Source organism: Manis javanica, chromosome 2 (assembly GCF_040802235.1).
Source record: "Manis javanica isolate MJ-LG chromosome 2, MJ_LKY, whole genome shotgun sequence".
NCBI classification, from domain to species: Eukaryota; Metazoa; Chordata; class Mammalia; order Pholidota; family Manidae; genus Manis; species Manis javanica.
The window spans coordinates 128,876,809-128,948,897 of NC_133157.1; the positions used below are offsets into that span (position 1 = coordinate 128,876,809).

The 72,089-nt window shown below is 39.3% G+C and overlaps 1 protein-coding gene across 3 annotated transcripts; it reads left to right on the plus strand.

Annotated features, from left to right (window-relative positions):
- Positions 1–7,989: 7,989 nt before the first annotated feature.
- LOC140847867 (neuroepithelial cell-transforming gene 1 protein-like) lies at positions 7,990–49,186 on the plus strand. Of its 3 annotated transcripts, none has more exons than XM_073229382.1 (10): positions 7,990–8,184; positions 43,125–43,232; positions 43,639–43,806; positions 44,209–44,271; positions 44,602–44,698; positions 44,837–44,913; positions 45,637–45,894; positions 46,330–46,500; positions 47,454–47,640; positions 48,765–49,186. In XM_073229382.1, the coding sequence occupies exons 1-10, from the start codon at positions 8,164–8,166 to the stop codon at positions 49,169–49,171; spliced, it is 1,557 nt and encodes a 518-aa protein (XP_073085483.1). In that variant the 5' UTR covers positions 7,990–8,163; the 3' UTR covers positions 49,172–49,186. The 3 variants fall into 3 exon arrangements, with proteins under 3 accessions (XP_073085483.1, XP_073085482.1, XP_073085484.1); XM_073229381.1 differs by lacking the exon at positions 7,990–8,184 and adding an exon at positions 32,788–33,043; XM_073229383.1 differs by lacking the exons at positions 7,990–8,184; positions 46,330–46,500 and adding an exon at positions 32,788–33,043.
- The last annotated feature ends 22,903 nt before the right edge of the window (positions 49,187–72,089 follow it).

Consider the following 72,089-nt stretch of genomic DNA (forward strand, 5'->3'; position numbering starts at 1 on the left):
TTTTATTTAACCCATTGGTTTTATATATATATATATATATATATATCAAAGGAAAATACAGAATTGCATTAAAAGCAGGATATTCTTGCTATGAACATTTTATTGACCAATTTGTGTATGTAATTGGTATAAGAGTAAAGACACATTGTACAACTATGTAAGAATTTGTTCACCATGTAAGAACTTGTTCGTTGTGCTTCAGAAGATCGGAGACTGATGAGAATTAGGCTTGGGGTGGATTAATGATTGTGTGTTGTGCATTGAGTCCCCTGTACAGAATTTTATTGTTGTTAACTGTTAACAATCATTTGATCAAATATGAGACATGCCCTCAAAAAAAAAAAGATACATTGTACAGGAGTATATTTTTTCTATATGTAGATTTCATGTAATTGAACCATGTATATGATCCAAAATAAACTGTTTGGTTTAGTGAATTATTATTTTTGCTTAAATAATCTTAACTTTATAAAGTGTCTCTCCCTTTTGTAAAAATTCTGAAAGTAACCAGAACCTATACCTTGATTTTTGTATACCTCCCTCTTGTTTCTACAACTGAATGACTAATGAGGCTACTTTAACTCTAAAACTATGGAAAGAATAGTTTTTTTTATCTATCTAGTGTTTTATTTTACTGGTTACTCTCTATTTATTGTTTGAATTGTCTATTGACAGATATTCCCTTCGGAGAGGTAGCTCCTTCACATGTTTAACACCTGGCCTCCATTGGGACTTCACTTTGGTGAGTAGATAATGAGTTTTTATTTCAAGTCATTAGAGAGCATTCACTCACGGGCTGTCTTTCAGCCTGGTATACAGCTCAGTTTTCTGTAGTTCTCGGAATATGTTGAGGTACAGAGTTTCTTTTGCCATCTTTAGCAGCCTAATTTAATTTTTTCTGCAAACAAGCTGAACCTTTTCTTTCAGTTAAATATGAAACATATTTTCAAAGTTCCAGATCTATTCATCTTTAGCTCAATGCAGTCCTTTCTCTTATTCCTATCAGTGTTAAAATTAGGATACTATGTCATGAAATATGAAGCTTTTTTTTGGTACATATTCTAATGGCTTTTTTCTTGTTTGAAAATGTAAAAATCATTGCAGAGAATAAATATATTGAATGAATTTTCCCTTATTAATCATCGTAGTATAGAAGGAGTACATTATTTTTAGAATGAGACTTTACAGAGGCATCAACTTTGTGCAAAGTAACACTGGAGAATTGATTCTTTTTATAATTAAAAACTCATTACCTATTCTTACTACTCATACAAATAATGTACAAATAAAGCATGAGTTTTCTGCTTTTCTTATTTGGGGAACATATCAAAAAATGGCTGTTTCTAGTTTGCCAAACTATACTTGTCTACACGTATTGATGTCCTAATGATTCATCAATACATATTTAATTTGTATCCTGTTCTTTTGTGTTTAATTTATATATCTGTCAGGGAGTCCTGTACAATATTTCTTTACTCTTATACCAATTATATACACTAGTTGGTCGGTAAAACATTCACAGCAAGATTATCCTGCCTTCAGTTCTGCATTTTCCTTTGAAACTTTCATCTGGTCCCTTTCCTTTACTGGTTTACGAACCTAAACTTAAAATCTTTAGTGGAGAATTGCCTCCAAACTTGATTTTTCAAACATACCAGCAAAAATATTTTGATCAAGTACTCCTGATATATTTATTTGTAATTTTTATGTATGTAGCACCATTATTTGCTAATATCTCAAAGCACAGTACTCATTTAGGGTAAGGTTAATGATAGTGGACATAAATCTTTATTTCAAATAGCCATGATAAATTCACAGTTTGAGGCTGACTTTTTATTGGATCTGATTAGATTGTTATTGTCTTTAACCTTATTATGAGTGATGATTAACTCATCTGTATATTAAATATTATACAGCTTTTTAAGATTAAGAAATGCATAAAAATATAAGTTCTAACATTTTTGCTCCTACACTTCAGGGAAGTTATCTTGCAAAAACACTTCTATAGAGGTCTCCCATGACAAAGGGATGGTTCATGTATTAAAACTTTGGAATGCAGTTAAGAAGTACTTAAAGGAAGATGTGTAACTTTTAAATGCATAGTTTAAGAAAGAAAAAGAGCAAAAATCAAGCATATAACTCAAGAGATTAAAAAAACAACAATGGAGTAAACCAAAGAAAACATAAAAAGCAAGAGTAAAAAATTATAAAATCAACACCAATCATGATAAAATTCTTGACAAACCAAGAATGGAAAAGAACTTCCTTAGCCTGAGACCTGCCACAAACAGCATACATAATGATAAAATGATGACTGCTGTCACCATATCTACTTAGAATTGTACTAGTGCTCCTAGCCAACACAGTAAGACAGGAAAACAAGCGGAAGCAAATTAAAAGAGATAGTGTGATTTCATTACTTAGAGACAATATGATTGTCTACATAGAATATCCAAACAATGGCAGTAACAGCTATTAGAACTAACAGGAATTCAAGCAAGGTTACTGGCTATAAAAGCCATAAAAAGAAAAAAATAGAATGTATATAACCTAGCAGTAAACAGTTAAATTTTATTTGAAACAGTAATTTTAAAGATGCTTTTATTGAAATAAAAACAATTTTAAAAACTAGGAATGAACCTAATAAAAGATCTGTGAGACTTTTATGGGAAAAATTGGAAAACATTAGTAAAGAACAAAGGACATGTAATTAAATGATTATACCATATTCATTCAAGAAAAGACTTAATAGCATAAAGATGTCAATTCTCCCCAAATTAATTAATAAATTCAGTGCAGTTCTGATAAATCACGTTAGAGTATAATAGATCTCATTTTATACTTCATGTTGAAAAGTAGAAAACCCTGAACAGTGAAAGTAGGATACAAGTCAGGGGACATATGTGCTGTATTAGCTATTAAGACAACACCAAGGGTACAATAATTACACAGCATAATGTGGGTGCAGGTATAGACAAATAACTGATGGAACAAAATAGAGAACCCAGACACTGATCTACATATGAGAACTTCCTGTATCATAAGCATTATGAAGGTGGTGCTGTCAGTAAGTGGTATTGGAATGGGGGCAGTTGGCTGTGTTACCCCATAGCACATACATACAAAAGTTAAATTCTAGATGGACTGAGTATATAAATATGAAAAGCAAAACCTTAAAAAATTTGAAAGAAAACATAGGATGTTTTAAAATCTGTTAAATTTCTTCATACATATGTCCATGCACATGTATGATTTTATGTAAATGTATAAATATTATCATGTATGTGCTTTTTCCCTCAGTGCACTCTTCTTTTTGCCTCGAGGTGTCCTCCTTTCCTCTCGTCTCCTCTAAGTCTTTCCATCCCCCCAACCTCTACTTTAATCCATGTCAGCAACATTATATGTACCCTTCTCTGTTCTGCTTAGAGAATTATTTACATAGCCTCACAAATAACAGATGCGGGGTTTTTGCTTAGTTTGCTTTCAAAATTAGGATCAAATTATTCATACTTTTCTGCATCTTCTGAACATGACCTTAAGGTGAGAAAAGATTTCCTCATTTTTTAGTTTTTTCCAATAGACGTGTATTGTTCTTTCCCACCTTACCATTTTCTTAATGTCCTTTAGTTAAATTTGAAATTGTATGTTATAGTTTTGCTTTGCAGCCTTGAGCATTTCCTTCTGAGGTGCTTTCCCTATAGGGATATTATTCTGCCTTTATTCTCTTTTTTCTTAGGGCAATTTTGTATTGGATTTGACTTGGAGAATTTTCTGCTCATTCTAATGTGAATTTAGTTTTCCTAAACTTTTAAAAGGAGCTTGGTTTAGATAGCTTCTCTAACTTCATAGATCTCTCTCTCTTCTTTTCATGGTGGCTTGTTCCTGAGATGCTGTCTTCATGTATTTTCCCCACTTCCATCTGGACTTTATCTTCCCTTTTTTCTCCATTGTTCTGATCCTGCTCAATTTTGATTGCACTCCCACCAGTTTCTCCTCAGGGTGAGCCAGGACTTGGAAGGGAGCCCTGGCTCATCAGTTTTGAGAGTTCATTAAGAACTAGGCTGTACCACAAGTAATCTGAAGAGTTATTTGAGATGTGAGAGAAAGAAGTGTTACTTAAGGACTCCTCTTCAATATTGATTAAAGACCAAAAGTTAAAGAGATATACACAGTTTTTGCTACTGCTAGCACCAGTAGTGCTGAATGAAGGGATAAATGGTTCCTGGAAGGTATGCCAGGGATGTGTATATTCATCTTCCAGTTGATAAATCCTGCTTCAAACAACAAATCTTACTTTGCGCCATGAGAAAATTTTATGGTAAAGATAACTCTCCCCATGGGAAAAATATATATGTTCCTTTAAAAAAAAACTTGTTTCCCATTATGTGTAAAACATATTTTACTTTTTTTCTAACAGTCCTTGACTTACGTAAGAGTTGTGTTCTTACAAATTTTACATAAGTAAATTATTTAATAGGGTGGAATCACTTCACAAACACATGATTTGGTCAGGGGGCTCTTTAGACAATATGTATGCTAAAGATAATTATGAGCATCCCAAATAATTTTCTTATGAATACAGCCAAAGGCTATTTTTTTTAAGTAATTTTACTAGTTGTATGCAGTCTAATGGGTAACATGCATTCCCCTCCATGTAAAAATGAAACCATTTTTTTCTTATAGAAAAGAAAATGAAGAGAGAAAGCTGATGATGTTGTAAGCCTTAGCAGCCTTGATCTGAAGGTAAGCCTTATACTACTCTGTCAAAGAAAAGCAATTTAAAAATACATAGGTAGGATTTTATTTCTGTGCTGTAAGAATATGAATGCTGATTTCTTTGGCATTTTTAAAGTGCAAAACTGAGTAATATTGGCTCTTATAGATAAATTGTTTTTTCTGCTCTACTACTTTGTTAAAAATTCAGAGAAAACCTCCCATAAATGATGTTAGGTCATATCTAGTAATCACAAACTCAAATGCCTAAGAAGACCAGACATATATCTGCAAAGAAGGGAGGTATGGATATGAACAGACACTTCTCCAAAGAAGAAATTCATATAGCCAACAGGCACATGAAAAGATGCTCCACATCACTAATTATCAGGGAAATGCAAATTAAAACCACAATGAGATATCACCTCACACCAGTTAGGATGGCCAATGTCGAAAAGATTAGCAACAAAAAATCCTGGCGAGGATGCAGAGAAAGGGGAACCCTCCTACACTGCTGGTGGGAATGTAAGCTAGTTCAACCATGTGGAAAGCAATAGGGAGGTTCCTCAAAAAACTAAAAATAGAAATACCATTTGACCCAGGAAGTCCACTCTTAGGAATTTACCCAAAGAAAACAGTTTCTCAGATTCAAAAAGACATATGCACCCGTAAGTTTATTGCAGCACTACTTACAATAGCCAATATATGGATGCAACCTAAGTGTACATCAGTAGATGAATGGATAAAGAAGATGTGGTGCATATACAGAATGGAATACTATTCAGCCATAAGAAGAAAACAAATCCTACCATTGCAACATCATGGATGGAGCTAGAGGGTATTATGCTCAGTGAAATAAGTCGCAGAGAAAGACAAATACCAAATGATTTCCCTCATTTGTGGAGTATAACAACAAAGCAAAACTGAAGGAACAAAATAGCAGCAGACTCACAGACTCCAAAAAGGGACTGGCAGTTACCAAAGGATGGGGAGGTGGGCCTGGGAGGGAGAAGGGGATTTTGGAGTATCATGATTGGTGCACACGGTATGTGTGGGGTCATGGGGAAGACAGCCTAGCTCAGAGAAAACAAATAGGGACTGTGCTTCATTTTCTTACACTGATGGGCAGTGACTGCAATGGGGTATGTGGGGACTCAATAATAAGAGTGACTGTAATAACCACATTGTTTTTCTTGTGAAACCTTCATAAGTGTGTATCAGTTATACCTTCATAAATAAATAAATAAACAAATAAATAAAAAGAAAGCAGGTATGGTGAAAGAAGAGTACCATGTCCTCCCTCAAAGAGGTAGCTGCTGCTGTGCTCCAGCTATTGCTGTGTGTGGCACTGTCAAAATAAAGGTTATTTTTATGTGAAATGTCCTGATTTTTAACTGTTGGACCATGCAAGCCAGACAACTTGCCTGCAAGTCAGTTATAGCCCATGGGTTGAGAGTGTGTGACCTACAATAAACTAAAACTCAGTGCACACCTAAAAATAATTATGTATCCTTTTGTGTAAAATTGTAGTTAAGTCCAAACACCTGGTATCTTTGAAATTGCTTATTCTGTTCTTGTGATTTGGCGAATTTTATAGAGCCATCTTGGTTTTAAGGAACCTTTTTTAAACATTGTTATGAAGAAGTTACATATTTTTTAAGTAAGTTTTTTTATATGTTTGACATGTCTAAGGATGACAGCTGCTACTGCTTTGAAGACAAGTTATTTTCTAAAAATTAAATTTTTATAGGTGGGTCATCAACATTTTAGCAAATACAGGAGGCCAGATTGTGTGCGCACATGTGTGTGTGTGGTTACAACATCTTTATACAAGAATTATGTATTTTAAGTGTTGGGCTTTTTTCAAAACAGTTTTAGTTGCATTTTTTAAATTTGTATTTAAAGGAAGAAAATAGCATGAAAGGACAACCCTGGGTATTAAGATATGCTTCAAATCAAATACAAAAATAAGACGGTATTTGCAGTTTACCACAATAAAATCCATGGTCAAGTGTACTTAAAGATCATCCTCCTTTTGTTCACCCCAGCTCCAGCAATTATCAGTGTACCATCAGATCCATTTCACATCATCTATCCACTCACCTACCCTGCCCTAGATTACTTTTTAAGCAAATCTTAGACATTCTGTCATTTCATCTGTATCATCAAATTCAGTATTCACACATTTGGTTTTGTTGTTGTTCATCTTGTAAGTTTGATTAAAATTCATATAAGGTCCATACACAGTGATCGATTATATCTCTTAAGTATCTTTTAATCTATAGGTTTTCTCTCTAGCTCTTTGTCTTCTTGCAATTTTGTTGTTGTTAAAGAAACCATGTCTTTTTTCCTATAGAGCTTTCAACAGCCTGGATATTCATGAATATATCCCCCTGGTATCATTTTCTATGTTCCTCTATCCCTATATTTCAACTGATTGGTGGTTAGGTCTGCAGATTCTTTATATTGACTGTGTGCTTCACACAGGGAGGTATATGTCTTTTTGTGCTACTTTCAAAATTAGATATCATTTCCTAGATCCATTTTTTCATTGGAGGTGACAAAGCAGTGATACTGTACTTTATCAGCCCTTCTGTTTACTAACTGAAACATTTCACTAAAAAGAAAATTCCCCTCATAACCATTTGGTTACTACGAAGTACTAATTTATACTGAAGGCAGAACAAGTGTTTGATTCATTCCTTTACCAGTTTTTAAAATCATGAATTTTATTTATTAAAATTCTCTAATGAATTTCGATACAGCACAGTAAATCAACATATCACACACCTTAAATTTATAACATGTGAATTATACCTAATAAAGCAGAGGGGGAAAGGACGTAGGAACCATCCTGAAGAAGCACCCAGTGGCCAAAGATGTGATGATTTGATCATAGTAAGAGTAATAATTGAAGTGGATCAAGATACAACAAGTGTGTTCATATCTGTGAGTTTATAAAATACTACAAATGAAAAAATAGCTACCTTCTGGGGGTTGAAACCCATTACAAGACACAGTGTGACCAAAGAAGATGACAGCAAATGTTCTTTTGGGGTGAAAAACTTTATTACCAATCTTCTTCCCCTAGAGGTAGGTCGAGCACTAGTGTCTCTGCCTCCGCCCAGAGCACTGGGCTGAGGTTTCTATATAGTGCAGTAATACCTTATTCCATAAAGGTAGCCTAGCAACAGGCCAGTTACATCATGAGGTGGTTTAAGTTCCGTGAGAATCCTGGCCATAGGAACCCCAACTGGCCCACACAGCGAACTTGCCAGGGGCTGAAAGCCTTTGACAAGAGAAGTGGCGAAGTCCACAGTGTTCATTGATTACTAAGGAGAAAGAAAGGCTGCCCTTAGGGGAGGGGTGCTTCAGCAGGCTGCCCATAGGAGGGGGCAGACAGTGGATTGTCTAAGGGAAGCACAGGAGGAGGTGGCACGAGAACACCAGATGCGAAGAACTAAGGTGAAGGTAAGAGCTTCTGAAGACTGAGCTAGCATTGCTGTGAGGCACAGTAGAAAAGCTAAAGGTCATAGCAGAGAAGGCACTCGGGGCAGGGTGCCATCAGTCCCAGAAATGGAAGAGGTGGGGAAGGATGAAGGGGTGGTGCCCGAGGCACTGACTCCTCCTGTATTGAAAGCACACCCAGTGGTTGTGAAGAAAATAAAGACCCAGCAGTTGAAAGTTCACTTAGGAGAGGAGCAGTCCCCTCATGGAGCACTCTATGCCCCACCCCTATAGTCAGGCTGAGCTGGTGAATTTGGGCTCCTGGTTTAGGCAGAAGCCCTCAGAGTCAATATCAGCTTGGCTCCTGTGTCTGTAGGACTTAGGGGTGGATGAAATTGTTCTGTTGGGATCAGAGATGGGAAAGCAGGCAGCGATTACAAAATGCACATCAGACCCCAGGGAATCACTCCTTCCTCGACTGGCTTATAGCTGTACTTCGTGCTGTGTGGCCCAATCAGGGTGATCTACCATCCTCTCCTGTTAGATGGCAGGTGTATGTTGAGCTCCAACAGGTGTTATGAGAACTAGGCATAAGACATGCCATGTATAGTCCAGAGAATTATGGCCCATATGAAGAGATTTTCACTACTGGATTGAGAAATACTGTGTTTCAAACACCCCCCACATCTGTCTTTGGGTCTCTAGTGGCCATTCTTTCCCCTCACTTAGGCCAGCCCGTAAGCAAGGTAACACATATAGTAGCTGACTTAGGAGAGGTTGAAGCAGTGAGAACATGGAGAGAAATAAGGTCTTCTCCTCACAAGAAAAACTTAAAGAATCCCATGAAAGTTACCAGGACCCAGATGTGGGTTGATTTAATACTGGCAGTACCAGATGAAAGGAAATTAGACGGAAAGTCAAATTAGATCTTACTAGAACTATGGCAACATCTGAAACCAGAGCAGCAGTTCCAGCCATTAAGACCAAAGAGGCAGAGGTCAGAGCCAGAGCCACAAGTCCGAACTGTGTGTTTGCAAGACTTCCTGCTGGAGAACGAGCCAACCTCACTCGAGCCCACACAGTAAGATGATGGGGGAACACAGTTTGACTGAGGGGAAGGTCAAGGTATCTGCCCTGAGAGACCAGGGGGGAACAGGAGGCCACATATGGAAATAGCTATCCATTGGTCCCCAGTGAAGTGAACATACAATGTATCCTGGCTCTGGCAGACACAGGGGCTGAATGTTCACTGATTCATGGTAACCCTGAGCAGTTTCCCCGAGACCCCAGTATCATAGATGGATATAGGGATAAAGCTGAGTGAAACAAGCCCAATCCCTTTGGGAATAGGGTGTCTACCCCAAAAAGAGCATACTGTGTTTATATCTTCTATCCCTGAGTATATTTTGGGGATTGATATCCTGCAGGATCTGTGGTTGCAGACCACTGCAGGTGAGTTCAGACTGAGAGTACGTGTGGTGAAGGCAGTTCTGAGGGGACATGGTATGCACCTGCCCATAGCTCTGCCTGTGCCTCGGCAGGTGACTAATACCAAACAATACAAACTGCCTGGACAACATAAAAAGATTGGAGAAACTCTCCAGGAGCTGGAAAAGGTGGGTATTATAAAACCCACCCATAGTCCTTTCAATTCCCCGGTGTGGCCAGTACAAAAGCCAGATAGCTCCTGGCAGGTGACTGTGGACTACAGAGAACTGAATAAAGTCATACCCCCTATGCATGCTGCTGTCCCCTCTATTGCAGGTATGGTCGATACCCTCAGCCATAAACTAGGAACATACCATTATGTGGTAGATGTTGCTAATGCCTTCTTTTCCATTGACATAGAACAGGAAAGTCAGGAACAGTTTGCCTTCACGTGGGAAGGATAGCAATGGACTTTCACCGTCCTTCCACAGGGATACCTCCACAGCCCCACCATCTGTCACGGACTTGTAGCCCAGGACGTGGCTACATGGGAGATACCGCCAGTGGTGTGGCTGTACCATTGTATTGATGCTGTCATGCTCACATCCGATTCTCTTTCAGATCTAGAAGGTGCGGCATGTAAACTGCTGTAGATGCAACATCTACAGGAGAAAGGATGAGCTGTGAACACTACCAAGGTTCAGGGACCTGGTTTGTCTGTCAGATTCTTGGTCGTGATCTAGTTGGGTGAGACCAAAGTTATACCAGAAGCAGTTATAGGTAAAGTCCAGGCTTTTCCTACCCTTACAACTGTAGCATTGCTATAGGAGTTTCTGGATTTTCTAGGCTACTGGAGAGTTTATCCCGCACTTGGCACAAATTCTGAAATCCTTATACCAGTTGGTATAAAAGGGCATCAGGTGGGACTATAATGAGACTTGTGCATCTGCCTTTACTACAGCCAAATGGGCAGTCAAGGCCGTTCAGGCCTTGAGTGTGATAGACCCATCAAGGCCCTGTGAGCTGGATGCACATGTGACTGAAGATGGTTATAGCTGGAGTCTCTGGCAGCGGCTTGAAGGAACTCGCCAGCCTATTGGATTCTGGTCACAACTCTGGAAAGGGGAAGAGGCGTAATACACTTTGATAGAAAAACAACTGACTGCCGTATATCATGCCTTGCTGGCTACAGAACCCATCACTGGAATGGCCCCGATAAAGTTAATAACAAACTCTCCCATCTTGGCGTGGGTGTGCTACTGGACCCAAAAGCCAAGGAGTGGTGTGGCACAAACGCCCACACTGGCCAAGTGGGGTGCTTACCTACAGCAATGTAGTGCCCTCTCTAGTAACCCCTTGAGTGAAGATATCCCAACACTTATTGAAGCTGGTGACATATACTAGTGGAAAGCAGGAAGAACTTGCTTTTGAACCATTAGTAGCCAAAAGTCCTTATTGGGAGGGAAGAGCCTCTGTACCCGAAGATGCATGGTACACAGACAGCTCCAGCTGTAGGCAGCCCCCAAAATGGAGGGCCATAGCTTTCCATCCTAAGACTGAGACAATATGGATGGAAGATGGTAAAAGGGAAGAGCAGCCAATAGGCAGAGCTGTGGACTGTGTGGCTTGTGATCATCCAGGAGCCCTCCGTTATAGTTGTCTGCACTGACAGCTGGGCTGCCTATTAGGGTTTGACCCTGTGGCTACCAACCTGGTATCATGCCAACTGCCTGGCTGTTCACTGACCCCTTTGGGGACAAGAATTGTGGCAAGACTTATGGGCCTGTGGTCAGACTGAAATAATTGCAGTTTACTGTGTGACAAGTCATTTGCCACTGGCATCCCCAGGAAATGATGAAGCAGATGAATTGGCCCTGATACATTGGTTAGAAGGAAAGCCTGCCTCTGATGTAGCCCAGTGGTTACATCAGTGTTTGTTGCATATGAGGCAAAAGACAATGTGGGTTGTAGCCCGTCAGTGCGGCTTGTCTTTTTCCTTTGAAGAAGTTAGTAGAGCCCGGCAGGAGTGTGCCATATGCTCCAAAGGGACTTACAGCAAGTTCCACAGCAACATGGGAAAATAACTGAGAGGGCTATACCCCTCGTCAGGTGGCAGATAGACTATATTGGGCCTCTACCTGTGTCAGAAGGATATCATTATGCCATGACTTGTGTGGACACAGCTACTGGACTTGTGGTTGCTTTTCCTACCCATTATGCACACCAGCAGACAACCAAAAGAAGCCTAGAGTGTCTTTGCCGCCTATGGCCCACCACAGGTAATTGAGAGTGATCAGGACACCCATTTTACTGGACATACACTGCAAGAATGGGTGCCACAGCTGGAAATCAAATGAAAGTTTCATGTGTCATACAATCCTACCGCAGCAGACATGATGGAGAGGCACAGTGGCTTGTCAAAATCCGGACTAAAGTCAGATACCAGTAGTCTGTGGGGATGGTCAGTCTGCTTATGTACCGTGCTACGGCATTTGAACAAGAGACCCCCGAAAGGGAGACCTAAGCCCCATAGACGTGTGAACACCTATGGCTGCCTCCCCTATGCAACTGCAAGTACAAACCAAGGAAGAATCACAGAAGCTGAGGTTTGTCCACCAGAATATTATCTTGCGGCCGGCACCAACTTCACTGAACCCCAGAGACTCCATTTAGTGGACCTGGCCTTGGACCTTTTGACACATGGACCAACGATGGCTAGCTCTCCTGGCACCTTGGGGACAAGGCCTGGAAGCTGGCCTCCTGTCTATTCCTAGAATAACCACAGAGTGGTCCCCAAAGGTCACAGTAGTATATCCTGAAAGGCCAGAAGGTAGGAGATTCTTACCGGGCAGTTTGTTTTATCATTATGACCAGTGCATGAACCTCCAGTAGCACTATATATTGACCCTTCAGTAACCCCCACGGGGAAAGGAGTAAAAGTATGGTATACTAGACCTGGAAGGGACCCCCTTCCTGCTACAGTCCTATCACAGAACCACTCTCTTGCATGCATCCTACCTGATGGACAAGATTTGCCTATGTTGTTGTCATTAAAACATGTGTCTTATCGCCCCTAAGGTCTTTGTGGATTAGGAACTTCCTCTGGCTTGAGGATTATTATAATTTTTTTGTTATTGGGAACCTCCTCTGGCTTGAGGATTATTACAGTTTTTGTTATCTGTGTCAAAATCTTGTTGTATCTCAATTTTTGTTAACCTCTAAGTTGTTTTTATCCTCTGTTGCTGTTGTGGAATCTGGTTACAGTGCTCCAGCTTTCTCGCACAGGGACCATTGAGGAAGATTGAGAGCATGTAGATTGTAAGGCAAGAATCCTTGAGGGGTGGTGTCTTGCCAAAGGGTTTCAGCCCTGGGCAAGTTTGCTATGGATTCAGTGTCACCAAAGAAAATTACAGCATAACGTTCTTTGGGGTGAAAGGGTTATACCCAACTTTATTTCCAGATGGCAGGTCAATCAGTAGAATCCCATTAACTCAGATTGAGTCTGTATGCAGGAAGCCAGTCTCTGCCTCTGGGCCCCTTTGTCCGCACAGCCGTCCTCTGGGCCCCTGTCCTTGGCGCTTCCACCGCTCCAGCCTCTGCTCTCTTCTGCAGCCTTGCAGCCCTGCCACCATGTTGCGCGCAGAGAGTGGGCTGAGCTCTTTATATAGAGTCAACAGCCATGTATTGCCCACAGGTGAGCAGTGAGCCAGTCGACCACGGCCAGGTGAGAATCCTGGCCACAGGAACTCTCATTTTATCCACAGGTGGAGTGTGGGGAAGTTGGGGTTCCTATGGCCAGGATCCCCACTGAACTTAAACCACCTGATGATGTAGCTGGCCTGTTGTTAGGCTACCGCTTCCATGCCTTTAGGCAATGAGCTATTATTACACTATATAGAGAGCTCCACCCAGTGCTCTGGTCAGAGGCAGAAATGCTAGTGGTCGACCACTGTGATAACAAACCGGGTAATAAACACTTTCACCCCAAAGCATGTTACTACTGTCATTTCTTTGGTCACATTGAATCCATAGCGAACTTGCCAGGGTCTGAAACCCATTAGCAAGACAGACCCTCACTTCATATCTTAGAGGCTTGATAGACCTTCTTTTCTTCCAGGATAACAAGTTGCTCCAGGCCCACTTACACTTTCTTTTTCTGCTCCACACCTGAAACCAGTCATTTCTAAAAGCCCTGGTTTCCTTAGGAAATGGTAGAGGCTAAAATCTGGGCATTTTTATTTACACTCCTTGGATTGATCATTGTTTCTCATCCTGCTTTATGAGCAGAGCTAGGAAATAATATGTAATTTTGTTTTTGTAGTATACGCTACCATTTATCTAAGGGCTGAAATATAAATACATATTATGTATTTACTTTTTGTTGTTGTTGTTATCATTAATCTACAATTACATGAAGAACATTATGTTTACTAGGCTCTCCCCTTCACCAAGTCCCCCCCACAAACCCCATTACAGTCACTGTCCATCAGCGTAGTAAGATGTTGTGGAATGACTACTTGTCTTCTCTGTGTTGCACAGCCCTCTCCTTTCCCTCACCCCCCACATTATACATGCTAATCGTAATACCCCCTTTCTTCTTCCCTGCCCTTATCCCTCCCTTCCCTCCCATTCTCTGCAGTCCCTTTCCCCTTGGTAATTGTTAGTCCCTTCTTGGGTTCTGTGATTCTGCTGCTGTTTTATTCCTTCAGTTTTTCTTTGTTCTTATACTCCAAATATGAGTGAAATCATTTGGTATGTGTCTTTCTCTCCTTGGCTTATTTCACTGAGCATAATACCCTCTAGCTTCATCCATGTTGTTGCAAATGGTAGGATTCATTTTCTTCTTATGGCTGAATAATATTCCATTGTGTATATGTACCACATCTTCTTTATCCATTCATCTACTGATGGACACTTAGGTTGCTTCCATTTCTTGGTTATTGTAAATAGTGCTGCAATAAACATAGGGGTGCATTTGTCTTTTTCAAACTGGGCTGCTACATTCTTAGGGTAAATTCCTAGAAGTGGAATTCCTGGGTCAAATGGTAAGTCTATTTTGAGCATTTTGAGGAACCTCCATACTGCTTTCCACAATAGTTGAACTAATTTACATTCCCACCAGCAGTATAGGAGGGTTCCCCTTTCTCCACAACCTTGCCAACATTTGTTGTTGTTTGTCTTTTGGATGGTAGCCATCCTTACTGGTGTGAGGTGATATCTCATTGTGGTTTTAATTTGCATTTCTCTGATAACTAGCGATGTGGAGCATCTTTTCATGTGTCTGTTGGCCATCTGAATTTCTTCTTTTGAGAACTGTCTGTTCAGTTCCTCTGCCCATTTTTTAATTGGATTATTTGCTTTTTGTTTGCTGAGGTGCGTGAGCTCTTTATATATTTTGGATGTCAAGCTTTTATCGGATCTGTCATTTATGAATATATTCTCCCATACTCTAGGGTACCTTTTTGTTCTATTGATGGTGTCCTTTGCTGCACAAAAGCTTTTCAGCTTGATGTAGTCCCACTTGTTCATTTTTGCTTTTGTTTCCTTTGCCCGGGGAAATATGTTAATGAAGAAGTCATTAATGTTTATGTCCCAGAGATTTTTGCCTGTTTTTTTCTAAGAGTTTTATGGTTTCATGACTTGCATTCAGGTCTTTGATCCATTTCGAATTTACTTTTGTGTATGGAGTTAGACAGTGATCCAGTTTCATTCTCTTACATGTAGCTGTCCAGTTTTGCCAGCACCATCTGTTGAAGAGACTCTCATTTCTCCATTGTATGTCCATGGCTCCTGTATCATATATGTTTGGGTTAATGTCTGGAGTCTCTAATCTGTTCCACTGGTCTGTCGCTCTGTTCTTGTGCCAGTACCAAATTGTCTTGATTACTATGGCTTTGTAGTAGAGCTTGAAGTTGGGGAGTGAGACACCCCCAAACACACTTTATTCTTGTTTCTCAGGATTGCTTTGGCTATTTGGGGTTTTTGGTGTTTCCATATGAATTTTTGAACTATTTGTTCCAGTTCGTTGAAGAATGTTGTTGGTAATTTGATAGGGATTGCATCAAATCTGTATATTGTTTGGGGCCGAATGGCCATTTTGACTATATTAATTCTTCCTAGCCAAGAGCATGGGATGAGTTTCCATTTGTTAGTGTCCTCTTTAATTTCTCTTAAGAGTGTCTTGTAGTTTTCAGGGTATAGGTCTTTCACTTCTTTGGTTAGGTGTATTCCTTGGTATTTTATTCTTTTTGATGCAATTGTGAATGGAATTGTTTTCCTGATTTCTCTTTCTATTGGTTCATTGGTAGCGTATAGGAAAGCCACTGATTTCTGTGTGTTAATTTTGTATCCTGCAACTTTGCCGTATTCCGATATCAGTTCTAGTAGTTTTGCAGTGGAGTCTTTAGGGTTTTTTATGTACAATATCATGTTATCTGTAAATAGTGACAGTTTAACTTCTTTACCAATCTGGATTCCTTGTATTTCTTTGTTTTCTCTAATGGCCGTGGCTAGGACCTACAGTACTATGTTAAATAACAGTGGGGAGAGTGGGCATCCCTGTCTTGTTCCTGATCTCAGAGGAAAAAGCTTTCAGCTTCTCGCTGTTCAGTATGATGTTAGCTGTGGGTTTATCATATATGGCCGTTATTATGTTGAGGTACTTGCCCTCTACACCCATTTAGCTGAGAGTTTTTATCATGAATGGATGTTGAATTTTGTTGAATGCTTTTTCAGCGTCTTTGGAGATGATCATGTGGTTTTTGTCCTTTTTATTTATGTGGTGGATGATGTTGATGGATTTTTTAATGTTGTACCATCCTTGCATCCCTGGGATGAATCCCACTTGGTCGTGGTGTATGATCCTTTTGATATACTGTTGAATTCTGTTTGCTAATATTTTATTGAGTATTTTTGCATCTATGTGCATCAGGGATATTGGTCTGTAATTTTCTTTTTTGGTGGAGTCTTTGCCTGGTTTTGGTATTAGGGTGATGTTGGCTTCATAGAATGAGTTTGGGAGTATTCCCTCCTATTTTTTTGAAAACTTTAAGGAGAATGGGTATTATGTCTTCTCTGTATGTTTGATCAAAATTCTGAGGTAAATCCATCTGGTCCCGGGGTTTTGTTCTTGGGTAGTTCTTTGATTACCGCTTCAATTTCTTTGCTCGTAATTGGCTTGTTTAACTTTTGTGTTTCTTCCTTGGTCAGTCTTGGAAAAGGTTGTATTTTTCTAGGAAGTTGTCCATTTCTTCTAGGTTTTCCAGCTTTTTAGCATATAGGTTTTCATAGTAGTCTTTAATAATTCTTTGTATTTCTGTGGAGTCTGTCGTGATTTTTCCATTCTCGTTTCTGATTCTGTTGATGTGTGTTGATTCTTTTTTTCTCTTAATAAGTTTGGCTAGAGGCTTATCTATTTTGTTTATATTCTCAAAGAACCAGCTCTTGGTTTCATTGATTTTTTTCTGTTGTTTTATTCTTCTCAATTTTGTTTATTTCTTCTCTGATCTTTATTATGTACCTCCTTCTGCTGACGTTAGGCCTCATTTGTTCTTCTTTTTCCAGTTTTGATAATTGTGATGTTAGAGTATTCATTTGGGATTGTTCTTCCTTCTTTAAGTATGCCTGGATTGCTATATACTTTCCTCTTAAGACTGCTTTCACTGCATCCCATAGAAGTTGGGGCTTTGTGTTGTTGTTGTCATTTGTTTCCATATATTCCTTGACCTCTGTTTTAATTTGTTCGTTGATACATTGGTTATTTAGGAGCATGTTGTTAAGCCTCCATGTATTTGGTTGTTTTATTCTGTGCTCTTTTGTGTTTCCTTTAACTGCTTTTGTGGGTGGTTGATTTTATTTTTTGCCTTTAGTTAGTGTTTGGTTGTTCTGCTTTCTTTGCTGTGATTTTATTTTCTCTGGTGACATCTATAAAGTCTTAGGAGTGCTCCCATCTAGAACAGTCCCTCTAAAATACCCCGTAGAGGTGGTTTGTGGGAGGCAAATTCCCTCAACTCTTGCTTGTCTGGGAATTGTTTAATCCCTCCTTCATATTTAAATGATAATCATGCTGGATACAGTATTCTTGGTTTAAGGCACTTCTGTTTCATTGCATTAAATATATCATGCCATTCTCTTCTGGCCTGTGAGATTTCTGCTGAGAAGTCTGATGATAGCCTGATGGGTTGTCCTTTGTAGGTGACCTTTTTCCTCTGTCTAGCTGCCTTTAAAACTCTGTCCTTGTCCTTGATCTTGCCATTTTAATTATTATGTGTCTTGGTGGTGACAGCTCCCTCCTGTGGAGTTAAAGCTTTATTGTGATCAGGGCTCTTTTACAGCAAAAACAAAGCTATAGTGATGGCTTCTAGAGAATTAACAGCCAAGTATTTCTTTCAATGTGTACTTTATTCATCCATCCATTTACAGTTATTTGTTGAAAGTCTGCTATGTGCCTGATACTGTGCTGTTTTCTAGAGACTGAGAAACTTCTGCCCTCGGGCAGCTAGGTGAGCAAGCCACACCTACAGGTGCGCTGCAGACACCTCAGAACTCAAACCACTCTGGTACTGGTGGTGTCATCCAATGAGAAAAAGGGGCAAGGCCGGTAGGTAGCCTATCAACAGGCCGGTTACATCATCAGGTGGTTAAAATTCCATGAGAATCCTGGCCATAGGAACCCCAACTGCCCAACACAACGAACTTGCCAGGGGCTGAAAGCCTTTGGCAGGACAAGTGGCGAAGTCCACAGTGTTCATTGATTACTAAGGAGAAAGAAACGCTGCCCTTATGGGTGGGGTGCTTCAGCGGGCTGCCCCTAGGAGGGGGCAGACAGTGAATTGTCTAAGGGAAGCACAGGAGGAGGCACGAGAAGGCCAGATGTGGAGAATTAAGGTGAAGGTAAGAGCTGCTGAAGACTGAGCTAGCATTGCTGTGAGGCACAGTAGAAAAGCTAAAGTCTGTGGCAGTGGAGGCACTCAGGGGAGGGGAGAGAAAGGTGCCATCAGCCCCGGAAATGGAGGAGCTGGGGAAGGATGGAGGGATGGTGCCAGAGGCACTGGCCCCTCCTGTATTGAAAGCTAGCCCAGTGGCTGTAAAGAAAATAAAGACCCAGCAGCTGAAAGTTTCTCTAGGAGAGGAGTAGTCCCCTCCCCAGATCATGGGGCACTCTATGGACCACCCCTATACTCTGGCTGAGCTGGTGGATTTGGGCTCCCGGTTTAGGCAGAAGCCCTCAGATTCAATATCAGCTTGGCTCCTGCGTCTGTGGTACTTAGTTCCAGCCATTAAGACCAAAGAGGCAGAGGTCAGAGCCAGAGCCACAAGTCCGACCTGGGTGTTTGCAAGACTTCCTGCTGGAGAGCGAGCCAACCTCACTCGAGCCCACACAGGAAGGCGATTGGAGAACACGGTTTGACTGAGGAGAAGGTCAAGGTATCTTCCCTGAGGGACCAGGGGGGAACAGGAGGCCACATATGGAAATAGCTATCCGTTATTCCCCAGTGAACATACAATGTATCCTGGCTCTGGCAGACCCAGGGGCTGAATGTTCACTGATTCATGGTAACCCTGAGCAGTTTCCCTGAGACCCCAGTATCATAGATGGATATAGGGATAAGGTTGAGTGAAACAAGCCCAATCCCTTTGGGAATAGGGTATCTACCCCAAAAAGAGCATACTGTGTTTATATCTTCTATCCCTGAGTATATTTTGGGGATTGATATCCTGCAGGATCTGTGGTTGCAGACCACCGCAGGTGAGTTCAGACTGAGAGTACGTGTGGTGAAGGCAGTTCTGAGGGGACATGGTATGCACCTGCCCATAGCTCTGCCTGTGCCTCGGCAGGTGACTAATACCAAACAATACAAACTGCCTGGACAACATAAAAAGATTGGAGAAACTCTCCAGGATCTGGAAGAGGTGGGTATTTAAAGCCCACCCATAGTCCTTTCAATTCCCCAGTGTGGCCAGTACAAAAGCCAGATAGCTCCTGGCGGGTGACTGTGGACTACAGAGAACTGAATAAAGTCATACCCCCTATGCATGCTGCTGTCCCCTCTATTGCAGGTATGGTCGATACCCTCAGCCATAAACTAGGAACATACCATTATGTGGTAGATGTTGCTAATGCCTTCTTTTCCATTGACATAGAGCAGGAAAGTCAGAAACAGTTTGCCTTCACGTGGGAAGGATGGCAATGGACTTTCACCGTCCTTCCACAGGGATACTTCCACAGCCCCACCATCTGTCATGGACTTGTAGCCCAGGACGTGGCTACATGGGAGACACCGCCAGTGGTGTGGCTGTACCATTGTATTGATGCTGTCATGTTCACGTCTGATTCTGTTTCAGATCTAGAAGGTGTAGCACCTAGACTGCTAGAATATCTACCGTAGAAAGGATGGGCTGTGAACAGTACCAAGGTTCAGGGACCTGGTTTGTCTGTCAAATTCTTGGGGGTTGTCTGGTTGGGTAGGACCAAAGCTATACCAGAAGAACAGTTATAGATAATGTCCAGGCCTTTCCTACCCCTACAACTATAGCTTTGCTTCAGGAGTTTCTGGGTCATCTTGGCTCCTGGAGAGAGTTTATCTCAGACTTGGCACAAATCTGAAGCCTTTATACCGTTTGGTATGAACAGGCGTCAGCTGGGAGTGGGATGAAACTTGTGCGTCTGTCTTCTCCTCAGCCAAACAGGCAGTCAAGGCCGTTCAGGCCTTGAGTGTGATAGAGCAATTAAGCCCCAGTGAGCTGCATGTACATGTGAATGAAGACGGTTATAGCTGGGGTCTCTGGCGATGGCTTGAACAAATTTGCCAACCTATTGGATTCTATTCACAACTTCGAAATGGACAGAGGTATGATACACTTTGATAGAAAAACAACGGAATGGCATGTATCACTCCTTGCTGGCTACAGAACCCATCACTGGAATGGCCCCGATAAGGGAAATACTCACCAATTCCGTCTTGGGGTGGGTATGAGACTGGATGCAAAAGCCAAGGCATGGTGTGGCACAAATGCCCACACTGACCAAGTGGGGTTCTTACCCACAGCAGCATAGTGCCCTCTGTAGTGGCCCCTCGAGTGAAGAACTCCAATATTTTTTGTGCCGGTGACATACTAGTGAAAAGAAGGAAGAATGTGCTTTTGAACCATTAGTAGCAGAAAGACCCTATTGGGAGGGAAGAGCCCCTATACCCACAGATGGATGGTACACAGATGGCCCCAGCCATGGGCAGCCTCCAAAAAATGGAGGGCAATAGCTTTCCACGCTAAGACTGAGACAGTATGGATGGAAGATGGTGGGGTAAGCGCAGCCAATGGGCAGAGTTGCGGGCTGTGTGGCTTGTGATCAGCTAGGAGCCCTCCCCTATAGTTGTCTGCACTGACAGCTGGGCTATCTATCAGGGCTTGACCCTGTGGCTACAGCCTATTACCATGCCAAGTGGCTGGTTGGTCACTGACCCCTCTGGTAGAAAGAATTGTGGCAATACTTATGGGCCTGTGGTCAGACTAAAATAATTACAGTATACCATGTGACAGGTCATTTGTCACTGGCATCCCTAGGAAATGATGAGGCAGATAAATTGGCCCAGATACATTGGTTAGAAGGAAAGCCTGCTTCTGATGTAGCCCAGTGGTTACATCAATGTTTGTTGCATGCGGGGCAAAAGACAATGTGGGCTGTAGCCCATCAGTGGGGCTTGTCTTTGACCGTTGAAGAAGTTAGTAGAGCCCGGCAGGAGTGTGCCGTATGCTCCAAAGGGACTTACACCGAGTTCCACATCAACATTGGACAATAACTAAGGGGCCTATACCCCTCATCAGGTGGCAGATAGACTATATTGGGCCTCTACCTGTGTCAAGGATATCGGTATGCCATGACTTGTGTGGACAGGGCTGCTGGAGTTCTGGTTGCTTTTCCTACCCATTGTGCACACCAGGAGACAACCCAAAGAGGCCTGAAGCAATTCTGTCACCTATGGCTGACCACAGGTAACTGAGAGTGGTCAGGGCACCCATTTTACTGGACATACACTGCAAGAATGGGTGCCACAGCTGGAAATCAAATGCAAGTTTCATGTGTCATAAATCCTACTGCAGCGGGCATGATAGAGAGGCACAATGGCTTGTCAAAATCCGGACTAACGTCAGATACCAATAATCTGTGGGGTCAGTCAGTCCGTTTATGGACTGTGCTATGGCGTTTGAATGAGAGACCCCAAAAGGGAGCCCTGAGCCCCATAGACATGTTAACACATACGGCTGCCTCCCATATACAACTGCAAGTACAAAGCAAGGAAGAATCACTGAAGCTGAGGTTCGACCACAAGAATAAAATCTTCTGCCAGCGCCAACTTCACTGAACCCCAGAGACTCCATTGAGTGGACATCGCCTTGGACCTTTTGACAGCTGGACCAATGATGGCTGGTTCTCCTGGCACCTTGGAAACAAGGCCTAGAAACTGGCCTCCTGTGTATTCCTGGAATAACCTCAGAGTGGCCCTCAAAGGTCACAGTAGTATATCCTGAACGGCCAGAAGGCAGGAGCATCCTACCGGGCAGTTTGTTTGATCGTTATGGCCAGTGCACGCACCTTCAGTAGCACTATATGTGTAGATCCTTAAGTAACCCCCACGGTGAAAGGAGTAAAAGTATGGTCTACTAGACCTGGAAGGGACCCCCTTCCTGCTACAGTCCTATCACAGGACCACACTCTTGCATGTATCCTACCTGATGGACAAGATTTGCCTATGTTGTTGTCATTAAAACATGTGTCTTATTGCCCCTAAGGTCTTTGTGGATTGGGAACTTCCTCTGGCTTGAGGTGGATTATAATTTTTGTAATTTGGAACCTCCTCTGACTTGAGGATTATTATAATTTTTGTTATCTGAATCAAAATCTTGTTGTATCTTAAGTTTTGTTGTTATTCTCTGTTGCTGTTGTGGAATCTGGATACAGTGCTCCAGGTTTCTCACACAGGGACCACTGTGGAAGATTGAGAGCATGTAGATTGTAAGGTGAGAATCCCGGAGGGGTGGAGTGTGCGGAAGTTGGGGCTCCTATGGCCAGGATCCTCCCTGAACTTAAACCACCTGATGTAACTGGCCTGCTGCTAGTCTGCCACTTCCACGCCTTTAGGCAATGAGCTATTATTGCACCATATAGAGAGCTCGGCCCAGTGGGCCGAGGCAGAAATGCTAGTGTTCATCCCACCGCCGCGATAACAAGCCAGGTGATAACACTTTCACCCCAAAGAATCGTTCTGCTGTCATTTCTTTGGTCACACTGAATCCATAGCAAACTCGCCGCGGTCTGAAACCCATTGGCAAGACAGACCCTCACCTCATATCTTAGAGGTTTGATAGACCTTCTTTTCTTCCAAGATAACAAGATACTCCAGGCCCACTTGCACTTTTTTTTCTGCTCCACACCTGAAACCAGTCATTTCTAAAAGCCGTGGTTTCCTTAGGAAATGGTAGAGACTAAAATCTGGGCATTTTTATTTACACTCCTTGGATTGATCGTTGTTTCTCATCCTGTTTTATGAGCAGAGCTAGGAAATACATGTAATTTTTAAAGATATAATAAATCACAAATTTATGCTCTTTCAAATTCAAGGCTAAGGGTTTTTCACATAAGTTTGTCACTTTTATTATCTAGATCTCTTTCAACTACACCAAAAATCTGGGTTCCTGGAGATACTGACTTAATTATTCACTTGATTTCCCCATGGGTCAAAGACAACATTTCTATAAATTACTACTGCATTACTCTAAATGTTACAATTACAGAAAACATTTTATGGGTTACTTGTCATTTTTATAGGTCATAGTAAGGATGTACAAATTACTGTATTTTAAAATTACTGATCTAATTGTTTTCTGTGTGTGATTATGACAACTCACATTTCTTTTATGCTATAGAGACGTTATTCTACTCCACATTTTCTGTTTTTTATCATATTTTTCAACGGGACACATGATTTTTTCTGATATTTTTTTTTCAAACTTAAATAATTTTAATAATTTACCAGCATTTTTAAATGAACCAGTTTCATTATTGTTTTTCAATTTTTTTTTTTGAGAGGGCATCTCTCATATTTATTGATCAAATGGTTGTTAACAACAATAAAATTCTGTATAGTGGACTCAGTGCACAATCATTCATCAACCCCAAGCCTAATTCTCAACAGTCTCCAATCTTCTGAAGCATAATGAACAAGTTCTTACATGGTGAACAAGTTCTTACATAGTGAATAAGTTCTTACATGGTGAACAGTGCAAGGGCAGTCATATCACAGAAACTTTCGGTTTTGATCATGCATCATGAACTATAAACAAGTCAGATGTGATTATTCGTTTGATTTTTATACTTGATTTATATGTGAATCCCACATTTCTCCCTTATTATTATTTTTATTTTTTTAAATAAAATGCTGAAGTGGTAGGTAGATGCAAGATAAATATTTCTGATACTTTTTAAGTGCAGTAAGTTTTCCTGTAATTTTAGGTAAGAGGAGTGGGTCAAATAGCCTGTTTTTCAGCTTTGTAACTCTGAAGTTCTCTCTTCTATTGTTTTCACAAAGTGATTTTTAAAAATACAACCCTCAGGCTATCTGAGAGCTTTCCTTTTTTTGACCCACCTTTCTTTTATCTGAACTTTTTCTTGTCTTTGTTTTTCTTATTCTGTTCTACTCTATTTGGATCCTACTCCTTCAAGTTTTTCTCAGAGCAGTGTCAGTTTCGAGAGTTTATAAGGCCCAGACTGCTTCAGCACCAATACACCTTACTGTGTGGCGGTGTTCTTACTCCTAGCCTGAGAATTCAATCCTTGGAGTCCTTCCCAGGCTAGTCTCCTGTTTTCATGCCACTGAGGGGCTTTCTGCTCAGGGCCACCAGAGAAGTGCAGTTGTCTTCTCTCCGCATCTTTGTGCACAAATGCTGACACCATGTAGGTCTCAGAGCTGTCTGACAAACTAAAGGTTTTGGGGGAAAAACTGTCTCTTCATTTTGTTGTAGCTTGGCTTTTCTGTTTTGCTATGTGTTTTTTTTTTTCTTTGAACAGTGAAGACCTGTTAAAGATTTAATTTACATAGTAAAGAGTGAGCCAGCAGAACGATGAAGCTGGTCAGAGTGCTGTGGAAATATGGAAGTATTGTAATCACTGAAGAGTGATGGAATAAGGTTGCTAAATTAGGTGCAAGCAGAATAATGGCCTCTGCATCTCTACCTGCAAAAGTATTTGCAGTGCTATCAGTTTTCTACAGTGTTAACATCTTACAGATGTAACCCTTATGGTTGTAAAAAAAAACCCAACCAATAACAAACAGTGAATCAAATAAAAGGTACATGGCCCTAGAAAATGAGGTAATCCATTGAAAAGCATTCAGGCATCCTTTTTGTCTGATTTCAGGTTCTGGATATTTCTAATTCTTTCCTTAACTTTATCACCTTCCTGACATACGCTCTTTCATAGCTAATTTTGGAACACACAGTTTTTTTTGTGGACATGTTTTTCTATTATGCTTTTTTTTTCCTTTGTAGGTATGTTATTTTTTTCCCTATACCTTCCTTCTTATGAAAACCTTGTAGATTTCACTGTTCTTTTTTTCTATTGCTCATTATTTTGTAAAATTAGTTTTAGAAAGGAGGACTGACTTGATATATAAATCTTAGGACAGGTATTATATTGTATTATATTATAAACTATTATTCATCAAAAGACTCAGATTGCTAAAATCAGAAATGCAAATGGACATATTAATACCAATTTACAGAAATAAAAAGTATTATAAGAGAGCACTATGAACAGTTTTATACTAGCAGATTAGATAATTTAGCTGAAGTGAACAAATTCCTAGAAATGCCCAACCTGCCAAAGCTGAATCATGGAAAAAATCTGAATGTACCTAGAACTAGTAAAGAGATTGGATACATAATCAAAAACATCCCCAAAACAACAAAAAGACCTTGAGCAGATGGTTTCACTGGTGAAGTCTGTCAAATACTTAAAGAAGAATTAACACCAATCCTCAGATTCTCCCAAAAACTTGAAGAGGAAGAGCATTTCTTAACTCATTCTATGAGGCCAGTATTACCCAGACATCAAAGCCAGACAGAGATACTACAATTAAAGAAAACTATAAACCAACATCTCTTCTGAGTATATATACAAAAGTTTTCAACAAAATACTGGTAAAATAGTTGCAACAACATATTAAGCAGGATTATATACAGTGACCAAGTAAGGTTTATTCCTGGCATGCAAGGATGGCTCAACAAATGAAAACCAGTCAATGTAATAACACCACATTAACAGAATTAATTAAGGGAGGGGGGAAAATACATGCTTATTTCAATTGATACCGAAAAAGCAATAAACAAAAATCAAAATATCCTTTCATGATTAAAAAAATCCAACAAACTAGGAATAGAGAGAAAATTCCTTATGGATAAACAAGAGGTGGTATATACATACATTGGAATATTATTCAGCCTTAAAAAGAATAAGATTCTGATATAAGCAACAACATGGATGAACCTTGAAAACATTACACTAAGTGCTGTAAGCCGGACACAAAAGGAAAAATATGTGATTCCTCTTATATGAAGTACTTAGAATAGTCAAATCCATAGAGACAGTAAGTAGAATGGTGGTTACCAGGGACTGAAGGGTGGGGAAGATGGGGAGTAATGGGTACAGAGTTTCAGTTTTGAGAAGATGTAAAAAATTCTGGAGAAGAGTAGTGGATATACTTGTATGACCATGTGCACATATTTAATACTTCTGAACCCTACAGTACTGTACCCTTTAAAATGGTCACTTATGTTACATGTGTTTCCTCACAATTTTTAAATGGAATAAAAAGTGGAAAAAATAATTTGAGTTCTTTTTGTAGTATCGATATTAACATCTGCTCTATTATGCATATTGCAGAGTATTTTCCAGTCTTTTGCTTTTGTCTCTCTGGGATTGTTTATCTAATATTCTTATAGCCAGAGTTTTTTGTTAAATTGTTCATCCTGGTAGGCATTCTTTGGACTACCTTAATCTAAAGAGTCATATTATTTCAGCCTTATGAAATGTTCTCATTTGTTAGATTATTTTCACCCTCTTACTGTCTAATCTTTATTTCTAGAACTTGTATTAGCAAGATTTTGGAGCATGTGGAATTATTTTATATGTTAACTCTTTTATTCCTTCTACCTCTTTAGTCTTCTATGCTATTCTCTGGGAGAATTCCTCAACTTCATCTTCTACCCTGTTAATTTCTCATTAATATCTATTCTGCTCTTTAGGCTAACTATTGACATTTTCATCTTGACAATTACATTTTAATGTATTATCACTGTAATACCTTTCTGATGATATTATATTTCTTTTAACATCTCCTATTCTGTTAACTAATATAAAATAAGCCATAAATCAAATGAAATTATGCTAGCACCATTAAAGACTGTTTAGAGGTTACAAAGTCATTTTTGGACTTTTTTAGTTAGTTGTGTGACTTTGTGTACATTATATAACTATTCTAAGCTTCTGTTTTCTGTATTTAAAGATAAAATTTTAATCTCAAACTTGATTCATAGCTCTTCTCAGATCCCCAGCACATTGCGTCTTCATTCACTCATTTATTAATTCATTCCTGTGTTATTGAGCTCCCACTATGTGCCAGCCACAGAGAACAAAATAGTCTTTGACCTCATGGAGCTTACTTTCTAGTGGGGGCCATAGATTATGTTTGTCTGTACTAGCAATTTGTGGGGGAGACATGTATCCTATTGTTTGCATACATTTCCTTCCCATCTCCTTGAGGCCGAGGCCTGAGAAATGGGATAAAGTCTCTTTACCTGACTAAATGAGACTAGTGATCCTTTTCATTGTTGGCTGTAACTTCTGTTCCAACTTGTCCTGCATGGGTCAATGAGAGCAATGACTCCACCAAACCCTGCTGATGGGGGATCCATTCCTGTGGAACACCCGGGTATTGGTAGGCCCTTGTGAGATTAGCCACATATTTTGGATGACGTCTAGCAAGTAGCATACCGTCCAGCCTTCCAACACATGCTACTCTTTGCCTACCCTGCAGCAACCATCCCAGCAAGGCCATATCCCCAGTCTCCTCTCTATCCTCATAATAGAGCCAGAAACTCAATGTAGGGTCCCTGCCATTGGTCCCCGGCCCTCTCATCTCTCGAGAATCCCTAGGGGAAGGAAGGCTTGAAGGCAGAATAGTCTCTTTTAATGTAAACTATAGGCTCCCAAACACCAACAACTTTATTTATCCGTCCTTTTCTTATTCTGCTTGGAACAGTGAAGTGGAGATGTCTATAGCGAGTATGGTTCACTCCCTGATCAGACTCAACTAAGTCTTGCAGGGACTATTGTTATTTCTATTAGTATTGAATTTATCTGAATTGATCTTTTCCCAAACCAAATTCTCTGTGAAGCTTGGAGACAGTAATGTTTTTAAAAACTTAAATCCACATGTAACTTCATTATTAACTTCTTTTGTACTCATCTAGTCCAAATACAACTGCCTTTTCTGTTGTTTTTAACTTGAGATACTTGGGAACTCCGGTTTCTCAGAAGTTCCATTTTGTTCATTTTTCAATCAATGCTTCCTTTTTTAGTAAGACTTGAAATTCTATTCAACCAAGCTGTTTTTAGTGAGATATATAGTAGTAATTTGTAATCTTGAACTCCAGGGTTTCAAAGTAGAACAAAGTTTTCTTATATTTAGTAAAAGCCCTTAAAATATTTGTGAACTGTGGAATTTTCTGATGCACTTGTGTGGTTTTTAAATATACATTTAATTTAGTAATATAAAATAAGGACTAAAAATAAAATTCTACTGTCATCCATACTTCTCTACGATTAAGAGTTTTTCATGTAATCATCTTACTAACATAATTAAAAACTAGAAAAAAAGCTGCTTGGCAATTGCATTTCACATTATCCCATATAGAGGGCAGAAGAGAACTTAGATTTTGTTACTCTTTACTGGAATGGCTTTCCTAGCCTAATTTACAATTCCTTGTTTCTGTTCCAGATGAGAGTAAATAAAAACAAGTAATCTCTAAATGAAACAAAGTAATGACTATTCTTTAGCTTTAATTTATTTCTAAATTCCAGAATTCTTAATTTCACATTAAAAGGAGAAAAAAACGTAAGTCATAAAAAAAATACAGTCCTTTTTCTATAGAGAAGGGAAACAATGTTATCTTCTTTCTCTTTACCTTGTTCCTATTTTAGGAAAGAAAGCATTGAAGGCTCATACAAGCAGATGAACAGAGACTGTAACCAAACCTGGTCTTTGAAAACCAGTCATTTTCCCAAAAACTTGATTATCTTTTACACAATTGCATTATTTTTACATGACTCAGTTAAGTTTTTAAGTTTATAAATTCTATGTTTTCTACACAAAGAAAAGACACCCAGTTTATGCTTCCAATTTTGCCATCTGTAGTATTTGTAAATCATATAAGTGGTTGCTGTTACGTGATCACTAAAGTAAACCACCAGTTGAAATAGGATCTCTTCTAACATTTAAGCAACTGAACTATTTTATTATTCCCTTTCTATTTCTAAGCTCTGTTATAAAAAGGTTATAAGGCAAGTAATCTCAACATTTTTTAAGGTTTCCTTCTCTGTAAAATGCTGGAAATTATTTACCAAACTGTAGCCTGAGACGAGGAAAGTCAGGTTTTAAACCTAGCTCTGCTCCTAACTCATAGGGCAACACCTACCATTGACCGAGCAGTGAGCATTTACCAAACTGTGCTAAAGGTGTTACGTTTATTGGCTCATCTGGAAGGTATGTTGTAATAGGAGTTGAGCAGACCAGATTCAAACCTGTCCATTGATTAACCATGCAACTTTGGGAAAGTTCATTAAACTTCCTGAGTTCCTGTTTCCTCCATCTGTAAAATGGAGGTAATAATACATACTGCATAAAGTTGGTTAAATAAGATAATATGCATAAACCATGAAGTAAGAACTCAAATTTCCCTTTTTTTTAAACCACTGTCCTTCAATTTCCACCTAGGAAAACTGAGGAGGATGAGTTCATGATCTCAAATGTCCTTTCAGCCCTCTGCTTTCATGGAATATTGTTAGAGTCAAGGTTCTCTCAGGCTCATCACTGAGGCGAACTAAATATCCCATGTTCATTAGTGCTGTTTCAGGTGCTGGCTACAGTTTTTTAAATGATATGGAGACCACAACCCTGTACATTCAGAATGCAACTAAGATTTTAGGGTTGGTGAGCTGGGATTTTTGTGCTGTGACAATCACCATTAGACCCTATTTGACTCCTGTAGGTTCTCTGTTTTTAAATATAAACACTTCTGCCTTTATATCTTGGGTCCTCAGCTAAAGGAGAGAAATGAAAGATGTCCCTTCCCTTGTTTTCTTGGCCTCTGTCAGAATGAATTAGAAATATTGTTTGGAGAAAGATGTCAGGTAAGAGACCTAAGAGAAGCCTTGTTCCTAACTTACTGTACTTTCCTAATTTAAATCCTTTATACTTTCATGAAACCAAGTGACCATAAAGTCAATATTGGTCTTACTTGCACCATTTTTTCAACTAATAAAACCGAACGAGACTAGTGAGTTCTAGGCTAGCCTCTTAGTAACACTGAGGGCTTAGGCAGGTCAGTTTCTTATCTGTAAAATGAAGAATCTGGATTCCATGATCTCTGACGGGCTTCCACTTTAATGCTGCATGGACCTATCATCTACAGTCAGCCACTCTAAAGGCCAATCTCGTCACACATATTGCCCAGGTGTGACTGGGAAACGAAGCATAGATGGTAAATATAACCAGTCAGTATTACTTTTTTAAAGTTTCAAAGCAGAAAGATGAATTGTTAATCATCTTGAATACAAAACATAGGTATTTACAGAAGGGCAGCTTTGGTCCTTCCTGCAAGAAGTCACACTGACCTGCAAACCCTAGTAAACTGTCTTTTACAGATTTGTCGTTATAAACAGTGTGTGCCCACTACTTATTAGCTTTATTCCCTCCTCAACCTCTATAATTTATCTTCTATCGTTATTCCACTGAAGTGGCACACATGAGGTCTTCATTAACCTTGAAATCACTAAATCCAGGAACCTGTTCTTACCAGTCTTAACAGTTTTTCTGTAATTAACACCTTCTCTTCTCTTGGCACCCTTGCCTTGTTTCTTTCCTTCTGATTGTTGCTTTTACAAAATTCTTATTCCCTCAGCATTTCTGCAAAGTTTGAACTTTGGACCTCTGTTCAAAAGAAGAAAGTATCCAGATTTCCTCTCCCAGGCATCTCATTCTCTCCCAAAGCTTCAGCTCTGATCCCTGTGTGTCTGACTTCCCAGTTGAAATCTGCCCTCTGACCTCTTCCAGCATTTCCAGGTACTAGCTCAGTGTTTTCATTTGTGTGACCTTTCACCACCTCAGACTCAGTACCTAAAATGAAACTCAGAATTCCCTTTCACAGCTTGCTCCTCCTCATTTCTTTATTTGCAGTCACACTAACCCTCCTAACTTTAAGGTAGGCATTTCTGACTCCTTGCCTATATATCCTTTTCCCTGCCTTAGGTAAGGCACCTGATACCACCTGATTGTGATTTGTGCATTATGTTTCCAGTCATCTTTTAAACCGTCTCAACACAGCTTAAAACATAACTTTCATTGTTTTTCTCACCTACTCAACAAAGCCCTCTGCTCAGCTGTCTTTGCCCATAGCCCCTGGCCTCCCACCGTGAGCCTTCTCCCTCATCCTCCTTTGGGAGAGCCTTGCACTTTGCCCTTGATCAGACCTATGAAAAACAAAACATAGCCACCACTGACATACTGTCTTACAGCCTCTTCCTTAACATCGTTCCCTACTGCAGCTCCTCTCAGAGGACCGCCAGAAGTGGTTTCTCCTAACTCCTGTAGCACTGCCAGCTATACAACTTACTTTGGTGTTCTCAGAAGCTGTCTTGTGTTAGTTATCTCTGTGTGTGGCCTGCCTTTTACACAGTGGTCTACTAGCACTTGAGGAGCAGGTATGAAACCTATTTTTTGGATTGTCCACAGCATCTAGACTAGTGCCTTCTCCATAGATTTCTCTGGTCCTAATAAATCCCAAGAATGGACATGTTTTTGCAAATTACTGGCATCATATCATTCATAGTAGTATATAGTTAATAAAATTCTTCCTTTCAAAGTAAAATAGATTTTCTTTCTGTTAAAGAAGAAAATCTGGAGCAGTTCTGCCAATCCAACAGTAATAGTGTTTTTCCATAGAGAAAATGAATTAGAGCAGAAATTTAGAGACTGTCACTAGTATGTGACTTTGGGCAGGTCACTTCATGTCTGGGAACCTCATTTCTTCACCTAGAAAATGTAAGACTTTTAAGAAGGTATTTCAACCCTTTAAGGATTATATCAGGATCCATTAATTCAAAATAGCAAGGTACCCTGTCAGGCATTTTTAGGATAGAAATCACCTTTTATACATTTATTTTATAAAACATCTATTATACAGATATAGGGTTTTTAAAACGTACAGAAAAAATCTCTGCCTTCAAGAAATCTTAGAAATACTGAACCTTCAAATCTGATATGGTAGCCCCATTATACTTTACCCATAGCCCTATGGAAGATATATACTTAGGAAAGAGTTAACTGAAGTATGGCTACTGCATTTACTCTGCTAATCTTAAGAAAAGATAGTGGGAACTAGTTTGTGATGATTTTACAGTCGTGAATATGCTTGCAGTTACGTAAATAAAAGCAAGGTGCCTGGATAATTAGGCTTTTCTTTAGTGTATACACTCATTTGGCTCTGAATTATGATTTTTTAAATTAAAGTTGTCAAGTTGTCTGCACTAAATTCCTTTCCTAGGTAACAGGGTTTTACAGAAAAAGTACCCCTGTGATCAAGTACTAAGAGTTAGGTACGTAGATAAGAATTTAGTCTCCTTCTGGGAGTGCTTTTTAAATTAGGAAAAGTTGTGCATTAACCCAGTTTCCTTGCCCCATCTTTTTTACTATAGAAATTCCAAACCTCTTGCTAAAGGGCTTTCTCTGGCACTGTGCAAACTGAGAAGCCTAGGTGTGCCCAGCTGTCACTTAACCGGAGTCACGTGCCCCTTAGGTGCCCGCCCCCTAGTCCGCAGCTGGCCCCGCCCACAGAGCCCTGAGGGCTGTGTGCTTTCTCCCCACTGTTCTCAGAAGCTGTTAACTCCGCCGTAAGTATGCGGCAGAGCAAATGGCTTCCCAGGGTGGCCGAGCCCTGGAAAGAAAAGCCCGTGTGCCTGTGTAGTGCTCCGCTATAGGGCTGACTTGGACATTACTGAACTCCCAAGATTTTAAGGGATGCTTGGTAAAGCATGGTGGCGCACGATGAGATTGGAGGTCTCCTACCTATTAAAAGGACTAAACGAGTCCTCGATGTTAATAATCAGTCCTTCAGAGAACAAGAGGTAAGACTTTTAGAGAAAAATGAAGCCAGAGGAATGTTTTCTAACTCCACGGAACTTTTAAGATTTTTAGCAATTTAATAACAATCTAATCTTACATTTTTGATCTTACTGAGTGTTAAAATATACGGCTTTGATTTACATGCAAGCTTGAAATGTGTTTAGGAACTATGGTGTGAGTCTAAGAACTATGGTATAGATAGGTGTCTATACATAGCATAGCTTGAGTGTACATAAACTTTATACAAAAAGAAAAATATTTTACCTGTTTATGCTGCTCAGTTTGATTAAATTGGTCACATTTCTGGTCTTTAATATAGTTGTGGCTTACTTTAACTTTCATTTTATTACCTGGTCTTAGAAACCGCTTTACAAAGTGAGTGGAAAACGAGTCCCTTTCTTGCAAGTCAGTGAACAGATTGCCCCTAAAATGCTGTCTGACCTAGTGCTCTTTTTTATTTTCCTTTCCACATCTAATGCTTTCATTGTGTATGACTTTCTTTTTCTTAAGAATGAAAAATATGTTAAAATATTTAAACCAACAAATCATTATTATTTAGGGGGCTTCTACCTTATTTGCTCTGTGAAGTCATTGTGGTTTTTAAAGGTCTTTATGAACATTTATCAAAATAAGTCATGATTTTTATGCCATTTTTTGAATTTGATAATATTTAACACTACATGGGTAATTTTATTTATACTGCATAGTACAATATATATACTCCCTACTGCAAAAACTCTATAGTGTATACAATATTATCACTTACATGATAGAAATAGTGTTCTTTTATTCAATGAACTGTATACTTCCTGTTTTGATTGTACTGATGGTTTTGTGGCTATATGCATATATCAAAACTTATCTAATTACATGTTTTAAATATGTGCACCTTATTGTATACCTCAGCGGCGCTGTGTGTCGTACATACACATTTTGGTAGTTAAAATAGGTGCCATCTTTAGGAGGTATGCTTTCATTTGATGTGGCTTAGCTTTGGTTTCTGCTTCTCTGTTTCATTTTGGCTTTTGCTTCTATGTTTCAATTTTCTCAAAATATATAAGCATTTCCTTTGAGTAGAGCAAGGCCTACTTTGCATTGTAAATACTGAAACTGATCATCTTTTGTACCATCAAGAATTAGTCTTTTTTGTTCGGTATCAGACACTGGTCATGTTTGTGGCGCACCTTTATTCCAAAAATGATAAACACCAGGGATGTTGTCAGGTTTTTAGTACTAGCAATGGAACATAAATAAATAACTAAATTTGACTGTTTATATTACTAAGTATAAAGGGAAGAAATCCTATGTGATCACAACTCATTTGTATCTTTTTATAAATAAGTTTTTCTGTTCATTCTTCTCATTTTAGAGTTCTTGCCAGTCAGAGGAGATTATTCATCCAGTAATCCAAACAAACTGACAAATACTATTTTTTTTAAGTGTTTTGATTTGGCTTACTATAGGGAAGACCCTCCTAAAACATATCCTCTTACATGCCATTACTAGTTGAGAAAAACTTAAAAAAAAAAGAAACTGAGTGCACAGCAGAATGTTTCCATGTTGTTGCTTTTATCTGCAAGGGTAGTACCAGTGATAGACTTCAAATTGATTCTAACCACTTTCTGTTTATGGATATCCAGAAACTATTTCAAGACATAAATCTGACTACAAGTGGATTAGTAAAATAAATAGATTGATTAAAAACTTGGTATAAAGACAGAGTGCCTTTTTATATAATCATGTGATTGCCTAGCTAAACCCAGATAGTCTGGTTAAAAGCTAATAAGCAAAATAAATAATATGGATTTATATTAGTGGGTGTTGAGGTTTGTTCTCATCTAAGTGAACTTTAGCCCTGTCGAAAGGTTACCTACAATAGAAAGTCCCTTGAGCATGTTACTCTTGTTGGCTTATTCTGTGTTTATCCTCATAGATTTCCAGATTGTCTTTTGAGGAAACTATAGTTTTACGACCTGCACTCATTCTTTAGGCTGTGTGTATGCATCATAACGCTGTTAATAACACTTCACAACAAAATAAACACTAGCAACACCATTATGGGAGCCCCAGTTGGGTGACAGTAGGATGGGTCTCTCTTCCCTACATCACCTCCAAACACTGGGTTGGCGAACCAGCAGATGCGGGTGCAACACCAGCTCTCAAAGAACTTTGTCTTTAAAGTGTGTTTGGTGACAGGTGCAATGTTTAGGTTCTTAATAACCAAACCAAGAATGTTTAAGATTTTTAGCAATTTAATAACCAAACCAAATCAATGGTCCAGCTGATCCTCTACAGAAAAACTGCTTTTGGTTGTAGCTCACATGGGCCAAATCCTAACCTGTATTGCAGAAGTGAGAAATTTTTGACCCAACCTCATAGGTGATCCATGAATACTAATCCTTATCACTTTCCCACAAAAGCTTTCTGTATATTTTTTCTCAAATAGTGTATATGTATCCTGAATTGGTAGTGAACCATATCCAATATTAACACTGTTATATTTTAATCACACTTTTTATGTTATTCATTAAAAATTTTCTTACTTATGAAAAGTTTGTGTTGTGTCTGGCAAACATTCTGCACACATATCCTGTTAGTAAGGCAATAAAGTTAGTATTGGATCCCCAAAAGCATATGTGAAAAGTACGAAGGTGTCCTCCACCCCAAGCCCTGTATATCCCACCTTAGTACCATATTTTCCTACCAAGACATTTTAAGATCTACAGACTGAGCTAGCCGGTTGCTCTTACGAAGACATTTTAGACTAGAACTCTTTTAAGAATAACATACCTTGTGAACAAGTGAGATTATAGATGAATTTCTAAAGGTCAAATACAGAACATATTTAAACAACAAATACTACTGAACATAATATCCTGCCACCCTAAGGAAGCTGTATAAACAAAGTTTTATTAGTTTCAGAAAGGTGCTTTAAATATATTTACGTTTAATTATCTAAATTAAATTCTGTAGTTTTAATTTTAAATATCACATAATGTTGAGTTACAGGGTATTAGTTGTACAATATCTGATCCTATAAAGGTAAGGATTTCAAAATTCCTTTCCTCCCAGCTAAACTAACTTTTTTCCTTTCAAATTCAGTGGGAAGGGTACCTTTCCAAAGACTTTTAAATTGAAATTAAATGTTTTGTGATGTACTAGGAAGTCAAATTTGTTATCCTTTAAATAGAGAAGAGAAATTAACTTCTGTTTACAAAAAGAACACAACTTTCTGACAACTGCTTTGTTGCTACTTAATATTGGCCTGTCTTCCTGTGAGGTAATTGCATCTCCATTCATCCAGAGGACTGTACTGTCTTTATTCAATAGAAAGGAATGCCTCATACTGGACCTTCTGCCCATGCATGTGTCACCTCAGACTTGCACAGATGTGTGTTATAAAGGCAATCACACATGTCTCTGGCCACACAGTGTGCATTTTTACTATATATCTTAAAGGTTTCTTTCTCAGTCTGTTTAACATTTGCACTTTAGTGGCTTTATATTCGAAGTGTTACTCTGGACTTAATTATTTTGGCAGAGCTGGGTTGGTCTACAGCTCCTCCTCTTAAGTCTTCAAAGGCCTGAATTCTCTGGTTATCTTCAAAAGTCTCAGTACTTTGTATGTCAGTCATTTCTGATATGTATGTATACCCTGAGGAGCTTTAATGAGCCTAATTGCTTCTTTGAGTAATCAAGTAAGTCTCTTTCCAGAGAATGTTCTCTTTCTGCTACTTTATTCTTAAGTTATTCTAACGGGATTATTTTTACTCAGTTTCTCACCCCTTGCTCGCATTTTTATGTGACATTAGTCATATCCAAGAAGTTTGAGGAAAAAAATGTGTCATCTGTCATTTTTTTTTGTTATCAGTAATCTACAATAACATGAAGAACATTATGTTTACTAGGCTCCCGCCTTCACCAAGTTCCCCCTGCCCACATCCCATTACAGTCACTGTCTGTCAGTGTAGTAAGATGTAGAATCACTACTTGTCTTCTCTGTTGCACAGCCCTCCCTATGCCCCCCCCCCATGCTAATTATACATGCTCATCGTAATGCCTCCTTTCCTTTTCCTGGTCCTTATCCCTCCCTTCCCACCTGTCCTCCCTTCCCACCCATCCTCCCTAGTCCCTTTCCCTTTGGTAACTGTTAGTCCATTCTTGGGTTTTGTGAGTCTGCTGCTGTTTTGTTCCTTCAGTTTTTCTTTATTATTATACTCCACATGTGAGTGAAATCACTTGATACTTGTCTTTCTCTGCCTGGCTTATTTCACTGAGCATAATACCCTCTAGCTCCATCCATGTTGTTGCAAATGGTAGGATTTATTATCTTCTTATGGCTGAATAATATTCCACTGTGTATATGTACCACATCTTCTTTATCCATTCATCTACTGATGGACAGTTAGGTTTCTTCCATTTCTTGGCTATTGTAAATAGTGCTGCGATAAACATGGGGGTGCATCTGTCTTTTTCAAACTGGGCCGCTACATTCTTAGGGTAAATTCCTAGAAGTGGAATTCCTGGGTCAAATGGTAAGTCTATTTTGAGCATTTTGAGGAACCTCCATACTGCTTTCCACAATGGTTGAACTAATTTACATTCCCACCAGCAGTATAGGAGGGTTCCCCTTTCTCCACAACCTTGCCAACATTTGTTGTTGTTTGTCTTTTGGATGGTAGCCATCCTTACTGGTGTGAGGTGATATCTCATTGTGGTTTTAATTTGCATTTCTCTGATAACTAGCGATGTGGAGCATCTTTTCATGTGTCTGTTGGCCATCTGAATTTCTTCTTTGGAGAACTGTCTGTTCAGCTCCTCTGCCCATTTTTTAATTGGATTATTTGCTTTTTGTTTGTTGAGGTGCATGAGCTCTTTATATATTTTGGATGTCAACCCTTCATCAGATCTTTCATTTATGAATATAGTCTCCCATACTGTATGGTACCTTTTTGTTCTATTGATGGTGCCCTTTGCTGTACAAAAGCTTTTCAGCTTGATATACTTCCACTTCTTCATTTTTGCTTTTGTTTCCATTGCCCAGGGAAATATGTTCATGAAGAAATCGCTCATGTTTACGTCCAAGAGATTTTTGCCTATGTTTTTTTGTAGGAGTTTTATGGTTTCATGACTTACACTCAGGTCTTTGATCCATTTCAAATTTACTTTTGTGTATGGGGTTAGACAGTGATCCAGTTTCATTCTCTTACCTTTAGCTGTCCAGTTTTCCCAGCACCATCTGTTGAAGAGACTGTCATTTCCCCATTGTATGTCCATGGCTCCTTTATCAAATATTAGTTCACCATATATGTTTGGGTTAATGTTTGGAGTCTCTATTCTGTTCCATTGGTCTGTGGCTCTGTTCTTGTGCCATTACCAAACTGTCTTGATTACTGTGGCTTCGTAGTAGAGCTTGAAGTTGGGGAGCGAGGTCCCCCCCACTTTATTCTTCCTTCTCAGGTTTGCTTTGTCTATTCAGGGTCTTTGGTGTTTCCATATGAATTTTTGAACTATTTGTTCCAGTTCGTTGAAGAATGTTGTTGGTAATTTGATAGGGATTGTATCAAATCTGTATACTGCTTTGGGCAGGATGGCCATTTTGACGATAGTAATTCTTCCTAGCCAAGAGCATGGGATGAGTTTCCATTTGCTAGTGTCCTCTTTAATTTCTCTTTGATATAATACTCTTTAGAGTATCTTATAGTTTTCAGGGTATAGGTCTTTCACTTCCTTGGTTGGGTTTATTCTTAGGTATTTTATTCTTTTTGATGCAATTGTGAATGGAATTGTTTTCCTGATTTCTCTTTCTATTAATTCATTGTTAGTGTATAGGAAAGCCACAGATTTCTGTGTGTTAATTTTGTATCCTGCAACTTTGCTGAATTCCAATATCAGTTCTAGTAGTTTTGCAGTGGAGTCTTTAGGGTTTTTTATATACAATATCATGTCATCTGCAAATAGTGACAGTTTGACTTCTTCTTTACCGATCTGGATTCCTTATATTTCTTTGTTTGTCTATTTGCCGTGGCTAGGACCTCCAGTACTATGTTGAATAACAGTGGGGAGAGTGGGCATCCCTGTCTTGTTCCCGATCTCAGACGAAAAGCTTTCAGCTTCTCGCTGTTCAGTGTGATGTTAGCTGTGGGTTTATCATATATGGCCTTTATTATGATGAGGTACTTGCCCTCTATACCCATTTTGCTGAGAGTTTTTATCATGAATGAATGTTGAATTTTGTCGAATGCTTTTTCAGCATCTATGGAGATGATCATGTGGTTTTTGTCTTTCTTTTTGTTTATGTGGTGGATGATGTTGATGGATTTTAGAATGTTGTACCATCCTTGCATCCCTGGGATGCATCCCACTTGATCATGGTGTATGATCCTTTTGATGTATTTTTGAATTTGGTTTGCTAATAATTTGTTGAGTATTTTTACATCTCCATTCATCAGGGATATTGGTCTGTAATTTTCTTTTTTGGTGGGGTCTTTGCCTGGTTTTGGTATTAGGGTAATGTTGGTGGCTTCATCAAATGAGTTTGGGAGTATTCCCTCCTCTTCTGTTTTTTGGAACACTTTAAGGAGAATGAGTATTATGTCTTCTCTGTATGTCTGATAAAATTCCGAGGTAAATCCATCTGGCCTGGGAGTTTTGTTCCTGGATAGTTTTTTGATTACTGCTTCAATTTCTTTGCTAATAATTGGTTTGCTTAGATTTTGTGTTTCTTTCTTGGGCAGTGTTGGAAGGTTGTATTTTTCTAAGAAGTTGTCCATTTCTCCTAGGTTTTCCAGCTTGTTAGCTTATAGGTTTTCATAGTATTCTCTAATAATTCTTTGTATTTCTGTGGGGTCCATCGTGACTTTTTCCTTTCTTATTTCTGATTCTGTTGATATGTGTTGATCCTCTTTTTTTCTTATTAAGTCTGGCTAGACGCTTATCTATTTTCTTTATTTTCTCAAAGAACCAGCTCTTGGTTTCATTGATTTTTTCTATTGTTTTATTCTTCTCAATTTTATTTATTCCTTCTCTGTTCTTTATTATGTGCCTCCTTCTGCTGACTTTAGGCCTCATTTGTTCTTCTTTTTCTGATTTCGATAATTGTTGCGTTAGACTATTCATTTGGGATTGTTCTTCTTTCTTTAAATATGCTTGGATTGCTATATACTTTCCTCTTAAGACTGCTTTTGCTGCATCCCACAGAAGTTGGGGCTTCATGTTGTTGTTGTCATTTGTTTCCATATATTGCTACATCTCCATTTTAATTTGGTCATTGATCATTTAGGAGCATGTTGTTAAGCCTCCATGTGTTTGTGAACCTTTTTGCTTTCTTTGTACAATTTATTTCTAGTTTTATACCTTTGTGGTCTGAAAAGTTGATTGGTAGGATTTCAACTGATCCTTGTCCTTGATCTTTGCCATTTTAATTATTATGTCTTAGTGTTGTCCTCCTAGGGTCCCTTCTGTTCGGAGTTCTGTATACTTCCGTGGTCTGAATGATTATTTCCTCCCCCAGTTTGGGGAATTTTTTGGCAATTATTTCTTCAAATATACTTTCTATCCCTTTTTCTCTCTCTTCCTCTTCTGGTACCACTATAATGCGAATACTGTTCCGTTTGGATTGGTCACACAGTTCTCTTAATATTGTTTCATTCCTGGAGATCCTTTTATCTCTCTCTGTGTCAGCTTCTATGTGTTCCTCTTCTCTGGTTTCTATTCCATCAATGGCCTCTCACATCTTATCCATTCTGCTTATAAATCCTTCCAGAGATTATTTCATTTCTGTAATCTCCTTCCAGATATTATCCCTTAGCTCTTGCATATTTTACTGCAGCTCCATCAGCATGGTTATGACCTTTATTTTGAATTCTTTTTCAGGGAGATTGGTTAGGTCTGTCTCCCCAGATTCCTTCTCAGGGGAGGATGTCTGGGTTAGTCTGGTCTGCATCAAATTTTTCTGTCTTTTCATGGTGATAGAGGTTGTTGCGGGAAGCTGGTGTGTGTGTTGGCTGGAAGAATGTCCCTTCTTGCTAGTTTGTGGCCTTCCTCTCCTGAGAGAACAGTGACCCCTAGCAGCTTGTGCAGGCCGGCTGCGTGCAGACGTGGTTTTTAATTCTTGTTTGACTGCTGTGAAAGAAGCTCTGCCCTGCTGCCTCAGGCTGCTGCTCCAGTATGGCGGAGTGGTGTCGGAGGGGACATGGGCCGGAGGCTGTTTATCTCCATGAGGGGCCTCCGAGCTGCACTGCTGCCCAGGGGGTTAGGGCACCCGAATTTCCCTGGGATTCCCAGCTGCTGGGCTAAGTGTCCCAAGGACGTTTCCATCCAGCTGTGGGGTCCATGTCCCTTTAAGTCTTTCAAAAAGCACTCTTTTTTCTTTGTCCCAGGGGTGCTGGCTGCAGGGACCCACTCGCAGGTTTTACTGTACCGTTTCCCTAGTATACAGCACCCCACGCACTGTTTCTGCGCTCTGGTGCAGATGGCTATGGCTGGGTGTTTAGCAGTCCTCGGCTCCCTCTCCCTCCCGGCTCTGACTCCTCTCCTCCCGCCAGGAGCTGGGGTGAGGGGTGCTCGGGTCCCGCCAGGCGGCGGCTTGTATCTTACCCCCTTCACGAGTCGCTGGATTCTCCCACGTGTTAATGTAGCCTGGCTGTTGTCCTGTGTCTTCTGGTCTCTCGTTTAGGGAAGGTTGTATTTGTTGAATTTTCAAAAATATATATGGTTTTGGGAGGAGACTTCCACTGCTCTACTCACGCTGCCATCTTGGCTCCGCCACCCTCATCTGTCATTTTTAAATGGTAGTTTTTACTTTTAAAGGGTAATTTTAATGTAATTTTTAATTATATGTCCTTCTGAAGTCTCATCAAAATCATTTTTTCAAGAATGCCACAGTTGTCAAAGGCATTAAATACAAACAACTTTATTGCACAAACGTTATAAACATACGACTGTTTTGTGATCAGCCTTCTTTATTTCACTAGCTATATGAGTCATGTAATGGTATACCTCCATTTTCCTACCAGTAAGAGAAGAATAACACAGTTTGTAAAGTTTGAGATCCTTGAACAATAAGTGATGTTTGCTATACTACTATTATTTTTGAAACAGTACATATAGAATTATAACTACTATGAATTTGTGTTAACTTAATGAGTTAAATGTATGAGTGAGGCTCTAATTATTTATAAATCCCATCCTTTACTTGGAATTGGGGATAATTCCTAAGAAAATTTAACTTAGCAATGGCTAACACATCCTGTGTTCCAAGCACTGTTCTGAGCCCTTTCAGCATAACTTATTTAATCTTCATAACAACTTCGTAAGAGAAGTTTCAGTACTCACTCCTTCCTACAGAGGAGAAAATGGAGGCCCAGGGTGTTTCCCTTGCAAGTGCTGGAACCAGGGCTGGAGCCCAGCCGTCCGGACTCCTGAGCACTCACTCCCTTGGCCACCGTCCTGCCCTGCAGAACACTTCCCACGACAGGGTCCTCCCTGCCTTCAGAATGACCATTCCACCGTCAGACAGATGTGTGCAATTAAACACTAGTCTCTGACTGAAGTATTTAAGAATGAAATTATATCATGTCTAGGATTTGCTTTAAAATACTCCACGAGGGGCAGAGATGAAACAGATTATTTCACCAGAAACTATTGAAGCTGAATGATAAGTACATGGCATCCATTCTGCTGTTCTCCACTTTTGTGTACGTTTGAAATTTTTCATAATAGTTTGTTTTTTTTTAAGTTACTCTCTGTGTTAAACTTGAAAGTTCTATAGTGTTCTAGAAGGTCATTTCTTTAATTTTAGTTTTTCTTGTGTTTAATGATAATTTTTGGTATGTTCTCAGTGATACTCAGGTATTTAACTGGAATTTCTTCCATCATTTATTTTTTTATAAATTACTGCTATTCAATAGTGTTTTTAGTATTATAACAATGAAGAAAACATTCATTTTCAGAATCCCATTAAGTTCTATACTTTACAAATGTAAATACTAGCTTTTTTGAGAGGGCTCAGTTTTGTCGAAACTTGTTTAAAATCATTATACCTAAACACACATTTAGTATAACCTGATTTTGTTTTTATAGGAACCAAGCAATAAAAGAGTTCGACCTTTAACTCGAGGTACATCCTTGGCAAATTTAATCTCTCCTGTGAGAAATGGAGCAGTCAGAAGCTTTGGTCATAGAGTACAGGTAAGGGGAATGGGGCTGGCGGTGAGTAATGTAGTGAGGAGGCTTTTTTCTAAAAGCCTAAAATTGGTATTTTTTCCTTGAGGTGTACAAACAGGTTTGCACTCTTACTAAGCATAAATTTCCCTTTGGAATATGCTGGTAATAAATACCAGAACAATATTTATCCAATCTCACTATATTAGTTTACATCTTCTATCAAAGCATGATCTTGGACAGCTTTTATTTCTAAAAAGTAGTTTTGGCTAATAATATTTTACAATGATAGATTGAAGCTTGGATAAATGCCTGGAGAAATTCTCTGAATTTTGTTTTCTAATTTGTCAATTTTTTTTAAGAAAAAGAAGAATAATTCCTGTGTCCTCCAAAGCTTTTCTCTTTTGTTCACCTCTTTTATTCTTCTCTTAAGCCATTTACTCGTCATGGTGACAGCAGATCCCCAGCTTCTGCCCAAAAGTCATCATGCAGATCGACAGTTCCAACGCCTGCCAAAAGGAGAAGTAGCGTCCTGTGGTCAGAGACGTTAGGCGTCAACACGAGAGAGTCTTTAACTGCCCAAGAAATCAAACGTCAGGAGGTAAGCTGCCATTCAGTAGCGAGACCATATATATTGGCTTATACTAAAAAAAATAGTGCCTGTTTTTTAAATAGGTGTTTTGCCAGAAGATTAGCAAACTAATGCCTAAGGCAAAATCAACTTGCAATTTTGTATTTGACAGTAATTCTTAATACATGCTAAGCAACACTTTGTGATTGGTGGGGTTCATCGGATTGAACTCTTGATGGGGTGAAGTTATAATACGTAGGCACTATATAAAACATTGAGACTCCATTCTGAATTTTAGTTTTCAGACTGAGACAACTTTAAAAAAGGACTGTTTGAAACATCAGTTAAATAATGGTGAATATCAATTGTACATAATTTTCCTTTCTCGGAGGAAGGGATGGTGACTTATGATGTTTGCTTCATTTTTTTTAGGCAATATATGAAATGTCCCGAGGTGAACAGGACTTAATTGAAGATCTCAAACTTGCAAGAAAGGTTAGTGTATAACTTTTTATCATACACTCTGGTTTTTAGAAATTATATTTAACAAATTCTAACATAGTTTTCTTTTTAGAAGCAGAAAACATCTACTAGTGAATACTTTTTTTTTACATGAGCTTTAATAGACACATCTTCAAACATGAATATCAGTGATAGAGTCTTTTAGGGGGATTAGCAAACATATACTTTAATTTCTTCTATGTTTTACAGTAGAATCCACAGTGGCTTTTGTACAGTTACTCATACTTGCATTCAAGTACAGATCTCTCATAATGTCTTCTTTGCTTGATCTCTCTGTGTGACGCATTTCTCCCCCTCTGGTAGGCCTACCACGACCCCATGTTAAAGTTGTCTATCATGTCAGAAGAGGAACTCACACATATATTTGGTGACTTGGATGCTTACATACCTTTGCATGAAGGTGAGATACGCTGCTTAATTTTCTTTAGAATCTTGAACAGCAGGAATACAAGTAAGTTTAAATCTAAGCTTCTAATTTAGTGCTGAATTATTTTTAAAATAAACCTATTCTTGGTATTTCTGCTTTTTTATGCTTCAGATTTGTTGGCAACAATAGGAGAAGCAACGAAGCCTGATGGGAGAGTGGAGCAGATTGGTCACATTCTTGTGAACTGGGTATGTAGTGAGTATTTTACTCCAGAGAGTTTTTCACAAGTACATGCCACACTTGTCATTGTAACGAATATCAGAACCACATGATCCAGGAACTGGAATATAAAAAGAGATAAACAAGGCATTAAAATTGAAGAAATTTTTGTAGCTATAAGAACTTACAGTCTCTGTTTAAAAACCTACTTGATGAATGATGATGAATGATACAGTTTTGTTTTAAAAATATGTTCCTCCTTGTACAGAGTTCTCACATTATATGCAATTAATTTTCTGTTTCATTCCTTCAATTAATATTTGAGTGCCTGCCAGATGCTTGGCACTGTTGTGGGAGGGATCACTGGGAATTGAGAGATAAAAGGCAGTCTCTACATGAATAATCTAGTGAAGGACAGTCCAGTAAAGAAACAGTCTGAAGGTTGGTGATGAAGGTGATACAGGAAGGCTACGGTGTCCTGGGACTAGAGAAGACTAGCATCTAACTAGCTGGGGAAAGTAAAAGTCATGAGTGTTTGGTTGAATTTAGCTAAATTAGGGAAATGAGAAAAGGGTGTTTGGTGTTGGCCCAGAATACTCTACTCCCCCTAATATCACCTGCAGGACAATGCTCACAGCTTGTCAGACCTTTCCAGAACAGCTGTGAGCTTTATGTTTCATGTTCACAAGCTTACTAATGGACTGACCATAGCAGGGACCTACCGTACTTCATTTTGTCTTGTCACTCTTCAGTTGCCAGGCTTGAATGCCTACAAAGGCTACTGTAGTAACCAGCTGGCAGCCAAAGCTCTTCTTGACCGAAAGAAACAGGACCCAAGAGTCCAGGACTTTCTCCAGCGATGTCTTGAGTCTCCCTTCAGCCGAAAACTAGATCTGTGGAGCTTCCTCGATAATCCCCGAAGTCGCCTAGTCAAATACCCTTTACTGTTAAAAGAAATTCTTAGACATACTCCAGAGGACCACCCTGATGTTCAGCTTCTGCAGGAAGCTGTAAGTAGTCCAACTAATGATTCTTGTGTTTTCCAAATTTATACATAAGTTGTCTAGAAAGTTATGCAGTGCTACTCTCAGTTATGCATAGTGACTCAGCATCGGGAGGTGTTTGGTGGATGTTTTAAGCACCCCATATGCTCATGCACCACACACTGTAATAAAGAGGCAGGACACAATCTGTATTTATATTCTAATCAAAAGACTGGATTCTGGTCTTACCACTTCCACTAGCTAGCTGGAGAACTTTGGGCAAATTACCTAATTAGGCTGAAACTGTTTCTTCATCTGTAAAATGAAGGGGCAGACTGAATTAACTGATTTCAAGAGTCCCTTCAAGCTTTAAAATTCTATCACTTTGATGTGTTTTAGTCCTATAGGGACACTGACTACATTATTCTGAAAAGGCTCCATCAGTTTTTTGATAATTTTTAGATATTGATAATACAAGGAGTTCTCTCTGATATCAACTTGAAGAAAGGAGAATCAGAATGTCAGTATTACATCGACAAACTGGAGTATCTGAATGAAAGGCAGAAGGATCCTCGAATTGAAGCAAGCAAAGTATTGCTTTGCCACGGGGAGCTGAAGAATAAAAATGGACGTGTAAGTGTATCTTAGAACTAACAGGAAATGAGCCATTGCTTCCCTTTCTCACCCAGTTTGTTTCCACATAGATTATGAAGCAGGTTGTAAAATAAACTCATCAAATAGTGAAAGAAGATTACTGGTTTTTGTTCTTTGTTACCAGCTTTCATAATGCAAACATTTGGTTTCTGTCTTTACAGAATAACTTAGATGTCTCTAGAGAATCAATAATATTTTACTTTTTAGTTTTGGAGCATAAATCAATTTGGCTAGCAGTTTTTCTGAATAAATTATTAGTTCCATGTTTCATAAAAAAATAACATCTGTCAGAAGATTTTTCTGAAGAGTTGGTAGTGATGGAAGTAGTTTTACCATTACTAACCAGATTTCTACAGCAGACTACCTGGAATCAAATTTACTTTTAGAATTTTAATTGAAAAAGTACCTGCCAGAGCTGAGTATAAGCATGAGTGGTATTTTTTCTTTCATTATTTGCTTTTCAGAAGCACGATTAATAAGTTGAGTTTCTTTTTGGAAAAAGATGAAATCTGACGTCTCTTATTTATACTGTGAGTCCCAGCTGTTCTTTAAAGACTTAAATTTGTGTGGGACAAAGCAGAACCATTAACATTTGTACAAGCTTGCATTGTTTAAATCCTTACTTTGTTAGAAAATTTTGGTATACAATACTGGTCTTTCCAGTCATGTTCCTACTGATAGGTCTTTGTGGGGTGCAGTGTTTACTCTGCTGCTACCTCATCTAATGTTATATGCCAATAAAAAGTTTTTATAGTCTGAGATTAGACAGGCGCTCCAAGCAGAACATGCATAGCCTTAGAATCCTCTTCTTTCTGAGGTCATCTACAAGGGGAATCTGAAATAAATGTGATGAGATCAATCATGTCTAAATTCCATTTACTTAAAATCACAGGGTTCCACATGTAGGAAGTATTTGTTTCTCATTTCTGCAGAAATTTTACATTTTCCTGTTTCAAGACATCTTGGTTTTGACTCGGGCTGTTACACAAAATGAACGTCACTCTTACCAAGTTTACCAACAACCAATCCCCATACAAGAGCTGGTCTTGGAAGACCTGCAGGATGGAGATATGAGAATGGGACGGTCCTTTCGAGAGGCTTTCAGCAGTTCACATATTGGTAAAGATACAAATTGTAAAATTGTTTAAATTAACAAACTCAGAACCTAAGTGAATTTAGTTTTAATCTTTAAAAATTCTGTCTCAGATTAAAATATAAGATACATTCAAAAATTCACACAATTCAACACCCCAAAAAAATCTGATTTAAAAAATGAGAACCTGAATGGACATTTTCTGAAGATGTAGATGGCCAACAGACACATGAAAAGATGTTCAGCATCACTAATCATCAGGGATGTGCAAGTCAAAACCACATGAGATATCACTTTACACTAGTCAGAATGGCTAGTATTAAAAAACAAACAAATAACAAGTATGGGCAAGATTGTGGTGCACTGCTGGTGAGAATGTAAATTGGTGCAGCCTCTGTGGAAACAGTGTGGAGGCTCCTCAAACAGTTACAGAGAGGAATACCATATTACCCAGTAACTCCACCTCTGGATACTTACCTGAAGAAAACAGAAACACTAATTCAAAAAGATATGTGTACCCCTATGTTAACTGCAGCACTGTTTACAATAGCCAAGATATGTGTCCATCAATAGATAAATGAATGAGGAAGATGTGGATACGTGGGCAATAACTCGGCCATAAAATAATTAAATCTTGCCATTTGTGACAGCATGGTTGGTCCCAGAGGATATTGTGCTAAGTGAAAAAAGAGAAAAACAAATACCATATGATTTCACTTCCTTCATACAGCATCTGAAAAATAGACAAAACAGAAATAGGCTATTCAGACAAAGAATAGGTGGTTGCCATGGTGGGAGGGGTAGTAGGCAAAATAGGTAAAGGGAATAAACAGGTGCAAACTTCCAGTTACAAATTAGTCACAGACTGAAGGTACAGCATGGGGAAAAGAAAAAGAGAATTGTGTCTCCACACAAAAAGTTATAAATGAAAGGATTCCATTGTCCTATAGCTGCTGCTGTCATCAAGTTGTGCTCTGACACCAGTAGGTGCATCTAAGAAATAATGTCCTAAGGCTTTATTTAATGCCTCCACCTAACAAGTGTACATGTACAGAAATTCCGGCACCCACACTTAGATTATATGACCACTTAATCTACACAAACTGTTTTTAAGTCTGATTTCCTTTCTTTTTTCCAATTTTTTTCCTAGCTAAAAATATCTTTAGAGTTGGCTTCCAAGACCCCTCTTCAGACCAGTCTCACACTCTGCAAGCCAATGATGTGTTCCACAAGCAGCAGTGGTTCAATTGTATTCGAGCCGCCATAGCCCCTTTCCAGCAGGCCACCAGTCCAGCCGAGCTGCAGGGTTTGCCCGGGTTCCATCAGGAGTGTGTCGAGAACAACCCCTCCGCAGGGAATGTCAAAACCCAGAGAAGGGCATCTGCAGCATCCAGTGTGACTCAGGTCAAAGTTGATGGGGACGCTTCAGCGTGTATCTCCCCTGCATGCACCACAGACAACATGAAGAGTGTCAGAGCGCACCGAGCACAGCCTGGCTTCCCAAAGCCAAGGGACAAATCTCCATTGGGTGGCGAATGGAAAGAGACTTCGGTATAAAGGAAGTTCTGTGTGTTACTGGTGCAGAGTCTGTTTATTTATAAATGTATATAGTTTGGGTTTTCTTGAAAAGTGAGCATGGGAGCGTTGCAGGGTTACTTAATACTAGTATTAACATTTTCTGTTTTAGTTCTTTTTGTGTTTTTTAATGGCAGCTAAAGATACATATACAGATTACTGTTAAAATTGCAACCTTTTTTAAAGATACATTCTCATAATTTGGAACATGCAAGCCTGATATTTTTAATCAAATGAAATATTTATGGAATGAGTTTCTTCTTCATTCTAAATTCATCAGGACTTTCCAATAACTGCCTGTTGTGATATTTACAATATCTACCAAACCTTAAAATTTTGCAATTACTGGGATTTTATCAGTGTTTCTTTGATAAACTGTGTGTGCAGAATTTGAAATTTTAACATTAGCTCCTAAAATCTACACAGAATACAGGTGTGTAATACATTAAAATTTATACTGAAACGTAAGTTCCTTTTGAAACAAAGTATAAAACTTTATACAGATTTTCCATTCTATCGACTGGAATACTTTATATTAGTTTTTGTCACTACACATTCCTCATTTTCATTCCCTTAACCTGCCAATTTTTTATTTTTGTTAAATTATGAAGTAGTTTTTAGTATTTGCTTTATTTATTTATTTTTTACTTTGTCACCTTTTCAGATAGCCTTTATTTTTCCCCATTAATAAAAATGTGTACATATGTACGTATATATGTGTGTGTGTGTGTGTGTGTACATATATATATATATATATATATATTATGTTTTTGAAATCATATTACCTTTATCAACTGAAACCAAGCCATACTGTTTTTGAGCCAATGAAGAACGTTGTGACTTTTCCGGTGTAGCAGTGCAAGGTGGTGAGCACACATGAACTGTCGCGGTGTATTCTGGACAACTGAAAGAAAACCACCTGAAGGGTTTGGTTGAAAGCTTTAGTGTTGTCTGAAAAGCACAAGGGGAGACAGTTGGCTGCTAATACATAAAAAAGAGGGAAAAAGAGTAGTTTGGTCTTAAGGTAAAAATGTCTGGTTGTGCTAAAACATGCAAGAAGATAGTAAAAGCTAAACTTGAGGGTGTATAGTAAGTTATAGAAGGCTTGGGGGAAGTGAATTTTATTTGTGTTGGTTTATAATACCTGCAAATAATGAGTTTGAAAAGAAGCAGGTGTGTTGAAAATCTGACCATATTATATCAATTTTGGTGGATTTATTTATAAGAAGGAAAAAGTAATGAATGTTCTACTGTAAAATATTGCTGTTCAAATGAGATCATAGTCTTTAAGTGGAGGACTAAGTGCTCTGTGTCATGACAGACTTTATAATGTGGATCATTCAAGGAAATGTTGACTATTCTGTGAACTACATTTGGCCAGCACAAGTTAAAATGGAGAAAGATTGTAAATAGATCAGTCCAAATGACTTCTCTGTAAAAACGAATTATACAGTTAAAAAAGCACACACATAATCAGCCCTTAAAAGCTTCTTGGCTGGTGGATGTTTGGGAGACATGTGCTAGAACGTGTTGTTATGGCAAAGGAGGTCATGCCAGGCCTCACAAGGGTTTAAAAATCATAAATACTTAAGCCTTTGAAATTCACTGGTGAGTAAGAGAAAGATTCAATTAAGTCAAGTTTTGTGACTTATGAAACCATTTCGAAAGCAGTATAGTCAGAAAGAGCAATCAGATTGAAGAGGGGTGAACATCTAGCCGCTTTCTGGATACACTTGTAAATCTAATAGCAAAGCATCCTGATTTGACTAATTTAAGGTTTTAATTTAGGGATCTCAGGTTTCTGAGTTTGGATATTCAAAGTCAAACATGTAGATTATACCAATGTTCTGATCAGAAAAATCAAAAAGCAAGTTTCTAACCATTTCTAGAGATGTTATATAGATTATCATTCCAGAATTACCTTGATCAGCTTCTAAAGTTACATAAGGAAGTAGTAGTTCAAATGTTAATGGAATGATGATGTATCAAAAATCTTCCTTTGGTTCACTCAACGGAGAAATTAAGACCCAGAAACTCAGTAATTATATGGAATGAACATTCTTCAGAAATTCCATCTGTATTTGAGAACATTTGATGATCTGGCCCGTAGTTCTCTAACCTGTTCGGACATCAGAACACCAAGTGTGCTTCAAGAAAAAGGTCTCGGGGCCTCATTCCCCCCCACAGCCCCCATTTCACTGAGTCAGTAGCTTGGGGGTAGGAAGCAGAGGGCTGTTGATTCATATGTGTAAACATTCCCTCCTTGGATCTACATCTGGTAATCACTGATCTAGCCAACAGCCATTATGTAAATGATACATAAGTATTGACATACATCTACTGTCTTCAGCTTGCCTAAGCTGTTCAGAGTCTGAGTTGAAGATAGCCTGATTTTTCTTTTTGAACTTCATAAAAAACAGTGAGTGTGCTTGTATATTTAGGAGCAAAAGATAGTCTCCACCTGGCAAGGTCTTTTTAAAGCTATGCTCCATCCTGGGATGTGTGCTCACAAGGTGGTAAGGGAAGCGAAGGTATCTGATAAACTAGTAGTCAGTGGGGTCATAGTGTCACTGAATCACCCATGAATCAGCACTGGCATTTCCTCACCTGCCTCAGGAGGTGGGAACTGGCCACCTTTGTGCTGGCTTGTCTGCCTTCGTGCTTTTCTGAATATGCAGATCCAGCACAGTACTTGGTTTTTAATTATATATATGTGTGTGTGTGTGTATATATATATATATGTATGTATCTTTAGCATGAGCTTAGCCCTCAGCTCCCCACACAGCTGTCCAAATAAAAACGTGGCATCTGTGATGATGGGGAGGGAGAAGGAGGAAGACTACAGGCATTTCTAGACAGAGGGCTCATCATTAGTCTCAAGATAATCATGCTCTAAATAATACCTTTCCCCACTGAATAGGCAGCTGGTAACACCCAGATCTTTAGACAGCACTACAGAAACATTTCATTCTGTTTCCAGAAGCTAAACGCTTCTCAAATTAGAAACCAAAAATCAGAGTTCTTTCCATCCACTTGAGCCCTTACACTTTTCAAAGCAAGCGTCACTTTTACAGGGACTCTGAGATGAGCAGAATGCACTCTGTTTTCCTGGCTGTACAGATGCAGGCTCGGACTGTAAGCCTTACCCAAGGCCACAAAGCTAGCAGTTCACAGAGATGGAACTAGACACTAGGCTCCGACCCAGTGCTCTTTTCCCCTCTCACTGTGTTCATGATTGGTCCCCCAAGTTGGTGGGTGGGAGGGGAGTGTTTTACAGCTGGGCTCTACAGCCCTGAGGGGAGACTGGCAGAGGGCGGTCCTCACAGCCCTACAGTGTTGTGCACTGACCCTTCCATTCCAGGACAGCTGGTGGGCTATTTCTGTGTGAAATAGAGGAGAGTGGTGCAGGGTTGGCAGAAGCAGGGGTGAAGGGGAATGGATGTGACCCCCTCTTTCCCTGGTTTAGATCATGGGAGGGTTGGCCAGGTTCTGCAGCCCATTGCCGGAAGGATATTCCTGCACCCCCTGGCTTGCCCTGAGAAAGCCTCAAATTAGAGACCAGTGTGGTCCAGCCCTGAGACTACAGGGTATTACTGAGCACCAGAAGGAAATGAGCCCTCAGCCATGAAAAGACATGGAGGATCTTAAATGCATGTCCTAAGTGAAATCAGCCCATACGGAAAGGCCCATACTGCACAGTTTCAGCTCTTTGACATTCTGGAAAAGGCACAGCTGTGAGAACGGTAAGCAGTTCAGTGGTTGCCAGGGATGGAGTTCAGAGTGGGAGGGAGGAACAGGCAGACACACAGGACTTTAGGGCATTTAACTCATAATGACAGGCACATGTCATTACGCATTTGTCCAAACCTACAGAATGTGCAACACCAAGAGTGACTCCAGTGTCATGGCCTTTGGGTGAGAATGACATGTCCATGTAGGTTCTTCAATTGGGACAAATGTACCATGTGGTGGGCAGGGTTGACGGGGGGCTGTAAGAGAGGGGGGACAGGAATGTCTGGGAAATATACACTTTCCACCTAATTTAGCTATGACCTTAAAGCTGCTCTGAAAAATAATGCCTGTCCATCACGAGCAGAGGACGGAGCAAGTGCAGGACCCAGGAAGGAGGGTGACATTGTCAGCAGCACCCCAGTCTGGGTGGGGAGAGAAGCTCCTCGCTGCTTTTGGTTCCCCCGCTCAGTTGAATGTTAGACTCTGGCCGAGGCCAACGGCCTTTGTATCTGCCCCTCCTCACCTCTGTGTCTGGTGGGACGGGCCAGGCCGCCTCCCCTGAGGTCAGGCACAGGGCCCCTCCTCTGCCCACCACACAGTGGCCCTGAGCTGCAGCTCCTGCCTTCCCCCCAGCAGGTCTGAGCCCTGAGATCTGAGGGCCAGGCTGCTCCTTTTGTCACATGCATTTCTCTCTCCCTCCAGGCCCATCCTCTGTAATTCAAACTGTCCATTGAACATGATGGGAGAGGTGGGCGTCTGTCCTCCCTGCACTGCAGGAAACTGCTGCAGGGCTGGGAAACATTCTGTTATCTGACATCACCTACGTTTGCCAACCATCAAGCAGACCTTGGCGGGCCCCAACACACCCTGCCCACTTGGCCTGTCTGGTTGCTCTTCATCCTGGGTGGCTTCCAGGCATGAGCTTAGCCCTCAGCTCCCCACACAGCTGTCCAAATAAAAACGTGGCATCTGTGATGATGGGGAGGGAGAAGGAGGAAGACTACAGGCGTAAGGGATGTCACGAGGCAGGGGGCAGGCTGATGGGCCCAACGGACTCAGTAGGTCCCAGGGGAACAAGGCACAGTGTGTAACTGTGTCCCTGTTGTTGACCCTTTTGGGTGCACAGGTCAGGAGGGAAGCACCCATCTAGCACAGGACCTCTGGCCCAAAGGAGTGTGTGATTCCGACCACAGGACAACCCTTGCTGACCACACACAAGACAAACAGCATGTTACTTTTCCACAGCATCAGGGTCTAGTGCATTTGCAGGGCAGCATACGTAGCTGAAAACTCCACACGGCATTCACTCTCCGGTCCAGGTGGGCCCGCAGATGCTGCGTGCTCTCAGACCTACGAGGGCAGGCCAATGCCCGCGGGTAGTACACTTTTCCAAAACAAAGGAAAATGACACATAGGCCGAGAGATACACAGTCCTGCACACCCTGGGAGCTGCTGGGAGGGCTCCCTGAAACCATGGAACCATGTCTGCCAAAGGGAACAGCATGAAACAATCTTTCCACAAATGGAAATAGTGTGTCATTCTTACAGGCCTGCCCTCCAGGGCTCTGCCCTTCCCAAGGACTTCCCCACGAGCTCCCTAGTTGGGGGTGACAAACAAGCCCAGCCCTGGCACCTCCTACCCAGCAGCGCTCATTCAAAGGATGTTTCACATCCAGTGGCTCTGGGAGGTTCTGAAATCAGAGTACATGGGGGAAATGACATCGTGGCCTATCAGCACCCAGCACCTTGAGTCCCCGTGAGCCAGGCTGGGACGGCTCCACCTTATGCTCACATGCTTCCCTCCCTGGAACTCTGTTCCTCTGTCTGCTGCCTCCCACTGCCTGGTGACCTCATGCTTTTCCTTCAGGACCGTGCGGGACCCCACCTGTTGTAGGAAGCCTTCTCTGATCCCTGTACACCCATTGCTCCCACTTGGCCCTTCGCCCCACCAGGTGTCTGTTCTGACCCCATGACACTGACCTCTTCCCAGGCTGTCACTGTCTCTGCTCATCTGTAAGCTTCTTGATCTTCGTGTCCCAAGTACCTACCACTTTCCTGACACACAAAATGTGCTCAAATATGTTTGCTGAACAAACCAGACAGGCTCACAAGGTGGTGAGGGAAGCTAAGTCGTCTGATAAACTAGTATTCAGTGGGGTCATAGTTTACTGGGTTGACTTCTACCTGAGGTTGGCTCTTAGACCCTGAGTATATGCTCGGCCTGCTCTTGCTGAGAACATTTCTAGTTGCATGAGACGGAAGGCTTTTCTGCAGTACGAGAACTCCTACCACCTTTGAACTCTAACCTCTCTGAAAAGCATCTGTCCACAGCACATCATTTGGAAATCTCTTTTCCTTTTTATTCAGTCAGAACTGTCTGAAGCCATTTTCTAGATTAAGTGTAATTGCTTTTGATGCAGTATTTCAAATATGAATGCCTTAGAAACTGTCTCTAATTCTCTTGAGTTAAAAAAATTTCTTCCTTAGGTCTTTCTTTAGGAATGAGGGGATTTCCAACAGTTCCTCTCCTTTTCAGGATCACCTTCTTTTGGTTGTATTTAGTGAAAAGTAGGCTTTTGAAAAATATTACTAAACTGAAATGTAATTCACATATTGTATCATTCATGCTTTTAAAGATGGACTGCTCAATGGTTGTTAGTATATTCACAAAGTTGTGCAAACATCACTACAATCTAATTCCAGAACATGTTTATCAGTCCGAAAAAAAATGGTATATACATTGGTAGTCACTCTTCATTACTGGCTTCTCCCAGGTCCAGCAACCACCATTTCACTTTCTGTTTCTGTATGTTTGCCTATTCTGGACATTTCATATAAATTGAATCACGCAGCATGTGGCCTTTTGTGTTTGGCTTCTCTGACTCAGCATAATATTTTTAAGGTTCTTCTGTATTGTATCATGTCTCAGTACTTTATTCCTTCTCATTGGTGAATAATATCCACCCTGTTGGATATACCACATTCTGTTTATCCAGTCATTAACTGATGGGTTTGAGTTGCTTCTACTTTTTGGTGATAATCAGCAATGCTGCCATCAACATTCATGTATAAATTTGTTGTAGAGATATGTATCCAATTCTCTTGAATATATTCCTAGGAGTGGCATGGAATACATTCCTAGGAGATCACATTGCACCTTTTTGTTTAACTTTTTGAGGAACTGTCAAACTGCTTTCCAAGTGGCTGTACCATTTTACATCCCACCAGCAATATATGAGGGTTCCAATTTCTCCACATCCTCCCCAGCAATTGTGATTGTTGATCTTTTGATCATAGCTATCCTAGTAAGTGTGAATATATCATTGTGGTTTAAATTTCTGTTTCCTTAAAGACTAATGACATTGGGCATCTTTTCATATGCTTGTTGGTCATCTGTATTCTCCTTGGAGCAATGTCAAGAAATTTTTTACCATTTTTCAATTGGATTGACTTTTATTTCTGAGTTATAAGAGTTCTTTATATATTCTTTATACGAGTCTCTTGTCAGACACACAATTTGCAAAAATTTCCTCCCATTCAGTGGATTTGTCTTTCACTTTCTTGATCCTGTCTTTTGAAGCACCAAAATTTTCATGAAATTCAATCTCTGTTTCCCTGTTATTTGTTCTTTTGGTGTCATGTCTAAGAAACCATTGCCTTACCTCTAATCATGAATTTTTGTGCCTATGTTTTCTTCAGAGTTTAATACTTTTGACTATTACATGAGGGTCTTTGGTCCATTTTGAATTAATTTTTGTATATGGTATGAGATAGAATCCAAATTCATTCTTTTACATATCTGAGTACCATTTGTGGAAAAGGTTGCTCTTCCCCATTAAATTCTCTGCCCTTCTTGAAAGTCAATTGACCATAACTATATGATTTTACCTGGTCTCTCAATTCTATTGCTCTTTATGTGTTTCCTTATGTCAGTAGCACACTCTCTTGATTACTGTGGTTTTCTAGAAAGGTTTGAAATCAGGAAGTACTGCTCCCCTCCAACTTTGTTATTTTTCAAAATTGCTTTGGCTACTGAGGGTTCCTGATACTTCCATATCAATTTTAGCATCAGCTCATCAATTTCTGTGTAGAAGGTAATAAGAATTTTTATAGGGATTGTGTTGAATCTATAGGTCAATTTGGGGCAAATTGTCATCTTAATAATATTAGGTCTGCCATCTAAGCACAAAGGATATCTTCCCATTCAAGTCTTCTTTAATTTTTTTCAATGATGGTGTATTATTTTCAGTGTGCAAGTCTTGCACTTCTTTTGTTAAATTTATTCTAAGTGTTTTATTTGTTTTGATGTTATTGAAAATGGAATTATTGCCTTAATTTCACTTTTGGATTATTCATTGATAGTGTATAGAAATACAACTGACTTTTATATATTGACCTTATATCTTGCAAGCTTGTATAAGTTTTTTATTAGTTTTGATATTTTTATTGTGGATTCTTTAGGATATTTTATGTACAAGATCATATAATCTGGGAATAGAGGTAGGTTTACTTCTTCCTTCCCAACCTTGATGATACCTTTTATTAGTCTTGCTCACACAATGACCTCCTCCCTCCATCATGGCTCTTGTCTCCTCTGGAGCTATTACCCTCTCCCAGGATCATGCAGCACAGCAAATAACTTTGAACTTGATATCAGGAATCACAGTCCTACAGGCCATTGACAATCTGTCTCTCTGCTGGGGATTTTCTTTCTGGCCAATTTTGTCTTCTTATGGTCTCAATGCATGGACATTTTGGGCCTCCTCCTCTCTCTAGGTGGCATTTACTTCTTCCACTTTCAATATCCCAAGCCCCTTATCTTCTTTCTTTGAGATTCCCTTGAATTTTTCACTTTATTACAGACAACTTCAACTTTCATCTTCTCACATACTTCTATCCATTTATGCTCTGAGACCTTTCACAATAACAGCAAAAAAATTAAAAAGTAAACCAAAATCAAGCCCCAAATAAAAATACCCCATTAAAATGTATCAAAGTATTTTTCTAAACTAAAGAATTGTCTCCTTTGAAGAGGAATTTTGCTTTCCCCTAGAAGTCAGAAGTAGCTGCCATCAGTATTGCTAAAGATAGTAGTTCCTCCCAGTCCACCAAGGGGAGTTGTGCAGTGAGGAGTTAAAAGCCACCTTTTTCTTTTTTGACAGGCTCTGGTCTGATAAGAGTACATGGGAAATAAAACATCCTCAGATCTCTGGGAGTCTGATGGTGCCACTGCCCACCTGTCTTCTCCTGAAGTGAAGAAGGCTGAGGCTCAAAGTGAGTGTGAACCTGCACAGTGCAATCCAGATCCTGTCCGTGTGGTTTGTGATAGGGAGTCAGGGGTATTCCATGTGAGCAGGTGTCTCTTCTTAAGCCTTAGGAAGAGAAAGTAAAATTAGTACTGCAGAGTAGTTAGGAGCTTGGACTCTAGAGCCAGACTGCTTGGGTTCAAATCCCAGCTCTGCTGCTTAGTAAATGTTTGACCTTGGGCAAATTATTATAAACACTTGCTATGATTCTACCTTATGTTTATATTACTTTATTCATACCTAAGTTTTTATAAAATTTTAAATGAGGATAGTAATAGCAACTTCCTCATAGGATTGTAATGAGGATTAAATGAGTTAATATATGTAAAGCTCTTAACACAGTTCTTGGCATGAAACTAAGAAAGTGTTAAGACAACAATCACTGTAACAATACCCTGAAATGCATGAGACCTTTCCTGCCAGATTGTGAGTTTCTAGGTGGGCTGGGACTGTGCCTTATTTATGGAATTTTGCATCTCAGCATCGGTGCCTGGTGAATAGAAAAGGCCTTTGTCAAATGTCTGTTCCATGAGAGGATGAATGAATATCTTTGAGGAACATTGAATATGTTCCTTTGAAGGGATGAATCACCCTCTTAGAGGGTGACTCCTTACCAGGCTGCAGATCAAAAGGAGAAGTTATCAAGTGTCTTCTCACATCTCAAAGGTACTGGGAAGTGTGTGGGTGAAATGTTAACAGAGAATTAAAATTCAGAAGTTAAAGAAGATGCTAAAATTTAGAAAGAACAACCCAGAGAGAAGAAATGAAAACATTAAGGGAAGAATAAAGGTCATTATTTGTAGGGAAGGAGAAGTCAGATGAAAAAACCCTAGTAGACCAGGGATTGGCGCCAGAGAGTCAATATTTTAGGCTTTGTGGGCTATGCAGTCTCTGTTGCAATTACTCACCACTGCTGTTGTAGAACAAAGCAGACAGAGACAGTATGTAAACAAATGGGCATAGCTGTGTCCAATAAAACTTTACAAAAACAGGAGGTGGGCTGGGTTGGTTTGTGGGCTGTAGTTTGATGTCTGCACTAGAATAATGTCAGGAATGAATAAAGGATTATCAGAGGTACTGTGGCAGCTGGAGAAGCAAGTAGCATAGAATCTTTTATTAGGGAAGGAAGTGGCTTTTGCAAGGTCCTGGGGAATTCTCCTGCCATATGCGTGGCTCCAGGGAGCACTTCATATGACTACTTCACTCTTAAATGTAGCAAATGTGGAGCAGAGTGGACCACAAGATGTGCAGTCCCATAACTTTTTTGATAAGAAAGGGCACTTCAATTAACTTGAAGCTCAGTTATTTAGATTAGAAGTAGAGAATGCAGATAATCCAAAACTGAGACTCCTTAAATTATTTCTATTTATCTGCACAATAGATTTTTATATTTATGTTAAGGAAGAGACTTATGATCTGGGAATTCACAGAATTTCAAGCACAACAATGAAACCAAACCCTGAAAACATAGTTTTCAGGCCACCACCTCAGCCACCTGACTTACATCTCCATGCTCCAGAGATGCTTCAGCCTCTCCTCGGGCAGGAATGGGACTTACTCAGGATGAAATTGTTCATTGGTAGCCTAGAAATGAAGCCTCTCCTGGACCATATGCCCAGTCAAGAGCACATGACCTATAAACAAGCCTGGAAACCATCTCCTTATACCTGAACAAATTTCTTTCTATTTGACCTCATTTTCCTCTGGGAAAGGAATGGAGAAAGAGGAAATAGACTATTACAGAGGCAAGCTCTAACCTCCTCAACCCCATTCATTGGAATGGCCCTACAGCACTTTGAATGAAGTAGCTGAGAACATTTGATTTTAACTCTAATAGTCAATTCTGGTATTTTAGTTTCCTAACCATTGAAGCCTTCAATATAGTTACTAAGTTTGCTGAGTCACAGAAGAAAAATACCTGCAGCCTGTTGTACAATTATCTTAGGAATTATAAAGGCAATAAATGAATGATTGCTTTTTTATTAATACATTAAAACAGAGATGCATAATTGGCCCTTTAATGATCTGGTGGCCGCAAATTAGATAATAGTGTGATTACAAAATGACAATTACTCCTGACAATCACTTGGCATCACCTTTCAATAACCTTTTTCAATACATTGTTGGGGACTCTCACTGCCAATGAGAAAAGGATCATTCTGAGACTGAATGTGAGCTTTGGGGAAGAGTTAAGATAATTACTCAACAAAGCAAGTGGTTAATCTTTATATTCTTGATCAATGGGTCTTGGGGGTTTAATAACAGCAGTAACATACTGTACCTTTTTCCCTGAATGGTGCCCAAACAATGTATAACTTTGTATTATAATTACCATCCTTAAATCACTTTATTTCTGAAATATGGTGGCTTTTGATCAGAGATTGTTTTCTCACAATCTCATTAGTTAAAAAAAGAAAGGGAAGAAAGTCTTCCCCTAATAGAGAGGCAGGGAAGGATGGAAAGTGATTTCAGTACATGTTACATGCTAATTGGCTGAGAAAGAAACAGTAATGTGATCATACATAGACTCAGATGTTTGGAAAGCACTTTCACATTAACAACTAAATTTAATCCTCATAGCTCTGTGTCTTGGTTGTAGTGGGTTTACATAAATCGTTCTAGAAAGAGTCCTAAAACATAAATCTAGTGATTTATCAACCAGGTGAAATCTCTATATCCTGTATATCTGATGGGGACATTTGAGTTGTTTTTAATAGATTAAAAATGTTATATGTAATATATAAACAAATTCTTACAATGCTTTGATTAAATAATTTAATTATTGAGAAGTAAACTATGTTGAAATTGGTAATTGCAACATTATTCTCTGTTGCTGACTTGAAGCTATGTATTTTGTCTGTATTGAATTTCACTGTCTTTCTCCTGTTCTCTCCTGAAACTGTATAATGAGATTAAGCATCCCTCAATAATGAAAGCAGTCACTGTATTGACTGATTTCTAACTGCTCAGCTCTATCTTTGATTCCTTTTTCTCTAAACACTTCTTTCTGCCTTTTAATATCTAGTACCAGAAACCATTTTACAAGACAACTGAGAACAGGGCAGAGAGCTGAAATTGAGGCCACCCCACAGGACCCTCAAATGCCATTTTGCAGGCTGGAGAAATGACTAGGTGACAGCCACTAGGTGCAAACCTAGGGACACTTGTGTCTGGAATTTCTGTTCCGAGCACCCAGAGTTGATGCATAAAATCAGCTCTGTATTTTCAAGTTCTTGGTTGCAGGGTGAATATTTAAGACTCTAGAGACATATGCAGCATTCATTTATTTATTCATTTGTACATTCTACAATTATTTACTACATAGCTATGATGTCCCAGGCACTGTATTAGTTATGGGCATAAGAACTCAACAAAGCAACTATAGTCTTTGCCTTCACAGAGAATATAGCACAGAGAAGAAGACAGTCCCATATCAATCTGTTTATTGAATGATAAGCAAACTTTAATCCAAATGGAGTTGATTTCTTTCTCTTGTCTTTCTTTCTGTGTCTTCCCTCCCCCTCCCTTTTCCTCCCCTCTTCTCCCCCTCCTCCCTGCCTTTCTATCTCTTACTAATATTGGGGGTCCTAAAATTATTCTCAAGACGATACAGATTTGGTGTCATTCGGTTTATTGGATAATGTTAATTTGGGAATGTGAGATAACAAAGTTCTGGGGCCAGCCATGTTTCTATTCTAAAAGCTCACATTCTTTTTCTGTTGGGCTTTAGGTTTCCAGGCAGTATAAAACATCCCCCAGGAGGAATGTTAGTATTTAAGAAAGCCTTTGTTAGTTGCCATTCTCCTTTCATTCATTTATTTTTAACTAAGGAGGAATAAAAAGAAAGGCCAATATCTCTTCCACTAAGGAAGTACCATTCATTGAACTCCTATTGTGTGTTGAGTACTTCCCACAGATAATCTCTTATTTCTCACAGGTAACTTTCGAGCTGGCATTGTTATCCTCTTTCCATAGATGAACCAATGGAAGCGGAGTGAGGTCTGGTAAGCTGGCGGGGGTCACACAGCTTGTGTGTGAAGGAGCTGGAGTCGGAACTCAGCAGCATGCGCGAACGAAGCCCTTGTTGCTCTCGCTGGTTGCTGCTGCTTCCAGGTCCCTAAGTGCCCCTGTGTCCACAGCCGCATGATTACTTGGGTTCCGCTTGTTTTCTTTAAGTAGGGGTGAGACACTGGATGCCTCTCCTTCTCTCTGAAGGCTAAGTTAACTACATTTTTGTATCAGATTATCATATGGTGATTTTAATTTTGGTTTAATCCTAGAAAGGACTGGTTCCAGTTATGGTACAAAGTCTGGCCATGTCTTTCAACCTATGAAGAAAAATGAAAATTTTATTTTCTCTCTTTCTGGGATAACAAGGGAGGTGACCCATCATTAAAGTTTCTTAGGAACATGGGCCTCTATAGCTTCTAATTTCACGTATCATTAGCAGCCACCTTTTGTAAGTCAAAAACACAAGATACAAAGGAATAACCAAATTAATTTTTTTCACTCTGAAATTGGGGATTAGTTGCAAGACTAAGTTTGCTTTGTTGGGGTTATCACACAAAGATGATAATATTTTTAAGGAAAAGGTCAAATTGGTTGTGTTGATATCTTTAGAAGTTTTACCCTCATTTAGTATTTCTTTCAAGGTGGTTATAGAGCATTTGTAAATAAATATCACTGGATGCAATTTCTTTTAGGAACATTATTTGCTTACCATGAAAATGAAGGTTTTTAACCTCACTTTGAAGTCTGCTCAACTGGAAAACTTTTTATAGCTGAATAAAAGCATTTAATTCTTAATATGTTGATTTTGGTTGCTTTTATGCCTGTTTGCAATAATTCCTATAAGATGAATGCTTAGCAAACTCTAGTGTCAATAGATAAGGGTTTGGGAGTTAGAATTAATTTCAAGGGTCTAGGTGAGACGCAGTAATCATTTGCTTCAAGGTTTGTCTGGAAGCTCAAGGTTATATGCTGAAACCTCTTACAGTCACAGTTGCTAACAATGGTGGCTCAAAATGTACATGCTGGAAGGATTCTATTGAAACAGCTGCACACACTTTTAATATACTGGGAATATATGAAGTATCCATTCATTCCTTCATTATTTTAACAATGACTTAATGAATGCCTATTATTATGTACCAGACACTTGGATAGATAGAGATGAAACAGAGGGGAACAAAACAGTCATGATTCTTATGATTCTTGTCTTTGTGGAGCTTTCAGTGTAATGAAAAAGACAGAAGTTTGAAAAGTATAAATACAATATAGCATAGCCTTACAAATTAGGGCAAGAAGTTAGAAGGAAAAGTATAGGGTTCTGGGAAAGCAAAGGATAGGGTGGCCCTGAAGGGTTCTGTGTGGAGGCATCATTAAGCTGAATCCTGTAGATTGAATAAGCATTGGCTAGGAAGAAGCGGGGAGAAGCACATTGCCAGAGTGGAGGTGGTGCTGAGGAGGCAACTAGCTTGGCAAATTCAAAGCACTGAAAGAGGCCAATATGACATGGTGGGGGAGGGGGAAGGGATGCTAGCATAAGGCATGGATGCATGCTGACCCTGATAAAGATTTGGATTTTTTTCCCTGAGGGCAGTGGGGAATTGTTAAGCAAGCAGTGATATAACCTGACTGACATTTTAATATTACCACTTTCTGATAAATGGATTTGGATAATGGTTTGGAGGGGACAAGAATGGTAACAGGGAGATCAGTTATAAGTCTATGGTAGGAGTCGAGGTGAGAGATGGCAGTAGCCCAGAGTGGTAAGGAAAGAGATGGAATACAGTGGGTGAATTCTGGAAATGTTTGGAAGTAGATTCAATAGACTGGCAATGGATTATGTGTGAATCTGGGAGCAGAGACCCTGAACTCTAATAACTTTCAGATATTCAGTTTTATCCATTGGGTGGATGGAGATGTAATTTTGCTGAGGTGGGGAAGTCTGGATAGTGGATCTGGAGCAGATAATTAAAAACTTTAGTTTATCCTAGGTTTTTTCTAGATACCCTTTAGCAGAAGAAGGATGCTACTTTCTAGTTCCAGTTTGCTACAACTTAAAAAAAATCATGTATGTTCAATTCTATAAACTGCTTTTTCTGCACCTATTGAGAATATCATAGGATGTCTCCTTATTTTAATAATGGAGCAGATTGCATTGAATAATTTTTTACTGTCAAGCCAACTTTGCAGTTTTGGAATAGCCCTGGTTTGGTTGCGATGTATAACCTTTTTTACATGTTGCTGGATTTGATTTGCTAGAATGTGTGTAGAATTTTAAAAAATGTTTAAATCAATGTCATAAGAGAGATGGGCCTCTAATGTTCCTCTCTTGCAATGTCCTTGTAATTCCAGTTTTTGTATTAAGAACATACTGGCCTTAAAAAATGAATTGAAGAGTGATCTTTCCTTTTCTCTTCTCTGGAAGTATGTGGAAAAACTGGCATTGTTTTTCCTTGAAATATTTTGTAGAATTCACAGTGAAGCCACCTAGGCCTATAATTTTCTTAGTGGGAAGTTTTTTTTTCTATTTTTTTTTAATTTTGTTATCATTAATACACAATTACATGAGCAACATTGTAGTTACTAGATTCCCCCCCTTATCAAGTCCCCACCACATAACCCATTATGGTCACTGTCCATCAGCGTAGTAAGATGCTATAGAATCACTACTTGTCTTCTCTGTGTTATACTGCCTTCCCTCTGCCCTCCCACAACATTATGTGTGCTAATCGTATTGCCCCTTATTCCCTATCTCCATCCTTTCCCACCCACCCCCCAGTCCCTTTCTGTTAGTCCATTCTTGGGTTCTGTGAGTCTGCTGCTGTTTTGTTCCTTCAATTTTTGCTTTGTTCTTATGCCTCACAGATGAGTGAAATCATTTGGTACTTGTCTTTCTCTGCCTGGCCTGTTTCACTGAGCATAACACCCTCTAGCTCCATCCATGTTGTTGCAAATGGTAGGATTTGTTTTCTTCTTATGGCTGAATAATGCTCCAATGCATATATGTACCACATCTTCTTTATCCATTCATCTACTGATGGACACTTAGGTTGTTTCCATTTCTTGGCTATTGTAAATACTGCTACGATAAACATAGGGGTTCATCTGTCTTTTTCAAACTGGGCTGTTGCATTCTTAGGGTAAATTCCTAGGTGTGGAATTCCTGGCTCAAATGGTATTTCTATTTTGAGTTTTTTGAGAAACTTCCTTACTGCTTTCCACAATGGTTGAATTAGTTTACATTCCCACCAGCAGTGTAGAAGGGTTCCCCTTTCTCCTCATCCTCGCCAGTATTTGTTGTTCCTATTCTTTTCTATGTTGGCCATCCTAACCGGCATGAGGTGATATCTCATTGTGGTTTTAAGTTGTATTTCTCTGATAATTAGCGATGTGGAGCATCTTTTCATGTGCCTGTTGGCCGCCTGAATTTCTTCTTTGAAGAATTGTCTGTTCATATCCTTAGCCCATTTTTTAATAGGGTTATTTGTTTTTTGGGTGTTAAGGTGTATGAGTTCTTCATATATTTTGGATGTTAACCCCTTGTCAGATATGTCATTTACAAATACATTCTTCCATACTGTAGGATGCCATTTTGTTCTGCTGATAGTGTTCTTTGCTGTACAGAAGGTTTTAGCATGATGTAGTCCCATTTTTTTATTTTTTGTTTTGTTTCCCTTGCCCAAGGAGATACGTTCAGGAAGAAGTTGCTCATGTTTATAGTCAAGAGATTTTTGCCTGTGTATTTTTCTAAGAGTTTTATCATTTCATGACTTACATTCAGGTCTTTGATCCATTTCAAGATTACTTTTGTGTATGGAGTTAGACAAAAATCCAGTTTTATTCTCTTGCATATAGCTGTCCAGTTTGGCCAACACCAGCTGTTGAAGAGCCTGTCATTTCCCCATTGTATATCCATGGCTCCTTTATCGTATATTAATTGACTATATATGCTTGGGTTTATATCTGGGCTCTCTAGTGGGTTCCATTGGTCTATGGGTCTGTTCTTGTGCCAGTACCAAAGTGTCTTGATTACTGTGGCTTTGTAGTAGAGCTTGAAGTTAGGGAGCATAGTTCCCCTGCTTTCTTCTTCCTTCTCAGGATTGCTTTGGCTACTTGGGGTCCTTTTGTGGTTCCATATGAATTTTAGAACTATTTGCTCTAGTTTGTTGAAGAATGCTGTTGGTATTTTGATAGTGATTGCATTGAATCTGTAGATTGCTTTAGGCAGGATGGCCATTTTGACAATATTCTTCCTATCCATGAGCACAGGATGTGTTTCCATTTATTGGTATCTTCTTTAATTTCTCTCATGAGTGTCTTGTAGTTTTCAGGGTATAGGTCTTTCACTTCCTTGGTTAGGTTTATTCCTAGGTATTTTATTCTTTTTGATACAATTGTGAATGGAATTATCTTCCTGATTTCTCTTTCTGCTAGTTCATTGTTAGTGTACAGGAATGCAACAGATTTCTGTGTATTAATTTTTTATCCCACAACTTCACTGAATTTGGATATTAGATCTAGTAGTTTTGAAGTGGATTCTTTAGGGTTTTTTTTATGTACAATATCATGTCATCTGCAAACAGGGACAGCTTAACTTCTTCCTTGCCAGTCTGGATGCCTTTTATTTCTTTGTGTTGTCTGATTGCTATGGCTAGGAGCTCCAGTACTATGTTGAATAAAAGTAGGGAGAGTGGGGGAAGGTTTTTTAATAAGTGAAATAATTTTACATTAATTTGCATTGTGCTCAGTTGTATGTTTTATGCACTATGTCTAATTTATATTGGCATGTAGTTTCTTTTTTTAATAATATCTTATGTTTGTGGGATGTAGAGCGATCCTACAGGATGCATCTTTTTCATTCCTGACATTATTTGTGCCTTTTTAAAAAGGAGTTAACCATTGTATTAGTCTTTTAAACAAACCCATTGTCTTCCTTGACAATTCCTCTAATATATATGTTTTCTTTTCATTAAAATGTTATCTTTATTATTTCCTTTCTTGGTTCCGTGTGCTGAATTTTCTGTTCTTTTTCTAACTTCCTGAAGTGGATATTCAATGCATCGATTTTTCAGTCTCTTTTTCTATTGTATGCCTTTAGAGTTACACATTTCATGTAAGTGTGGTTTGAATATATATTTTTTTGGTCGTTGGGTTAATATTGGTTCTATAATTTCCTTTGTGATTTCTTCTTTGGCCCACAGGTACTTAGAAATTTACTTCTTAATTTTTGAAGATTTTCTAGTTATTCAGCTTAATTCCATTGGAATTAAAGAACATACTCTGGTATGATTTTGACTTTTTTGAAAAATACTGAGACTTGCTTTATGACTCTGAATATGACAATTTTGGAAAATGTTCTGTGTTGTTTTTTTTTTTGAGAGGGCCTCTCTCATATTTATTGATCAAATGGTTGTTAACAACAATAAAATTCAGTATAGGGGGGTCAATACTCAATGTACAATCATTAATCCATCTCAAGCCTAATTCTCATCAGTCTCCAATCTTCTGAAGCATAATGAACAAGTTCTTACATGGTGAACAAATTCTTACATAGTGAATAAATTCTTACATGGTGAACAGTACAAGGGCATTCATCACAGAAACTTTCGGTTTTGATCACGCATTATGAACTATAAACAATCAGGTCAAATATGAATATTCGTTTGATTTTTATACTTGATTTATATGTTGATCCCACATTTCTCCCTTTATTATTATTATTATTTTTATTTTTAATAAAATGCTGAAGTGGTAGGTAGATGCAAGATAAAGGTAGAAAACATAGTTTAGTGCTTAAGAGGGCAAATATAGATGATCAGGTGTGTGCCTATGGACTAAGTATTAATCCAAGCTAGACAAGGGCAGCAAAACATCCACGGATGCACAAGATTTCTCTCAAAGCAGGGGGGATGAGGTTCTGAGCCTCACCTCTGTTGATCACCACTTTCTCACCTGATGGCCCCCCTGCGACTGTGCCTGTCTTAGGTTGTTCCTCCCTTGAGGAATCTTACCCGTCTCTGGCTAACCAGTCATCTTCCGGGGCCACACAGGGAAATGTAAAGTTGGTAAGTGAGAGAGAAGCCATATTGTTTGCAAAGGTTAGCTTTTTACTTCTTTGCAGATTTATGCCCTGTGGCTTCTATGCCCAGCACTTGTCTCGAGGTATCTTTACCACCTGGAGGAATTATGATACTCGGTAAATTCGATAGGAGGCACAAATTCTATTTAAGGGTTGTAATTAGGAAGGAAGAAGAAAAGCTATAGAGGTAGCATATGGAAGAAAACATGGGAGGATTGATTATTTCTTTGACATATCTTCTTGTACAGTACCTTAAGTATGTATAGGTTTTAAACTACTAACTAATTTGCACACACATATTAACATAATAGGAATACGGTGACATAAACATAGCAAATCTATAATTACCATCCATCTCCAGTGAAGCCAAGAAAACCATTTGGGCACCCTAGGCATTTGTGAAAATTTGTCTATGATATAATGGATATTGTCCAACTGTACTTGAACAGTCTGAGATAAATCAGACAAATTAAAGCAGCCCATTTCTGGGATCTGTTCACATCCCATATGTTCTTTTAACTGTAGATAGTCTATAGTCATAAGATTTTGGAGTGCTACAACTTGCACCCCTCCCAACTCCTGGTTGAGTTCCAACAGTACAGATCCGGTCAAATTCGTTGTCTCACTGTATGCACATGCCAGCCTAGACATCTCCCTCCTCATTCCAGTGGCAAGTCCAGGAAACGGTGGGGTGGACGCAGCCACAACCGCAGCATCACCCAGATCCCTGTGGAGGCTTTATGATGATCACCCCCAGCACAAGTCCTCCAGAGAGTGCTGATGCCGGAAGCTCCTCCTCATATCATATCTTAGTTCATTTTCTGGGTATCCAAGCTAGGCCTTGATCTTCTGCATAGAAACAAACAGACCCTTTGCCCACACTTTGACATGCCCTCTATACCACTGTGCAGAACTCATTGGAGGTCAGCACACAGGGACTGCTTTTTTTTTTTTTTATTAAGAGAAAGGAATATTATCAGAAAAGAGTACCTCCATAGCTGATCATCTGACACCGTTTAAGTGATCAACATTAAGGATATTTAAAGCATGCGTTGATCTTTGATTTACCAATAGTTTTATCCTATCAAGGAGTAATCCCTCTTTTCTTTCTTTCTTTCTTTCTTTTTTTTTTTTAGTCTTTATTCTACACTTACATGAAGAGTACTATGTTTACTATGCTCTCCCCTATATCAAGTCCCCCCTAACAACGACATTATGGTTAGTGTCCATCAGCTTAGCAAAATGTTGTAGAATCCCTACTTGTCCTCTCTGTGTTGTGCAGCCCACCCTCCCCTTTCTCCCTCCCCCCCATGCATGCTAATCTTAACACCCCCCTTCTTCTTCCCCCCCTTAACCCTCCCTGCCCACCCATCCTCCCCAGTTCCTTTGGTACATGTTAGTCCATTTTTGGGTTCTGTAATTCTGCTGCTGTTTTGTTCCTTCAGTTTTTCCTTTGTTCTTATACTCCTCAGATGAGTGAAATCATTTGGTATTTCTCTTTCTCCGCTTGGCTTATTTGACTGAGCATAATACTCTCCAGCTCCATCCATGTTGCTGCAAATGGTTGGATTTTTCCACTTCTTATGGCTGAGTAGTATTCCATTGTGTATATGTACCACGTCTTCTTTATCCATTCATCTACCGATGGACATTTAGGTTGCTTCCATTTCTTGGCTATTGTAAATAGTGCTGCGATAAACATAGGGGTGCATCTGTCTTTCTCAAACTTGATTGCTGCATTCTTAGGGTAAATTCCTAGGAGTGGAATTCCTGGGTCAAATGGTAGGTCTGTTTTGAGCATTTTGATGAACCTCCATACTGCTTTCCACAATGGTTGAACTAATTCACATTCCCACCAGCAGTGTAGGAGGGTTCCCCTTTCTCCACAGCCTCGCCAACATTTGTTGTTGTTTGTCTTTTGGATGGCAGCTATCCTTACTGGTGTGAGGTGATAACTCATTGTAGTTTTAATTTGCATTTCTCTGATAATTAGCGATGTGGAGCATCTTTTCATGTGTCTCTTGGCCATCTGTATTTCTTTTTTAGAGAACTGTCTGTTCAGTTCCTCTGCGCATTTTTTAATTGGGTTATTTGTTTTTTGTTTGTTGAGGCATGTGAGCTCTTTATATATTCTGGACATCAAGCCTTTATCGGATCTGTCATTTTCAAATATATTCTCCCATACTGTAGGGTTCCTTTTTGTTCTATTGATGGTGTCTTTCGCTGTACAGAAGCTTTTCAGCTTAATGTAGTCCCACTTGCTCATTTTTGCTGTTGTTTTCCTTGCCCAGGGAGATATGTTCAAGAAGAGATCACTCATGTTTATGTCTAAGAGGTTTTTGCCTATGTTTTTTTCCAAGAGTTTAATGGTTTCGTGACTTACATTCAGGTCTTTGATCCATTTTGAGTTTACCTTTGTATATGGGGTTAGACAATGGTCCAGTTTCATTCTCCTACATGTAGCTGTCCAGTTTTGCCAGCACCATCTGTTGAAGAGACTGTCATTTTGCCATTGTATGTCCATGGCTCCTTTATCAAATATTAATTGACCATATATGTTTGGGTTAATTTCTGGGGTCTCTAATCTGTTCCACTGGTCTGTGGCTCTGTTCTTGTGTCAGTACCAAATTGTCTTGATTACTATGGCTTTGTAGTAGAGCTTGAAGTTGGGGAGTGAGATCCCCCCTACTTTATTCTTCTTTTTCAGGATTGCTTTGGCTATTCGGGGTCTTTGGTGTTTCCATATGAATTTTTGAATTATTTGTTCCAATTCATTGAAGAATGTTGCTGGTAATTTGAGAGGGATTGCATCAAATCTGTATATTGCTTTGGGCAGGATGGCCATTTTGACGATATTAATTCTTCCTAGCCACGAGCATGGGATGAGTTTCCATCTGTTAGTGTCCCCTTTAATTTCTCTTAAGAGTGACTTGTAGTTTTCAGAGTATAAGTCTTTCACTTCTTTGGTTAGGTTTATTCCTAGGTATTTTATTCTTTTTGATGCAATGGTGAATGGAGTTGTTTTCCTGATTTCTCTTTCTATTGATTCGTTGTTAGTGTATAGGAAAGCTACAGATTTCTGTGTGTTAATTTTGTATCCTGCAACTTTGCTGTATTCCGATATCAGTTCTAGTAGTTTTGGAGTGGAGTCTTTAGGGTTTTTTATGTACAGTATCATATCATCTGCAAATAGTGACAGTTTAACTTCTTCTTTACCAATCTGGATTCCTTGTATTTCTTTGTTTTGTCTGATTGCTGTGGCTAGGACCTCCAGTACTATGTTGAATAACAGTGGGGAGAGTGGGCATCCCTGTCTTGTTCCCAATCTCAGAGGAAATGCTTTCAGCTTTTCGCTGTTCAGTATAATGCTGGCTGTGGGTTTATCGTATATGGCTTTTATTATGTTGAGGTACTTGCCCTCTATTCCCATTTTGCTGAGAGTTTTTATCATGAATGGATGTTGAATTTTGTCAAATGCTTTTTCAGCATCTATGGAGATGATCATGTGGTTTTTGTCTTTCTTTTTGTTGATGTGGTGGATGATGTTGATGGATTTTCGAATGTTGTACCATCCTTGCATCCCTGGGATGAATCCCACTTGGTCATGGTGTATGATCCTTTTGATATACTGTTGAATTCTGTTTGCTAATATTTTATTGAGTATTTTTGCATCTACATTCATCAGGGATATTGGTCTGTAATTTTCTTTTTTGGTGGGGTCTTTGCCTGGTTTTGGTATTAGGGTGATGTTGGCTTCATAGAATGAGTTTGGGAG

What these genes read in the sequence shown, in the direction of transcription:
- LOC140847867 (XM_073229381.1), top strand. Translation starts at nt 32,951, where the DNA reads ATGGTGGCGCACGATGAGATTGGAGGTCTCCTACCTATTAAAAGGACT. An exon ending in AAGAAATCAAACGTCAGGAG is followed by an intron (nt 43,807 to 44,208) that starts GTAAGCTGCCAT and finishes CATTTTTTTTAG; the next exon opens with GCAATATATGAAATGTCCCG. An exon ending in TGAAGAATAAAAATGGACGT is followed by an intron (nt 46,501 to 47,453) that starts GTAAGTGTATCT and finishes TCATTTCTGCAG; the next exon opens with AAATTTTACATTTTCCTGTT.